The 71,898-nt window shown below is 37.8% G+C and overlaps 4 protein-coding genes, 1 long non-coding RNA gene and 1 other non-coding gene across 10 annotated transcripts; 3 read left to right on the top strand and 3 right to left on the bottom strand.

Annotated features, from left to right (window-relative positions):
- Window positions 1–2,567: 2,567 nt before the first annotated feature.
- LOC105052561 (cellulose synthase-like protein D5) lies at window positions 2,568–7,622 on the bottom strand. The gene is made up of 3 exons (XM_010933402.4): window positions 6,501–7,622; window positions 4,668–5,472; window positions 2,568–4,547 (listed from the first exon to the last, which is right to left on the bottom strand). Exons 1-3 carry the CDS (start codon window positions 7,397–7,399, stop codon window positions 2,772–2,774), a joined length of 3,480 nt encoding a protein of 1,159 aa, XP_010931704.1. The 5' UTR covers window positions 7,400–7,622; the 3' UTR covers window positions 2,568–2,771.
- A 3,793-nt stretch (window positions 7,623–11,415) lies between these two features.
- On the bottom strand, window positions 11,416–11,489 carry TRNAT-AGU (transfer RNA threonine (anticodon AGU)). Its single transcript has one exon. It is a non-coding gene; the product is annotated as a tRNA-Thr (tRNA).
- A 545-nt stretch (window positions 11,490–12,034) lies between these two features.
- LOC105052562 (protein DEHYDRATION-INDUCED 19 homolog 2) lies at window positions 12,035–21,832 on the top strand. Of its 3 annotated transcripts, none has more exons than XM_073244034.1 (5): window positions 12,035–12,357; window positions 12,458–12,603; window positions 14,871–14,948; window positions 15,138–15,406; window positions 21,445–21,832. In XM_073244034.1, exons 1-5 carry the CDS (start codon window positions 12,285–12,287, stop codon window positions 21,512–21,514), a joined length of 636 nt encoding a protein of 211 aa, XP_073100135.1. In that variant the 5' UTR covers window positions 12,035–12,284; the 3' UTR covers window positions 21,515–21,832. The 3 variants fall into 3 exon arrangements, with proteins under 3 accessions (XP_073100135.1, XP_010931708.1, XP_010931706.1); XM_010933404.2 differs by lacking the exon at window positions 21,445–21,832 and adding an exon at window positions 19,371–19,830 and having other exon boundaries at window positions 12,040–12,357; XM_010933406.2 differs by lacking the exons at window positions 14,871–14,948; window positions 21,445–21,832 and adding an exon at window positions 19,371–19,830 and having other exon boundaries at window positions 12,039–12,357; window positions 15,144–15,406.
- Window positions 21,833–30,183: 8,351 nt separating this feature from the next.
- Window positions 30,184–46,746, top strand: LOC105052563 (calmodulin-binding protein 60 A). The gene is given in 11 exon segments (XM_010933407.4): window positions 30,184–30,423; window positions 30,501–30,567; window positions 33,170–33,219; window positions 37,352–37,827; window positions 39,798–39,958; window positions 40,049–40,264; window positions 42,407–42,569; window positions 42,672–43,117; window positions 46,012–46,111; window positions 46,196–46,468; window positions 46,471–46,746. Coding segments are annotated over 11 exon segments (2,115 nt in total). The 5' UTR covers window positions 30,184–30,334; the 3' UTR covers window positions 46,545–46,746.
- A 2,989-nt stretch (window positions 46,747–49,735) lies between these two features.
- Window positions 49,736–56,503, top strand: LOC109506319 (uncharacterized). Of its 3 annotated transcripts, none has more exons than XR_002165580.3 (5): window positions 49,736–50,197; window positions 51,123–51,360; window positions 51,434–51,580; window positions 55,705–56,281; window positions 56,367–56,503. It is a non-coding gene; the product is annotated as an uncharacterized lncRNA (long non-coding RNA). The 3 variants fall into 3 exon arrangements; XR_002165581.3 differs by having other exon boundaries at window positions 49,737–50,197; window positions 55,705–56,259; window positions 56,367–56,498; XR_012134747.1 differs by lacking the exon at window positions 56,367–56,503 and having other exon boundaries at window positions 49,749–50,197; window positions 55,705–56,349.
- Window positions 51,648–61,214, bottom strand: LOC105052564 (kinesin-like protein KIN-14Q). Its single transcript, XM_073244205.1, has 19 exons — window positions 60,579–61,214; window positions 60,000–60,169; window positions 59,736–59,879; window positions 59,130–59,387; window positions 58,976–59,047; window positions 58,792–58,860; window positions 58,556–58,660; window positions 58,072–58,179; window positions 57,901–57,982; window positions 57,712–57,807; window positions 57,451–57,627; window positions 57,255–57,361; window positions 56,970–57,150; window positions 56,568–56,727; window positions 56,237–56,490; window positions 55,988–56,151; window positions 55,714–55,872; window positions 54,249–54,712; window positions 51,648–53,195 (listed from the first exon to the last, which is right to left on the bottom strand). The coding sequence occupies exons 1-19, from the start codon at window positions 60,694–60,696 to the stop codon at window positions 53,057–53,059; spliced, it is 3,027 nt and encodes a 1,008-aa protein (XP_073100306.1). The 5' UTR covers window positions 60,697–61,214; the 3' UTR covers window positions 51,648–53,056.
- Between the last annotated feature and the right edge of the window lie 10,684 nt (window positions 61,215–71,898).

The following is a 71,898-nucleotide window of genomic DNA, read 5'->3' on the forward strand; positions in this document are numbered from 1 at the left end:
GGCGGTGGCGGCGTTGGCAGGGGAAGAGGAGGCCTACAGGGGTACTGGCGGGCGAGGGGTGCCGATAAGGGCTCCAACGGCCCGCATTTCCAACAACGAAACCGGAAGAGAAAATACCGGTGGGTGAAGTTGGGAGGCGGGGGGCAGTGCCGGGGGATGGCGATTCGGATCAAGGATTCCTGCATGCGAGTGATAAACCGGGTCGTTTGGTCACGGGTGAGAGGTGGTAGCGGAGGAGCGCCAAGGGCCAAGAAGCACTTCGGTGCGAAGAACGTTGCTCGAATGCATCAATCGCGTCCTCGTCCTGTTGTTCTTCCGACTTTATTTTCATTTTTCTAAAATTTTTTTATCCCTTGAAAACGGGGGTTCAAAAGTTTTAGAGAGTTTTTTTTTTTTTTTTTGGCTTGGGGAAAGATTTACGCTGCATTTTCATTAATTGTATATATTTGTAAGAACGCCTTCGATCGACCCCTTTTGGCTTGGGGAAATAATCTCTCTTATTTTAATATCTGAACTTTCGTACTTCTACTAGATTTGTCTTGTCACCTCTTTTCGGGATTCAAAAATCCGTGTTATGGAACAAAGAAGCAAGCCCGCCGAATTTAAACTACAATCCTTAAATACGAAGTTTCCCATGCATGAAGAATCTACCAATGATGGGATGAAATAAATAAGAGAAATTAAAAAAAAATGATAATGATGACAAAATTGAGCTAGGTGAAGATGAAGAGTGAGTAGCAATTTCTTACTTGAACTTGGGGTTGTTGAGATACTTCCCATCGATGGTTTTGTCATGACCCAAAATATATAGATTCGCTGGGGAATGGAGGGACTGGTGGTAACAAAATGCAATACCCATTCATGAGTTTCTTTTATTTCTGTATCTATTCTTGTGGTTTGTTACGTAAAAAGGAGAACGAAAAAGTGAGGATGCCATGATCGAGGGAGTTCGGAAGATGCGATCAATTTTTTTGCTCTTTAGAAAGGCAGAAAATGTTGTTGCTCGGAAGAGAGCATTTTAGAGCAATGGGATAATGCGGAGGACATGATGGAACATCTTCTCTTCTCTCTTATTCTCTCCCTTCGTTGTACAAAAACTTTAGTAAACTAGTATCCTAGATTTTACTAGCCGAGGAATGGTTTAGCATGATAGCAGTACATACTGTGCCAACCCAATACATAAGGAAACCAAAGAGAAGGAGAGAGAGGGAGGAGAGAAAAAGGGGACTCACCTAATCTGACAGAGGTGCCAATCTAAGGGGAACACCGGGTTGGAGGTGGTGGAGACTAGATGGTGGCCGCGATGGTGGAGGGAAGGGGGGGAAGGGATCGAGAGCCTGGAGAAATTTTTAGGTAGACTTGGTTTACTACATATGCTATAGACAAATCCAACGAAAAAATGCCACAATAGCATACAACGGTGTATTGAGTGGTTAAACAATAATATATTAAGATGGTTACAAGGTTAAACAATGATGTATTGATGTGATTATAAAATTCTTAAATACAAAATACTAATGTGGCATTTTTCATTGGCTTTATCTAGCAGGCTAAATTTATCCAAGAATTTCTCTCACACCAAGTGAAGGTGGAGAGACTTTTATTAAAAAAAATTAAGAGAGTGAGAGAGAGAGAGAGAGAGAGGAAGATCGACAAGTTGAACTGCCCTGGTAACCACTTAGCTTGGTTTGGGACGGTTCGATGGTCATATTTTTATATGAGCATCTCATTTGCCACTCTTCAAGTTGTGCAATTGTGCATCATCTTGGATTTACTTGATGCAATGCGGAATTATATGAATTTGTGCTTGATGCCATGTAGAAATTTATGAATGTGAACTTGATGCACAATATAAGTGGATTAATGCGAACCACACGACATCACAGCAAACACTGCTGTGGATTTGCACTTCGAAGATCATGGCACTCTCAGGAAAGCATGAATTAGATTAATAACAAGACACACAATAAATGAAGTGTCGATCTAAATGATATTTGTTTGATTAAGTAAAAGGCAAGTCATGAAGGATCTGCATAGAGGACACCACCAACTCTCACACTCTGAATGACAGATGTATTACTTCTGGTATGAACTGCAGTTATGCATGTCGCCCAAATGAAGTCATGGGATTGTGAGGACGATGGCCCTTTTCCAATCCCTTGTGCTCAGTCGATTCCTACAACGCAGGAGATATCACAAGGACACCGTGACCACCCAACATCTTGGCAACATGCAGATCATTGAGAACAGTGTTCATAGGCTTTTGTAGGATAAACAACTCAGCTGCAAGGCTTGAAAGGTGGGATGTTGGACACGGGAGCTACACATTATCAAAATCACCAGAAGAGGTGCTGTTCACAGAATTGTGTGATTTGAGGTCCCAACTTGGCACCATCCAACTGAGCAACTTCATGCATCCAGAAATCTTCTTTTCATGGCCTATTCAAACTTGTCACTCATGCCAACTAATTTCAAGAAGATGAATTAATCAAACACAAGGAAAATGGACACTGCATAGTTTTCATTTTCAAGATGCTTAAAAATTCCATCATAGAAGAACAAAAATTTTAAGACATTTGAAACAAACCAAGAAGAAAATTAATAGAAACTAACAAGATACACAAAGAAGTATGAGCAACATTACATGAACTAGATCATCATGTATATATGTAAAACTTCTACTCGGGATGGGACTTGAGCAATGAAGTATACATGGTCCTTTCATGGATTTGGAACAATTTAATGAATTCTCCTGCTGCCTTCTGTTCTCCTCATGGGAACTGGAAGTTCATGTAGTCCTTCCCACTTCCTTTAGGAGGGCTAATGTACACCCAAAGCAAAGAGATGACGATCGAGAGCAGGCCCGACCACATGAACACAATTGTTGGCACCTTTCCCCTCCTTCCCATCAACCCTTTAGCAAATGGGTAAAGATGGCACAGCACCCAGAAGCTAAAGAACACCCCTCCAAGGAGCTTGCTCCACTGAGGGAATTCACTGTACATCGTCCTTGCCACCCCTACTGCGATAGCTATCATGTTGATCATCATAATTGTGATTGGGGGAACCATCAGGAAGCTCCACTTGACCTCGTAGAGCTCCGCATACACCTCGTCATTGTCATCGGTTGCAGACTTTGATGTTAGAGTAAAAGAAATATCAACTCCGGCAATAACCTTCAGCAACCCTTGTAGCACTGCTGCTGGGTGAGCACTAGTCCCTCCAATCAACCAGAACTGCTCATTCCTCCACCACTCATGCAATGTTATCCCAGACCATTTTATCTCCAGCAATGCAAGCAAGCAGAGTGTTATAGTAATGGCCAGCAGGAATATCAGAAAAGTTATGCTTAGAGTTTGAACTATGAATTGGCCTGAGAAGAGAGAAACAGCTGGTAGGATGCAGTATACCAGTAGAAAGATCGATGTGAAGGGATACATTCCCACATTGAAATAGGCCACCCTCTGCAAGAGCTTCATCCTCCTTGTGGCAAAGAGCGCATTGTTTCGAGAGAAGAAGATCTCGACAGAACCTGTAGCCCACCGGAGGACTTGGTGCAGACGGTCTGTCAGATTGATGGGGGCTGTCCCTCTGAAGGCATCCCGCTTGGTGACGCAGTAGACCGACCGCCAACCTCTGTTGTGCATCCGATAACCAGTCACCACATCTTCAGTCACAGAGCCATAAATCCACCCTACTCGCTGACCCCATTCAGTTTTGTCTTCATAGTAGCAGGATATAACATTGATTGCCTCAGCAACAGTTGCAGCATCCAATGGCTCTCGAGGGACGGCAAGAGAACCTGCAGGGCGGCCTTGTCGAACGCCAGGCAGGTCTTGAAGTAGTCTTCCTTGGTACTCTGCAACTGGGATGGAAGCTACTAAAGTAGCTGAGTTCCCAAACCTCTTAGGCAGGAGTGATGATTCAATGTCCCCTTCGTCATTCCCTTCATCCCCTACAGGTGGCTGCATGATTTCATTCTCTCGGTCGCTCTTCTTCCCCATTGTTGGTTTCCTTAGAAAAAGCTTAATCTTCTTCCTTCCAAACCACCCATGGTGTTCGGTGGCACGAGGAGGACTAAATCCATAAAGAGCAGTTCTCCGAAAGATACAGCCAGTTCCAACGTACATCGGACCCTGCAATCCATCCATGGCCCTCATGGTGACGTCAAAAAACACCAAGTTGTGGTTTGCATACCTGTCGCTTGGATCAATCCCTTCAAACCTCTGAGGGAATTGAACATAACATATCCTGTCACCACCTCTATCAAGCATGAAGCACATCCCTTCTCTGAGAGCCAAGGAATTGTGGATGTAGTGATCACAGTCCAGATTCAGAATGAAGGGGCCATTCGACATTATACCACTGGTTCTAACGAGAGCATTCATAGCACCAGCCTTTTTGTTGTGATCATATCCAGGCCGTTTCTCGCGAGAGACGTAGACTAGCATTGGCAGTCTGATGTCCACACCAGTAGTATCAATGAGATTATGCTCATTTGCCTCGGTGCCCATGACTGGTTCCGAGTTCGGAGGAGCGAGCATTGCCTGTGAAAGATAACATGAAGTAAGATCCCTTAATACTTTGATTTTCAGTTTCTCTATGCATGCAAAACTCAATAGAATGATATTTTACTCAATTAAAAGTAACAAGAAGAGAGAGGATACCTGAATTATACCAGCATGATCACCTCTAGAATGATCAGTTTCAGGAGAGAACCAAGTCCCAGGCCAATGTGACCCATCAGACATCCAAGTAGCTTTCACAACCTTAATAGGTTCAGAAAGGTTGCTCCCCATTTCCTCCTGCTTCTTCTTAGCCCGTAACTCGTCATGGGCATTGTATGCATCGGATCTCCTCCTAATGGATTCAGGCAAAGAATTTATCCTCACCTTGAATTCATCATACTCTCTTTTAACCTTCCTCCTCTCTCTAACAAAATCTAGCCGGACTTTGTTCTTAAGAGGGTCGCGCTTCTGACTGAAATAGGCATCCGGATTTCTTGGCTCTATGTCATGTTTTCGGCAGAAGGGGACCCAAATCCTTGCAAAGCTTGCAGTCTCAGCTAGAGCCTCGAAGGTCAGAAGCGATCCTCCATCATCGGATAGGTAGCAAGCTAGCTTCTCAACAGGGTAATCTACTGCAAGAATGGAGAGGATGGTGTTCGCAGTGACAAGAGGGGGTTCTTTTTCTGGGTCTGCAGTGGAGACAAATACATCAATACCTGGTAGATCAGATCGACCTTTGGGGTTCCGAACGCTCGGCGATTCAAAGCGCTCTTTCAGAACGGAGAGGTCTGTTGCTCTGTTAACAGGGCTGAGCTTGGGGAATTGGTCAAGAAGCCATGAGAATGCAAACCAAAGCTCGCAGGCTACGGACATTCCCCAGAGCCACATTGCTTCATGGTTAGGATGTCGAACCCTCCAAGCGAGAAAGAAGCCAAGGGCGATAAGGCGAATAATCATCAGCAACCTGAGAAAGTTGAAAGTTCTAAAAAGGTTAGCTCATTTTTCAAAACAACAACATTTCAGATGGTATCAAAGATATCTTTCTTCTTGTTTGCATTGCAAGAGAATGTATAAGAAATTAACAACTAAATGGATACTTGAAGTTTGTATGGCACTCCAAACTAACAGCATACATATGATAAATGCATATAATTTTGAAAGAGGATAAGAATAGAAAACCACGGCAATTTCTTTTGAGAATGTACTGGAGGATCCAAAGAAGTAACAAGTAGAACGTAGTAGGATAAAAGAGCAAACTTTTCGGACACTTGAATACAGTGGAAAATTCTATTATATTATGACCGAAGAAATAGGAATCAGCTTATTTATAATAAGCTTACAATGTTTCCTTCCCAAAAATATATATAGGATTAAAGAATGGCTTTCTGATGAAAGCAAGAAACGATGAGTGGTCTTTGCTCCCGAAAATCCTCATAGCAAGGCACTAAATCATGACAGAGCTCATCATTAAGCCCAAATACACCGTAGCAAAGTATAAAGATTCAACAGGATTATTAATAGATCCGGGTTCTCAGAAATTTGACCGACAACGAGTGTCTCCCAGGTTAATCTACAGCAAGGTTACGTGGAATATAAAAATATAAGCCCCATTATCACCTCCTTTTATTCTCTTTAAGTTGATGCTGTATATTCTCAAACACCAGCTGTTGCATCTGGGTTGAGTTACAGAGCAACTCAATTTAATCAGACAAATTAGGTTATATTAGGTATCAGGTTATAGTTAATCCTTCAAATTTTCACCAAGTTGATGCTGTCCATCAAATATAGGAACACATTACAACAGTTTCTTACGAAAGAATGATTTCCACTGCCTAATTAGAATAACCCACATATGACATGAAATAATGCATTCAAGAAAGACGAAATATTCAATTCAACTAACAATTCCTATTCCATTTATTTAAAGCAGAACAGTTCAAAAGTAACAGCTAATTTTAATCACAAAATCTGCTTTAAAACTAAGGTTTTTACCTGTATGGGCTGAGAATTGCTTGAGATACCCCAACCTTCCTCGTCAATGGCCTCCGACTTCTTACTCCAAAGTTGGGTGGCTCTTCGAACCCCTTGAATCCTGCTCCACCACCATGCCCATCCTTGGGCCAGACAGCATTCCCATACCCATATGTCCCTTTTGTCTCAAAAAGCCAGCGGTTATGGTCAAAATCAGCTGGCTGATTTGGGGCTTTGGTTGATTTTATCATCGAAAGCCTTCTTCCCCCTCTGAAATCCACCATCGATGTCAGCGGTAGGGCTTGCTCCTCGGCCTCTGACCCCGAGTCCTCATCGCTCAAACTTCTGTAGGTCTCCTTGCACCCTGGACACTGCCCTCCACTCCCAATGCACTCCAAATAGCAGTCCTTGCAGATCACAAAGCCACACTCACACGGCAACTTTGAGCCATGTAGAAATGCGGCACCGTCGCAGCCCTTCATCTTGCACAGCATTCCTTCAGACTTCGCCGTCGGGGGGCTATCGGCTGAGCACTCCATGACATGACCGCGGGTCACGCAATTGAACCCACCGGTAAAGATGGTGCCAGAGATATAACTCCTTTGAGGTTGAGACTCCGATGGCGGGGCCACAGGGTGGTCGGGTGTTGGGGGTATGTGGACCGTGTACCGGACGAATTCAGAGCTCACCTCTTCGATCTCATCCTTGGATGTGGAAAAGTACCTCGCACCACCGCCGCTCGATACCTGGCTGGTCGGCCTTGCGGCCGCTGGAGAATTTGGGTTGTTGGAGAGGGAATGGCGTGGGACTGGACTTGTCAAGCCCATGCTCCTCCTGACAGCCCCATCCCCTGCTCCCTTTCCTCCAGAAGAGACCATTATGGTCACCGGCGAAGCGGGAGATGAAGCCCTCCGAGCCATTTCTTTTGGCAACCTCTGTCCTCCTCCCTCTTCCTTCGGTGCGTTCCTCAGGAATCAAGCAAGATAACACAAATTCTAGATGGGGAAAAGAATATAAGGGAAGGCTAGAATCCAAGGAAGTTTTTGGACAATCGGAAGAACAGACGAAACGAGATATTTGAACAAATGGATGGGGACCCAGATGCCAAGAAAGCCTCAAGGATGAGAGGAGAGAGGTTAGAGATCCTGAGAAGCTTTTGAAAGTTTGGAACCGTTAGGGAGAAGATGGGATTCAAATTGTCATCTCCTAACGGTCGGATTTGACCTCCTGGCAGCGAAAAGGGCAGCGACGAGGAGTTCGAAACCCAACGGTCGACTAGTCCGGACGGTCCATCGGATGGGAATCCAACGGCTGTGGAATGCTGGCAACGGTAACTACATTTATTGAAATTTTAAATTTAGACGCGGGCAATAAAGGGCAATCATGAGGGCTAGGGTTTATGTTGCATGTATGTCTTGCATAACAGAAGAAGTTGTAGAAGAGTTCCAACAATTCATAAAATGTTCTGATTTTCTAGAATTTTGAATCTTGCCTACGAGGGACTGGGCTTGGTTGGATGGATCCAAGACCTAAAAAAAAAAAACTACATAAAAAAAGATAAAAAAAGATGGTTCATGCTTACTTATCTTTAATGGCAAAATATTTTTTAGAAAGAGAATTATCAACTTGGATTATTAGAATTGTTAATGTCTAAAGATGCGATATCGGTTCAAAATCTTCTGTGCGGCCTTTACAAGTTAAAATACATGTCACTTAGAGAAAATTTGAAACCAAATAAACAACTAACTAATTAAAGTTCCTATTTTTGGGAACTATACCGCATAATACATTGTAAAAACTAGCCAACTTTCCTCCATTACCCAAGATTAGATTGAGTTTTGAAGAATGATGGAATGGAAGCTACTAAGATATAAGTACAAAGTACCACCAACTACCAGTTCCTAACTAGTATGGTAATACCTGCCAGTCAAGGTTTCTCATGTTCACTATGAAACAAATTCTATTGCTTGTCGGTCAGCAAACTTAGTAAAGAGTATGCAAAGTTAGCATGTTGGTTTGACCAACTAAAGACATAATCGGAAAAATTTCAGATATTGCTTTGATGGTGTTTTGTGATCACCACACCAAAGACTTAATAGAGGTCTTGAAACTATATTTCACAGAGAAAGAAATCATCAGTACCATTTCACGAGCTACGAGTTCAAGAGTTTTGTCAATGCTTTAAAGTGCACTTCATATGTTGCATCACCACTCCTAATCAAGGTCTAATTTAAGAAGCAACTTTGTCACATCTGACTTGGTCACATTTCTCATGATGCTCATTTGTGAGCTCTTTGCTTGGAGTGAAACTCTATGGTATAGGGCTACATGTTGTCGTGATAAATTTTTATATTGCTCGACCGAATTATCTACAACACTGATGCACTGCTCATGCTTGACAATGTGCAGTTTGATTGTGCCTGTTTGATGTGCAAATTGGCATAATCCTATTCCTTATTGGGACAGGATGATGGTGAGGACTCATTTTTGGTACTTATTAAGACCAGGATAATTAAAGGCTCATGCACATACAAGAATATTTGAATGTCTCTTGCACCATAAAATTGGATCTAGATGGGCCTTTGCCTGAGTGAACAAGTCCACTTCCAGCTCTTGCACGTAAAATGCTAGGTGGTTAGTAGGCTATTTTGATGTGAAGTAGTGGCCTTTGGATGAACCTATCGTACAGGTTCTTAGTTTGAAATGAGGATTAGTTGCAACCATGGTGAAGAAGCAATCCATTATACTCCAAAAATATCCTAATTACAAGAAAAAACAGTATCCATGACTTAATTAGTGGGAGTTGCCGTTCAAGAAGCTCTTTAGCTCCTTTATTCAAGTTCTCAAATTCATACATTGATGATTCTTAGAAACAATTTTTTCCCTGTGATCCGGTTCAAAGATCTCACAGTAAAGAGCTGTTACGTTTCTTAAACTCCAACATTTTTTTGCACATTAACGGCTCTTTTAATGTAGTAGCCCATTATTGTACTATGCTTCTTTACAGCCTTGCTTTACTGTTATATATGAGATTTTTGGCAAAGCTCTATAGCTCTGAGAAGTTTGATGGATAACCCAGCCCAAATGCTTAAAAGTAATCTGCATAGGAGATGCACATTGGAGGATAAGAAAACTTGTCTGAACCTAGAGGCAAATTCTACTGGCATTTTTGAATTACAACCACTGCTTTATGTCCTCTAGAGAGCACAAATATTGATGTACCGAAAAACACAAAGCACAAATATCTGTAAGCACGATTTGTGGAATATACTACAAAAAAGTCTTAAAAAATGAGTAATGCTTTACAACATCACTTGTTAAATAGTTCTACACTTACATGCCACAATGACCCCTAAAAATTGAGAAATTAGCTTTATTATCATGGAAATTTTAGTACTGTTGATACGACTCTTATTGGCTTTCTCTTTGGGGGAGTTTATTTATTGACCATAACTAGAATATTAATTTTGTATATAATCTATGTGGATCAAGTATTATTCCTAGTAAGATCTTGTTATTTCATATTTTAGATTCTTGGTAATTAACCGACCATTGGTGAATGTTATAAAATTGAAAGCTCAGTTTATGATTATGAAGTCTTCAATTTGCACATTTGTAGATGGACGATTCGGACAGAGACATTGAATTGGTTTGTATCCAGTCTACCGTCCTTACTGTTCTTGCTGTGTGAATATGGCTTTATGTTAAGGTCACTCATAGAAGGGACAGACAGGAACATCCACATGGAGCCTTCTAGCTCTAAGAAGTCATATAGAAATGAATACCCACATAAGATCTTGCATGACTTTCAAATTGTATCCATCACTTCCATATCAAAGTCAAGCCCTCTGTTAGATTTGTCCAACAGGTTCACATGTTCCTATAAATACATACATACATACATGTATGTATATGTATTTTCTTGGTTAGAACAAAGCTAGAAAGAAAACCCTTCAGCCATGGTTGGAGATAAGAAAGAGAGAGGTGGGGCAGTGCATACATAGAAGGTTAATCCATTGGACATTGTGCGTCTGTGAGAGAGAGAGAGAGAGAGAGAGAGGTGGGGCAATGCCCTTTAAGTTCAAATAAACTTGACAGGGCGAATTGTTACAAGCAACCTAAACAGAATGGCAGAAGCAGGGCCCTTGAACATTATATCTACAAGAAATAGAAATTTGACCCAAAATATATGGAATCTACCTCTCTCTCTCTCTCTCTCTCCGTATAGAATCTCAGACAACTAGAACAGCAGTGCCTGGAAGCATTTCCAAGTCACCACTTGGGCAACTGACTGAAACAAGTAACCTGAATTCTACCAAAAAAAAAAAAAAACAAGAAACCTGAACACAATGGCAGAGGCAGGGGCCCTCGATATTATATCTACAAGAAATAGAAATTTGACCCAAAATCTACGGAATCTACTCTCTCTCTCTCTCTCACACACACAACCACCTTTTCCCCTATTTATATCCATTTTATTAGAAGAAATTAAGTATGGGGTATGAAAATAATTTTCTCAAAAATAGAGATAATAATGAATCTAGTCCACCAAGGATTTCTTTTCCTTCGCTAAAAATTCAACACGAATTCATCAATCAAGTATGGCTTAATCAACAATTAGCAGTCACAATGAATGGGAAGCAGCAAACCAGGTTAAAATAGAATATCTACCTACATACGAATTTTACATGCTTGGGTTAAACGTCAAGGATATAAAAATTGTGAAGAAAAGCTCTATCGGAGGAAAAGGATTTATTAATTAGGAAAAGTCTGTATCCCCCCCTTGTATGATGGTTTCTAAATAAATTAAGTGATAGATACATAAATTAAGTGATAGATACCAAAAACATAACACGAAAGTTTTTTGCATTACTCTGTCCAAAATTAAATCAGATTTACATTACATGGAACCAAAAGAAAAGAAGGAACAAGGTGATGCTTTCGTTGAGAGTCGAACTCAAGACCTCCCGCTTACTAAACGGGTGCTCTAACCAACTGAGCTACGAAAGCAGCTGAGGACGGATTACCCTATGAGCTAATATCCTTGAATAAATGCACAAATGTAAGGTCACAAACATACATCCACGCAACAATGAATCTTTGGAGAAAACACGTACATGGGAACCCTCTGCGGACCAAAGAAAACAACACTCTATCGTTTCCCGGACGTTCCTTGCGCTTCCTTTTCGGGTTCGTATCTAAGCATAGATAAACTGCCCTGCAAACCGGCTATCGTGGATAATATCTATGCAAAAGTAAACTCTACCGTCCGATTTGATCTAAACCGCTCAGTAGATGCATCTCGTTCCGATCTCGATCCCCGCATAAAAACACAACCATAAAATTTATGCGTACTATCTTAACTGCCCGTTTCCCGCTCGGCTCCGACCCAACTGAATCACACCCTTTGGATCAGCTATCCATTGAACATCCGCGAGCATTCCTCACCACGATTCCGGATCTCGCCACGTGTACGCATCTGGTAGCATTCCCCTCCTTCGGAGAACGTCCGGGACTGATTATTCTATTTCTAAATGCTCCATCCTTCTGGTCGGTGGCCTCTCTCTCTCTCTCTCGTCTTCTTCTCTCCTTGCCTTTCCCAGGAAGCAATTGCCGAGCTCTTTCGCCCCTTTTTCACCGAAGGGAATCGCAACTCTCTCTCTCTCTCTCTTATATATTGCCCTCGGGAATTTTATACGAGGGTACGAGGGATCGGTGCTGTCTTGCTTGGTCTCCAGGGCTTTTACTCGCTCTCCAGGGGACTAGAAGCTTGAATTGGGGCGACACCGGAGGGAGGAGGAAGCCATGGAGGCTGATTGCTGGAGCCGTTTCTTCACCGCCTCGAAGCGCCATCAGTCCGTCCTCCAATCCCGATTCGGTGAGTATTGAGTATCTGGTTGTCGATTGTCTGGGTTCGGAGTTCCTTTTTTTTTTTTTTTTTTTCAGAGTGGGGTTTGATTGGGTGTTTTGGTTTGTAGATTTGTACCGTGGGTATGAGGAGATCGATGGAGGGGATGAGGATTCCAGAGCAGAGTTTCCGTGTCCGTTCTGCTCGGAGGATTTTGATATCGTGGGGTTGTTCTGCCATATCGACGATGAGCACCCGGTTGAGGCGAAAAATGGGGTATCGTCTCGTTTCTGACCCTTTTGAGAATTCAAGATGCACCAGAACTGCTTGTGTTTTCATGTATGAAGCGAAAAAGAGGGTTGTTGGGGGATTTTAGTGTAAATATTTGATAAAACTTGGGAACTTTCTGGGGTTTTTTCTGGGAAAAGTTGGATTATGAAACATCTTCTTGATCGGATGAACGTTAAGTTTAAGGAAAAAGTGGATTTTTAAGTGTCTGAAGCTGGTATTTAGTAAGCGTTCAGTTTTTTGGGTTTTCTTAGGGTATACCCTCCTAAATATGCCAAATTATATAAATATCCTCGCAAAGTTGCTATTTGCATTGTATATCCTCATAAAATACTTGTTTTGCATATATACTCTCTCTTTCTTTCTTTCTTGCATATGTACCCATGCTATGTAATGCTTTTGAGAAATGAACAGTTTAAAATTAAAATAACAGAAATACCAACACACAAATTTATAAGGGTACCATGCAAATAACAATTGTGAATTTCGTATATTTAGGAGGGTATACACTCCACAGATCCTTTTTCTTTTTAAAGGTTTTGCCCCCTTATCTGATTCTGAATCTCTTGTTTGCATTTATTTAATAGTTGGATTTTTGGTGCTTTTCTTCACTCATTACTCAGTGATGCTAAAATTTGTCACATAGCTTATTGGTTAGTTCTAAATGGTTTTAATATTTTTAGTTGTCACTCATACGTGATAAATTGATTATTTAGGATTTCTCATGTGAGTACATTGTATGCTGAAGTGCAATTCACTGTTCAGTGAAAGCAATTCTTTATGTTGTCAGTACGAGTAGATTCTGATGTTCCCCTTCATTATGATACTGGCATATAATGATTTTGGTCTTCTTACTCTAGAATTAATGAGATTCAGATTTTTTTTTTTCCCTTTTTGCCTACGTTCTAATGTAAAATATGAATTCAAGTCTAGTCTTGTATAACATCATGTAAACGTGGATTTTGTTTGCTTGCTTAGTTCGAAATTTAATATGCATGTATGGTAGATCCTGTCATCTTTTTCCACATCTTTGACAATTGGCTTGGAGTTGTATAGACAAGCAGGCATTGTTGGTATGTTGTTAGTAATGGTCTAGGATGTCCATTGTGCTTTTAGAGCTTGCTGGATGAGCAAGGTGGGACAACTTAGACTAGAAATTGGAATGTTATTAATTAGATCTTGTAGATTGCTGCTATAAATTAAAGAGTGTTGGCATTTAGTGAACCGTGGTTGGGTAAAAGACTAATACATGATTTTTCTTGGATCAAGAAAAACTAAGTTCCCTTTGCTTTGGTCACTGAAATGCTATTTTTTCTGTTTTGCCTTTTTGCTTTTAGATCTTACTAATATATAAAACACCCATTAGGCATCTGTTGTTTATCATGTGCCATGCACATGAAAAGCGTGGATGGCTGTGATGAAGGGATATAATAGGAAGTAAATAAGATGGAGAAAACAAGAATCCATCTCTATTTTGACTGATGATTTATAGAACACAGTGCTTTTGGATGCATGTAGCATGTGTTTCATGCCAGTTTTCAATACCAATGCAGTAAAGTATTTGTTGGTGTTGCCAAAATTATTTGATGATTTTTTTTCTGCTCCTGGTATGCATTTTTGAGTTGATTTAGGTGCTCAGAAGTAAATCTGGACAACCTGGAATTATTTGTCGAGCATTGGATATCTTAACTCTGTATGTTGTTTACTATGTGAAAAAAGGCACAGTTCTATTAGTTTAAGCAAGTGAAATTCCATTTGATCTTATTCTATGGCTTGAGCAAAAAAAAAAAAAAAAAAACATAATTATCACCTTCTTCAATATGCATCAAATCAGATATTAGTGGTTGCGCATGAAAGGTCATAGATGCTTGATTTATTACATGGGCATTTTGGTGTGTAAATTTTCAGGTATGGAATCACATCAAATTTTAATTTATCTTACATGCTAGAAATGCAAGTAAAATTGTGGAACTTTTTTAGTATGATCTAGTGGTTTTTTAAAGGTTGTTTTGGTTTAAAGTGATTGCATGTTTGATGTCAATATGACATTTTTAGCTTGTTTTGTCTGTTCCGCTTTCTTTATTTTCTTTGGGGAATTGCGAGAAAATCTTTTTTTAACTTCTTTCCTATTTTTTTGTTTATCATTGGTCCGGAAATAACCACTTGCAGTATCATTGCCTGTTTATGTTTTAAAGTCTACATATTTGCATTCAAGCTTATTGTTGCTTAGAACTGGCTTCTGTTTCTTCATGCAGGTATGTCCTGTTTGTGCAGTTAGGGTTGGGATGGACATGGTTGGACACATAACAATGCATCACCCAAATTTCTTTAAGATATCCTGTCTTCTTTTTGTTTATATCATATATTTTATGCGTAGCAATGAATATGTTTTCCTTCTTAGATTTTTGTCTCTATATGCACTGTAGTTGTTTATGGTACGCCAAACCCTATTTTGTTCATTTTGTGCAAATATCATGTTTGATATTGAGCAGTAGGCTTTGAATTCCTTAATAATAATTCACATGCAGCGTAGGAGGAGATTCCGTAAAAGTTCATCAGGTTCCCATTCTACACTTTCTTTGTGGAGAAAGGATCTGCGAGAAGGGAATCTACAATCTCTTTTTGGGGGGTCTTCGTATACAGTTGCTCCCTCCAATACTGCACCTGATCCATTGCTGTCATCCTTCATTTTTAACTTTCCTGTGGCTGATTCATCAAAAGATGTAAAGCCTGAATCCTTGAATGAACGAGCTGTGATTAACAAAACTTCAGATGAGAAAGCAGTAGAAAGGTATGAAAATCTCTCAATTATATTATCTTTTTCATTAATTGTATGATAATTTCCATTGTAGTTCCAATAAGGTGGTGGTAATCTTTCAAGATTCACTGACTTCCACTTGATTACTCTGAAAAAGTTGTTTTTGCAAGATGGCGAGAAAAATGATTTGGAATTACTTTCTACTGTTTCCTGATGAATCATTTGCTTGTATGGGGACATGGCATAGGGTGTTCATCACTATAAATTGGATTTATATGGGGAGAAATAGACTTATTTCCAGATGGCTTTAGAGTCTAGTTAAGTTACATTTTTAACTTCGTCTCTAGTAATGCATGCCAAAATTATCAATAGATGAGTTAGAGAGATGATTTAGATTGTAACTTGTGTTAAATAAATTGATATCTCTCATTCTAGTGTAGTCAATTCTGGTGACTCTTGTTATTAGTGGAGGTGTTGTTATTATCTAATGCTATCTAATGCTATGGTTTGTATTCTTTTGAATGAGTTTAATATGACTTAGTCAGACATTCTTCTGAATGAGAAGTCCCTTAGTTAGTTTTTTGGTTTTCTTGTGTTGATTATTCTTTTATTAACTGAATGTGGAAAATATTCTTTTGGTTTGTAAATGTTTTTTTTTTTTTTTTTTTTGGTTTGGTTGTAATTTTTTAATCCAATTAGGGAGCTTTTTTGGCTTAATTGGATCTAATTACCTAGTGCTTTTTCTGTGCCTGTGCATGCACAGATTCATGTATGCATGATACATCTCTTTTAATTGTAATGGAAATCTAATATTGTGCACAGAACTTTAGTCATACTGAAGATCTTGTCCACCAATCTCGATGTGATCAAAGATGCCTAGAGGTCTTAAAATTTGTACTGAGGTCAAAAGGCTTTGATAGATGAAACAAACATGAAATAGGAAGGAAGATATAACAAGTAAAGGAGGAAAATATTCAAGGAGGAGAAGCAGGGATATAGATGCATTGAAGAAAGAAAACAAAAGATGATGCATTGAGGCCTCTGCTTTAAGTGGATGACCCTCCCTCCACACCCCCGTCCCAACCCAAACCACCAAAAAAAAAAAGGCGGGGGCAGAAAAATGGTGGGGGAAAAGCAAGAAAGAACACAAAGTGCCGTTCTAGTGGGGCTATTCATGCATAATTGCGCATTACAATCACAACTAAATTGGCCAAAATATTGGATCTAAGGCAATCTAAAAGATTTCATTTGCTTATGGACACCCATGAAGCACAGGGCTGCTTGTAATGTATTTGCTGCCTAATTATCATGGTGCTTCTTCATCAGGCTACTGATCACAAAACATATCTCTTACATTTGTGTCTTCAGCTGTATAATTTTTGAGATTTATTTGAGCCATCCTTCGTATTGATTCTATGCACTCTATCTGGATTCTGGCTTCCTAGACAAAATTTTATGGGGTCCTCTTGGAGAGGTTGATCATGTCTTATCAATGGATCGTTAAGATGATTTACCTTGTTTGAGCTCCTTTCAAGTATGAGAACTAATGATTGCTGATATGAGGTGCATAAACTGGTTACTCTATCTTACAACCAAGGTTTTCAGAACTATCTCGAATCGGATGATTCGGGGCGTGTTGAACCGGATCGGCGAGGAACCGGGATGGTTCCAGTTTGGAAAGCGGCACACGCCAGCGTCGAGGGAGAAAGAGAGGGAAAGAGAGGAAGAGAGAGAGGAGGAGAGGGAGAGAGATGAGGATGCCGTCGGAGACTGGCGGTGGCCCACTGCGGCCGTTGGAGGGGCTCGAAAGCCTCGACGGCTCGGTTCACCCGATAGGACTGTTAAACGAGAGAGAGAGGGGGGAGTGACTCATTGGAGGGAGGATGGGATGGTGGAGGGGCTGTCGAATGTTTTCGAACGGCTGCTGTGGCTAGCGGACGGCGAAAACCCTGCGGATGGAGTCGCGATTGCGGAACAGGGGCGACAGCCCATTCATGCGTCGGCCCTTTTTTAAAAATGGAGATGAATAGTGAAGCTGGCAAACTATTTACCGGCTTCACTGTTTAAGAGATTTAAAAAAAAAATTAAAAATAGTAAAGTCGATAATCGGATTGCAGGCTTCATTTTTTTGTTTTTTTTTGAAAAAAAGCAAAAACAGTGAAACCGGCAAGTGGTTTGTCGGCTTTACTTAAATTCTGAATTTTTAAAAAAAATTTCGTGAAATAAGGACGTCGCTCCTGTTTCATACCTGCGGCACCGCGCACGTGGAATGCGCTATCCGACGGCCACGGCAGCCAGATGGAGGTCATCCAACGGCCCATTCAACGCCTTCCCCTCCCTCCTTTTCTTTCTTCCTTCTTCTCTCTCTATTTCTCTTTCTCTCTCTCTTTGCCTCCTCCTGGTTCCCTTCCTTTCTTTGTTTTGGTTCGCGCCGGCCCAATACGATATGGACCTGTACTGACCCATACCGTCAGCTGGCCGACACGAGCTCCGGTACCAAATCCACGAATCTTGCTTACAACAAATGTTATGTCTAACCTTATGCTATTTAAACTTATAATCTTCCAACTACGTATGCCATGGAATCATTTATCAGATCTTTCCACTGCACTCCAAGTTATGTATTGTGATCCAATCATCATAGTTTAAGTTTAATCATGTATCTTCTTCGAGTTCCAAGTCTGCTAACTTTGATGGTGGTAAATATTTTTGGGGTCCCAAAGTCTTTGAATCTCTCCAAAACAAATACCGCTGTGTCACAACCATGGATGTTCATTAGAGCATCCTAAGCTCTGACTGCAAAGGTAAAGAGAAGAAAGGAAAAGAAGACTGACCGAAAATCCCTGTTTTAACAAGTTGGACTAAACCCATTCCTTATGCGGTCTAACAACATCAGAAAAAAGAAAAGAAAATGAGGTAGAGAGGGAGAAATAGAGGCAAGCCTTTAAAACAGATAGATAGATGAAACTCAGCTTGATCAATTCCATGAGTGGTGCTGGCTACCATTGATCACCTTCGAGAATGAGAACCAGATTGAGAGGAGAGAAGAGGGTTTTTTTCCTCTGTTTTTTTGTTTTTTTTTTTTTTTTGGTGGGGGTTGGGTGGGGGGGGGGGGTTGGGTGCTCAATTGCCCTAGGCTGCAAACGAAAGTGGAGATGGAATCGTAGGCATTTGATTATATTAAATGGCTTTGCTCTTTGTAATTTTCTCTAGTCTGCCTGCTGTGCTACTCTGTCCTCATTCTTTCATATTTCAGTTAAAGCTACTTATGTGATTATTCAATTTTAACCCAGTAACCCTATCAAGATGGAATCATAGGCATTTGATTTCTACCAAATTCTCTAAGCCAAGTGTATAATCATTAAATATAGATGACTTATTTTTGTATCACAAAATCGCTGATTGGGTTTGAGGGAGAACGAGCGCTTGGCCTTTAACCTTGACAAGGAGCGTTCTCGACCAGAATGTGCAGATGTAATGAAATGCCTAAAGTGTGAACCAATGAGACCTGGGACCAAATACAATCTTTCTGAGGGTTGAGTTTATGAGTATCGGAGTGCTACCTCTTATTTGCTAGCCAAACATGCCTATCCATCTAATCTTGCCCCCTCCCCTTCTTGTGCTCCATGCACAATGCATTATTAGAAGGGGTAAAAGAATAAAACCTTCTTCCTGTTGCCAAAAGAAACCAGCGAGAGATGCATCACCCAGTGTTGAGCATCTAAGATTTTTCCAAAGGTCTAGATATCCTTTAATGTGTATTTAGCATTTTGACCTTTCAATCTGCTGAGCACTTGGAAAATGGGAACTGTTGCTTTGCATTATAGTGCAGAGTGAGAGTTTAGGAAACATTCAAACATCGATTACGTACTGTTAAATTATCACATGCTTAGACTCTGGCAAAAAAGGATCTTTCTTTCATGCTTCTTGTTACCCAATGTGCTTGTCAAAGATATTTTCAATTTATTTGCCTAACCTCTGGTCGTCTTACTGCCAGTGTTGTGCCATCTCTATCCAAGAAAGATCAGGAGGAGAGAACTCGAAGGAGCAAGTTTGTGCAGGAGCTTGTGTTGTCCACAATACTTGGTGATTCCTTGTGAGGAGTACCCTTCGTTCAGGGTGACGGCCGCAGCAGCAGCAGCAGCCAATGACGATCATGAGCCCAAAGATGGTCCCTGAGCAGCTGCATTGTTGTTGTCATGACACACTGGCCAGATGCCAAAAGAGGGTTATTCGGGGATTTATATTTAAACTGACTTATTACTGCAGAAAGGATAGCATAGAATGTATTATATCATTAGTACCTAGCTTCGGAGGGTTTCTTGATTCTACCTTTAGCGGGCATAGCTGTGCATACATGGAAACCTTCTCGAACAGAGTTTGGTCAAGTACCTTTTCTATTCTCCATAAAGTTTTAGACCTGTCTTCTTGATTTAATGACCTAAGCTTTTGCTCAAGATTTAATGGACTAAGCTGTGCATTCTATTGACTCGAGTACCTGACCTACTGCATATGTTAATGTTATCCATCAGTCATATGATTCAAGCATGTTTAACCATGGTCTGTGCGCATAAACTCTATATTCTGGCTGGATATCTTTGGTGTGACGTTTGAAATGATTGTGAGAATTTGTGCCGTGATATGAGAGATGTCTGAAATATGAGCTTGGTTTTAGGGGTGAGGCTGTCAACCTGCTTGCTTCGGAGTTGTCCGGGGCTAATTGCCTGTGGGGGAAGGTGTCAGCCATGATGTCTAGTTTTCAAGGTGCATGGACCGGAGGACATTGATGACTGATAATATCATTGCGAACTTATAAAATGTTTGAATCAATGGATTGTCTGTTTTAATAGAGTGCTTACGGTAATTTTGAGCTGACAGAGTTCTAGTGAGTTGATATATGGTTGCAATTGTGGTTAGGGAGGTTCTTCCTTCTACCCTGTTACCTAGCTGATGTATGGTTCTAGTAAGTTGATATATAGTATTTGTTTTGTTGATTTTGGGCTTAGACCATCGTTGTTACCATTACAATAGTTGAAAGTATGCTTGTAGATTACAAGGCTCATGTTTTGCGGTCATCTGTCACCATTTTACTGTATCGTCTCTCATTATGCCTTTTTCAGGTTTATTCTTAATTTGAGGTGGAGAAGGGAGGCTGTCAAAAAAATCTAGTATATTTATTAAATTATAAAGGTTGAGGGATTGTAGCCACCTGAAAGTGCCCTTCACTTGCATTGCATGCATTAGACTTAAGTTTATAGGAATATCAATGGACTAGATTTAGGTCAAGTTGATATAAAGTTCCAGGGAAAAATATGGTATGCCTGCCTCTAGTTTTCATGATTGGCACTTAGCTCCTCTGCTTTAAGAAGTCTAGGACACCCACGAAGTTACTGCTTTGATCCAAAGAGGTGCTGCCGTCCATCTTCGTCAACCGGGCATGGACTGGGTTTCAGTAAACGGCTTATGTGACCATTGCATGAGGTTTTAAAACTTCAGAAATTTCTAAATGGCCCCAATCCACACCTTAAGGAAGCGCTCTCTATTTTGGTCCCAAGGAAACCATATTTGTTGGGTTCCGCATGCTTGTCCTTTTTTTTTTTTTTGGTAAATTAAATAAATTAAACCAGTCAAGTGTAAATACATCCGTGAGAATCAGGTAACAAAATATTTAACCATGGACCAGAAAGATTTATCGTAGAATCCCATAACACAGTCCCAGTGTGAGTTGCCCATGCTTGTCTTCTCCTCCACTTAAAATAAGGGCTCAAAGGCTTTTTTAGGGAAAGAGAGTTAGGGGGAAATAACCCTGGAAAGCCTAGTATCATGATCAAGAGAGATAGCGAAAGAGGTAGATGGGGGGAAATCAAGCAAGATTAACATGGAATCTATATTTCTCAATCTTGTCTGTCTCTGTCATTGCAGAAGAAGAGCTCCACTTCAGATTTTGTGGATGGTTGCAAACGCAAGCCAGTGCTGCTTTGGTTGCTCCATCCATGAAATAGGTCAAAGCTTTGTTGGTTGTCGCCCTTCTAATTTGCTCACTCAAACCTTTCTCCTATTTGGTAATGCAGGCCGGTAGGAATGCAGCTACTTTTTTTGGCACCACCCTCCAATTTATACAGGTGGGAGAAAAGTAATTGATAAACCTCTCCAGATGAATTGAAGGCTTGAGATTGAGCTCCAGAATTGCAGAGGCAAGAAAAAAAGCGATTTGATGTAGCGCCCAGTAGCTTCCTGGATGGTCACAGGAGGTGTCATAGCAATGTGGTAGAACTAGAATGCTGGAGTGTCCTTTTTGAGACTTGCGATCGTTATGGTTGTGGCTGTTTGGAGGGTCATGATGAGGAGAATATGATGGTTTAGTTGAATCTTGGTTTTTATGATTCAGTATGTATAATCTCAGGCATGTGAATTGGATGTTAGCTATGACTCATTTATGAATGCCCGTGATTGCCATAACCATACGTCTGATCAAAATACATATTGAGAACCTATTGTGAATGCTAAAGCTGGATTTATGCTGTAGTATTAACAGTACATAGCTTGAAGAATGGTTAAGTTAAACTTCTAGCTAGGGACCATTTGTCCAACAACGAATCCTTTTTCCAACAATTAAAAGCTCAATATTCGACATAAGACCAAACACTTCATATTAGGACCAAAAAATTAGCTTAATAAATTAGCACTGCGCAATGGAGGGGGAATATAATACTGTTCACCCACATACATAATCCCAGAGCATGATGCCTAGAACAAATCAATAAATAGCTGCAAGAACACATTTCTCACAATATGAAGAGAAGCCATAGGAGAATAAAAAACAAATATTCAATAAAAAATACTGATATATGATGAAGTATCTAAAGATGGCCCATGTTATTCTTGAAGGAGATTTGTCGGTAGGGATTAGATGCCTATCAAATCTGTTAATTACCAGGACTAGTTCCCAACCATTACTACGAATCGTTGGGAAATAGCTGCTGCTATTTTTTTATGAGGTCCACTCTCGACGGAACGCACGGGGAATTTTAGACCCGTGTCATGAGCCACATTTTTCCTGGCACGTGTTTAAGTTTGTTAAACATCCGTGTGGGTCCCCATGTCCCTTGGTTGGAACCTCATTGTCGGGATAGCAGAGCTACACGCGTTTTTGGCGGTATCATACGCTACTGACATGAAATCTTACGTAGATACACTCACGAAAAATGTATGCGCTTTCCAAGCACTTCAACCGTTGGAAGCCCTTCGCTTTTGCATGTCTGAAGTCTCGTAACACAATTTAAAACCAGACAAGCGAACACTTATGTGTTTATAGCTTGCCTTCCCTCCATCCCCCTTCTTTCCCATGTGTGGAGCTTTCCTTCTTCCTTCATCTCCACCATAGCTTCAAAGCGATGCTTGCCGTTGCCGGCGAAGGTGGAGGAGGATAGGAATAGATCTCAGACAGCGAAGCGATGGCGGGGCCTCTTAGTCTAATAAGTATCTTGGACTTGCTGTCCTCTCTTCTTCTTCCTCTTTTCTTTCTTTAATTATACTCTTTTGTTGGTATTTCATTCAAAAATATTGTTAGGATTTGACGCTTCGAGATTCAGCATACATTGAGCCCACAGCGAGGTTCGCGGCGAAAAATGAAGTCCAACGAGATCGAGATCACCCCAAACGGAACTCGGATGGAGGAGATACGAGCTTTTGAAATCTGCACAAGATCCAAGGCGGCGGAGGACCGCCGGCGGCCGGCGAAACGGCGGCGGCGCGGCCGCAGGCGGGGCCAGCGCGCGGGATGCGCAACCCAGGCACGCGGCCCAGGTGGGCGCGCAGCCCAGCCCGTGCGCGGGCCCGCGCGCGGGTGCAGCCCAGGCCCAAGCGCCCTGCCTGGGCCCTTTACCCCGATCCACCGTGGATCGGGCGGTCCACGGCTGGGCTTGTGGACCGCGTGGGCGTTTCCCACGCATTTCACGCGATCCACGATAGTATTTCATGGACCGGAGTGCTATCGGATGACGTGGGTGGCTCCCAGTCTTGATCCGACAGTTCAGAGGATTATTTGGCTTTGTTTAGGACTCCTAATTTCTCTCTAATCAGGTTTAAGCCCTTTAAATAGGGCTGATCGGTGAAATAGTAGAGTGGTGATTCGGTTTTTGCTGAGGACGCCGCACGGAACCCGAGAAGAGGAAGAGAGAGGCGCGAAGAGCTGAGAGAGAAGGAGCAGGAGACTCCTGGACAGCGGACGCCAGGCACTTCAGGGGTTCAAGGGGTCTTCCAAGAGAGAGAGCTTTTATGAGGAGAACTTCAGGTGAGAGAGAAATTGGGTGTACGAGGGTTGAGGGTGTGATCTCTTGTAAAATTTCTTTTTTATAGTGAAGTTTGCATGTCCCATGGAGGCGAGCCCTTTCGTGGCTGATTCACGTATTTTGATTGTTTCGTTTTGTTTCTTCTTTCTTCCTGCTATATCGCATAGTACTGAAAAAATCTTGAGAGGTGGTGTCCTGGCCAGACATCCACCCACCAAGTGGTATCAGAGCAAGGCAGTACAAGGACGTAGATTGCAGCGGTGGTGAGCAAGACTGAAGATGGAGAAAATAGGAACAATCAAGATGGAGATCAACAAGCTCGATGGTAAGAGCAATTTCTCCTTGTGGCAGGCAAGGGTGAAGGACGTGCTCATCTAACAGGGATTGATCGATGCTCTCTTGTGCGATGAGAAGCCAACCACCATGGAGGTGCGGGATTGGAAACGACTACAGATGCAGGTGGTGAGTACCATCCGCATGTACCTGACGGATGAGGTGGTGATCTATGTGCTGAGCAAGACTTCCCCGACGGTGCTGTGGTCAAAGCTCGAGGAGTTGTACATGGCAAAGTCTCTCACCAACACTCTTTTCCTCTGGAGGCAGTTCTACCAACTGCGGATGGCTGAGGGACAGAGCGTGCAGAAGCATCTCAGCCACTTCCACAAGATCCTCAGCAACCTCCTCAGCGTTGGCGAGAATGTTAAAGAGAAGACCAGGGCGTTGGTTTTGCTGGCGTTGCTTTCCCCTTCGTACGAGTCCTTGGTGACTGCTCTTATAGTGGGGAAAAGCACTATCAAGATGGACGAGGTCACCACGGCGATACTCCAGAACGAGATTCTCAGGAGAGAGAACCCAGCTTCAAGCTCAGGTGGCAGTAGCTCAGCTTTGGTGGCTTCTAGAGGAGTAGGAGGCGGTAGACGGAGCGACAGGAGATCGCAACGAGGGCGGTCCAAGTGCAGGAGGGACTTGAGCAAAACCAGATGTTACCGGTGTGAGGAGTTGGGGCATCTAGCTAGAGATTGCTCTCAACTCAAAAATCGGACGGTGGCTGCTGTAGTGACGGCCGGCAGCAATTCAGATAGAGATATCTTTGAGATATCTGACGAGGTATCTACTTCTTTCTAGCAGTGGATATTAGATTCTACATGTCCCTATCATGTATGTTGCAGAGAGGAGCAGTTTGACTCCTTAGAGAATAGTGAGGGCACTGTATATCTACCGGATGAATTGAGCTGTGCGATCAAAGGCATTGAGACGGTCAACTGGAGGACACATGACGGTGCAGTGAGGAGATTGGGGGAGGTCCGATACATACTTGATTTCAGACGGAATCTTATCTCACTTAGCAGACTGGATTCGAGAGGCTACAGGACGGTAGTTGGTAGAGGAATCTTGAGGGTGCTACGCAGCGATAGGATTATGTTGGAGGGGAAGAAGGGGAGCAGAGGACATTATTACCTGGCGGGAAGCCCAATGCGAGGTGGAGCTTCGGGAGCTAGGTGGAGTCTAAAGCGAGGTGGAGCTTTAGGAGGTGGATCGGGCACGAGACAGAAGACTTGGGAGAACGAGAGGCGACGTTGCAAGGTGAGATTCCTATTACCGTAGGACGATGCCCTGAGTAGGTCTTAGGTCAAGAGGAGCACAACATACGACAGAGATGGGATCGAGCAGTCTGGCTCGACTCTCATGTTTGCCCATCCATGATCAGCAGGCGATTGCCCTAGGACATGGGGGCGAGGAGATTCAGAAGCTCTCAGAGTTTGGAGGAGGCCGAATATCAAGTCGAGGTGGAGATTGTTAGGATTTGACACCTCGAGATTCAACCCATATTGAGCCCACAGTGAGGTTCACAGTGAAAAATGGAGTCCCACGAGATCAAGATCACCCCAAACGGAGCTCGGATGGAGGAGATACGAGCTTTTGAAGTCGGCACGAGATCCGAGAAGGTGGAGGACCACCGATGGCGGGCCAGCGGAACGGCGGTGGCGCGGCCGCAGGTGGCGGCGCGTGGCCCAGGCGAGGCCAACGCGCGGGACATGCGACCCAAGCTCGCAGCCCAGGTGGGCGCACGGCCCAAGCGAGCTCGCGGCCCAGCCCGTGTGCGGGCCCCCGCGCGCGGGTCGGCCCAGGCCCAGGTGCCCTGCCTGGGCCCTTTACCCTGGTCCACCGTGGACCGGGCGGTCCACGATTGGGCCTGTGGACCGTGTGGGCATTTCCCACGTGTTTCATGCGGTTCACGGCACTATTCTATGGACCAGAGCGCGATCGGACGGTGTGGGTGGCTCCCGATCTTGATCCGACGGTCCAGAGGGTTATTTGGCTTTGTTTAGGACTCCTAATCCCTCTCTAATCATGTTTAAGCCCTTTAAATAGGGCTGATCGATGAAATAGTGGAGTGATGATTCGATTTTTGCTGAGGACACCATGCGGAACCCGAGAAGAGGAAGAGAGAGGTGCGAAGAGCTGAGAGAGAAGGAGCAGGAGGCTCCTGGACAGCGGACGCCAGGCACTTCAGGGGTTCAAGGGGTCTTCCAAGAGAGAGCTTTTGTGAGGAGAACTTCAGGTGAGAGAGAAATTGAGGGTACGAGGGTTGAGGGTGTGATCTCCTCTTGTAAAATTTCTTTTTCATAGTGAAGTTTGCATGCCCCGTGGAGGCGAGTCTTTTTGTGGCTGATCCACGTATTTTGATTGTTTCATTTTGTTTCTTCTTTCTTCCTGCTGCATCGCGTGGTACTGAAAAGATCTTCGGAGGTAGTGTCCTAACCAGATATCCACCCAACAGATATCATAGCCAAGCTCTGACTGCTGCTTCTAGAGGATATCGAGGGAGTGATTTGCAGCAGAGTGGTATAAATTGAGCTTTGAATCTTGATGAATTGTAAGATGAAAGAGAAGAATCAACGAACAATCTTTGCCAACAACCGTAGGCACCTCATCTCTAAGGGCTTGCCCTTCTAGGAGGTCCAGAGTTTAAATCTTGAGAATTGCATATGCGCGCACATACCAAAAAAAAAAAAAAAAAAAAAAAAAAAATATATATATATATATATATATATATATATATATACACACATACAATGAAATTTAAAGGTATTAGCAATCAAGTGATCTAAATTTCATATTTGTCAATTTGATCAATCAAGTGATAACATCGATCCAAATCAGAAAAATAGATAGATGGAGCTCAACATTATTTATATAGCCCATTAAATAAATAGACGTGGCAAAAAATTATTAAGTACAGTTGACATGACATCTTATTGTCTTAATTAACAATTAAGATTGGAATACAGTCAGACTTCCAGCGGCATCTCTTTTTTTTTCATCTTTTCATCATCTTCTCTGAGCTTATCTACACCATTCGCTGTGATCTTAACCCCATTATCAAAGAAGTCCAAGCCATCCCCATTTGCAGCCATCCTTTATGAGCTTTTTTCCGTCGCTCCTCCTTTCCATAGATTTTCTTTAATTTCTCTCCTTTATTTAAAAAATTAAGCATCCAACAATGATTGGAATATTGCCCAAAGCTGAAGAAGCCCATTTATCCCGTTTGCAAGTAGTTTTGCACCCATCACTCTCCCATCTGCTTCTACTTTCAGTCCACCAGCGATCTCTCACAAATTCTTCTCTCCTAAAATTTTTCCTCCAAGGCTGAAGTCGAGACATTGGTCGAGGAGGTGAAGAGACTCGAGTTGAAGCTTTCGGCCCTCACCTCTAATTTTAAGAACGTCTCAACAAATTATAAATTTATTTAATATATGTTGCTTTAGGAGACTGCAAGGAGAGAATTGGCCAAAAAGAAGAAGGCAAGAAGATAAATCATGAAAGATAAAGAGTGCATCGAGCAGTTTCTCCATATGAAAATGGAGGTGGCATTTTATTCATTTATTTATTTTTCTTAATGTTGATCTGGAGTTATCCACCTTTCTTATAATGCCCAATGTTGACAAGAGGCAATTAGGTTAGAAATTGTCTAGAAAATCATTATAATGCATGAGGCTACAGTAGAAGAGTTTAGGATTGGCCAAAGAGCTTGCTGTCCTTAAACTGTATGAGTTATTGCTATAAAAGGACAAGTAAATTTGGCTTGTAATAATCATCCTTTTCTTATTTTTATTTGGTTCCTGTTGGGATATACCGACCGATCTCTCTCACACCGACTCACCATCGGGCCCATCTGATCGGTGCCCGACTCTACCGACCGCACCGACCGACGATTGCCGACACCGTCCGATCGAATATATGTCAATCGGGCAAACCTTTTCTGTTTCCGACTGACCGAACTGTGGAGCCCGATATCCGACTCCCGCAACGCGCCCGACTGACCGTCGGAGGGTCCCTGGGTTTTCACCCGATATTCTACAACCAAACGCCGACGTACAGTCGGTCGGCTCCTCAGAATACCATATGACTGCTGTGGGCCGCCATTCTGACAAAGGCATGCGGCACAGCCGTCCTGGGATATTATCCTGCCAAGGACATAGATTAATCTTAGTGATGTGACAAGTCCACGGCGATTTGACAGTCCGCGGTAACTCTGACAGCCTCCGACGATTTGACAACTCCTCCAATTGTCTGCGCCATTAATGACGGCGCCACACCGCGCTCTACTATAAAATGGAGAAGGCAATAGCACTGCGAGGAGGTTCCCTCGAAACCCTTGGACTCTCTCTCGCTGAGTTCCTTGATTCTTTTCTACTGTTGCCTAGTCTCCTCTCTGACTTGATCATCGGAGGGTCTCCGCCGGAGTCACCTCCGGTCAGTGCGGACTTCTTTTGCAGGCGTTCGTTCTCGACGACCGGGCGACGAGGGGATTGGCCGCAACAGTTCCTAATAGTTCAGGACAATAGATCTAAATCTAGTAGAGGAAAAGATGGTGAAACTTGCATCACTTGGTCATTGTAGCAACCATGAGAATATGGTGCAGGTTCTGGAGAGATCACTTGTCCTTCACAACTAGAGGGTGATATATGGTCAATATTTTAATCTATGAGAACAAAAACACAATGGCAAGATTTAGCAATGAGCAAAAGACTTTCCAGAAGAGCCAAGAGATAGTCTCCCTCACCTCATCATCTTCCTAGAGAATTGATTTCTAGATTTCCTCCGTGAGAGAAGTGAGAGACAATACGGCATTGCTAGCAGAGCCAAGGGTGGAGGAAAAAGAGCAGGACTAGGGAGAGTTTATGCTTTTCTTCACCAATGGGATGAGATGGAGGGAGAAGTGGTGCCAATGGTGGGGCTCTTCAGCTGGAAGTCAAAATGTGACGACATTTAACTGAAGAAGGGCTTTATGAGGGTGGGGGGAGGAAGGACGAGCGATAGGGGCATGGGGCTTCCGATCTTCTAGTGGTGGGGTTTGTCGGTGGTGATGGGTGGAGTTGATGACATTGGATAGGTTTTTGGAGTGTTGGTTTGGGATGGGTTGATGCAGAGAGAGATGGGAGAAAACGGAAGGAAAGGTGGGGTGTTATTATATGGGGTAAGAGAGAGAAAGAGATGGAGAGAGAAGAGGAGGAAGAAAAGCAGATGGATTTAACATATAAGATGCCATGTCCATAAATTTAAAAATCACATGATATTAAATAGCAAATGGGGTTGAATCTTGTTTGTCTAATTTCTTGATTGTGTATGATTTATCTACATTATTGACTAAATTACCACATCTCAAAGTTCGCTCATTTGATTGCTAGTATCCTAAAAATTGATGGTATAAATTAGATATTTTCCCCTGAAAACTATTATCTCGCAAGATTAATTTTTTTTTCATTTCATAATCCTATTTAGCCTACACAAGTTTAGGCTTAGCTTTATACTAAAGCCTCTTTGGTTGTCCTCACATTTTTGGTCTTTAATTTTGAGCTAGGCCCTAGCATATTACTAACAATCAAGTAAAACTACAGTAAGCACATTGGTTTAGCAGATGGAGTTGAATAAAAAGAACATGTAACTTGAAAGCAAAGAGGATGGAATTGTAATTATGAGCAGAAGTGTACATCGATAAATCACTCATTGTTTGGCTAGACCCATTTGATACTTTTTGGGATGGCAAAGTACCGGGAAGATCATTGTGTATAGATTAGGAAAAGATATTATTTGCTCATTATAGTAAGTTTGAAATTTGAATGAATGGATAAAATTCATATTGTGCTCAAGTTGCAAAAGGAATCCATCTATCATGTTGATTGAATTTTGAAATAATTATTTAATATTAAAAATTTTAAATAGTAGGGAATTGAGATCTGTTTGGATGATCACATCGCTTTTCTTAACAATCAAATGTTTGGAAGCTGCATCTCAGAGGAAAAAAAAAAAAAATCTAGACCTGAATTATTAGATCTTCTTAGACAAATGATAGTCATTATAATGGTTAATAACAGTTATAATAAAGGTCAACTGTCACGTGTCTGGCACGTGGGACCAGACGTACCATGCGTTTTGGGGGGGTAACTAGCATTCGTCCCCCATGGTTGAAGTACACTTTCCAAGTACTTACACTGTTAGAAAATCTAAGCCTTGGATCGTTCCCTCCGCTTTCCGGGAGTTCCATACCGCTAAAAATAAGCGCCAAAGCAACGACTTTTTGGACACCGAGAACTTTCCTGTGCTCCTTCCCTACCTCCTCTCCAGTGCCGATTTATAGCCACCCATCCCTTTCCCCTGATCAGGGATGGCTCCCAAACGGCCCCTCCCTCCGCCGGAGGAGGCGGAGGACGGCGGCATATCTCGGGCTCTCAAGCGATGGCGGCCCTTGGTCCTGTGAGTGCCTAGGGTTCGGGTTCTGTTCCTAAATTTGCCACTAGAGTATCTGATCCGTATATCTTTCTTGATTTCAGAGAGGTACTGGGCGAGCAGCACATGCAGCGGCTCTTGGTGGAGCTCGAGAAGGTGCTTCGCAGAGTGGTATGAGTTCGATCTTTGACCTCTTCTTTAGTGGTAGCTCAAGTTGTATTTCTTTTGATCTTTTTTTTATTTTTGGTTCTTTTTTTTTGATCTATGTGTTTAAGATTATATTTAGTTTCAGGTAATTAAGATTGTGCGGGATAGGTTAAAGTGGAGGTTAGAATATAATTTAAGATTGAATTTGCATCTTGGGTTCCAATAAATGGCGAGTAGGTGCATGGATTTCTTTGAAAGGTTTTGATTTCTTGATGTTTTGTGTTAAAAAGAGCCATTGTTTTTCTCGATTTCACTCGTATTGCTTTTGTTCCTTTAAATTGTTCTTTTGTTGTAATATATTGTTGGTTTTACATTTTTTTAGATTGTGGTTAATTTAAAATAAGTAGGATTTTTTTCAAGTAAGTCAACCGTAGGAGGTTGGATTTCCTTTTTTTAATTTCTGGATTCCAAGAAATGCCTGGCAACTGGGCTCTGGTTTCTTGGAAAAGGATTGGTTTCTTGATGTTTAGGGTAATGGAAGCAAAATTTTTGTTCCTCTGTATTATTCTTATGGGAGTGATATGTTCTCGTGCATTATAGTTTTAGATGGAATTGTGCTAAAATAAACTAAACAGGAGTTAGAATATAGTTTGGGAGTCTGTTTTAATTTTTAATTCCAAGAAATGGATAGTTATTAATCTTGGATTTTTCAAAAACAGGTTGATCTCTTTTTGGTTTATGTTAGTGCGAGGCTAATTTTTAAGTTCAATTTTGTTCAGAGGATAACTTTCTGATTTATCTTCAGAGTTGTTATTTCAATTATTTTTTTTATTGTTTGGCAGTATTATTGTCCTGTGTACATTTTTTATTATCTTGACATTTTTTTTTAAAATTTTGATAAAACCTTTACATATAGTTGGAGATGTATATCTGTAATCTTTGGCTGATAATTTGTGCCTGAAGGATGACTGAAGTTTCTGCTGCTAATCTTGCTTGCTTCCTATTTTATTAAGACTCTCATGTTGCTGTAGTTCTTATTTTTATATATATTCCTTACATATTTCTGTTGTATTTGTGTATTCATACGTTTCAGTCTGCATCTTGTAAAGGTAATTGGGGAGTTTAGGATAAGGCTTGGGATTTGTTTTGAGTTGGGTCCATAGGTTATAACTTGTGTTTCAGGGATATTTGCATGATGTTTTTTTCCAGAATTTAGCCTTACCACTTCCATTGTTGGACAAACTAAATGTACCATCAATTAGGTTGCTTATCATGGCAGTATAGGTCATGGTTGACTTAAAGAGGGATTCTTTTCCTCCTTAATACACGCATGACGTTATATGTCATGTAATCCCTCAAAACAGTGCAATCTATACAAGAAGAGAGCATCATAATTTTTATGTCGCATTATTCAGTAAACTTGATATTATATCCTGATTGTTAAATTAGTAGTTAATGTACAAAATTGCGCACATTAACTTTCCAAATCAATTTGTAGAGCATTGATTAAGCACTTAATTGGATTGAATGAGTACTGAAACAATTAAGATAATCTAAAAATTACCTAAGCAAACTAAAATGAGCACTTGGCATTTAGATGGGTATTGCTTGAAAAGTTTGGCACCTTTTTCTTTTAAAGTGTGCATCTTAACCATTTTAGGAAGCCTTCTAGATAACCTTCCATTGGATTTCATATATAAAATCCCAAACTAAGTCTTAATTCTACTATAAGAAGACCCTGGTCATGTCCATGTTGCATGACCGCCTGAGCTAGGTGAAGTTGCCTCCATAAGTCAACTATGACCGCAGCTCCCTCTGTGACGACATTTAATGGAAACTAGAGAATAGAATTTTTAAATAAAACAACCAATATACTAGATTATATAAAACATGTTACCTTCTATTGGTGGTTATTGCTATTGTTTGTTTTCTATATGGATATCTTGAATGGAACTATTGAACTTCCTGATCTCTTTCAGAAGATTCTCAACTAAATGAGATTGCCAAAAAGACAAAATATTGTTTCTCATAATCTCATGAAGGAAGCTTTCTCATCATTCAGAGTTTATGGATACACAACAGGATCACATAGATTTGCTTGAAAAATGTTGTGTAAGAAGGGTTAAAAACAATGCTGGGCTCTTTCATGCGGACCCTGTTCCTACTAAAAAGGTTAAGCATATCTGTTCATAATGAAACAACTCATGCATGTAATATAATAAAATGATGTTGAAAGCAAGGACTTAAGTGCCACTGCTGCTGGGTATACCAGCAAATGTGCCATGTCATTCCACAGCTTAAAAAAAAAAAAGAGGATGTAATAATCTTTTCTTAGTGAAAAAGTACTTTAAAAAAATAATTGATTGGTGTTACACCAACCATGGTGTGTACCGGCTGCCATGGACTGGCATGGGCCAGCACTTGAAACTTTGGACAAAAGGAGCTCAACTAATAACATCAAAAAGTAGAGATGCATAAATTAGTGATAGAATTAGTTCTCTTTGGAATTGTTGACTGTTTGGTTGATGATCTTAGCTAAAATGAGGTACCTGGTATATACATTGGGTTTAAAACTGTTCATTTCTGTGACCAGCTTCTGATAAATCATGTTACCTTTTGTGATCAGGTTCCAGAAGAACTAAGGAGATTACATGCCAATCATGTTTACCAGCCCAGGTACAATTTGTCTCAATGATTGATGGTACTTTTAGGAGCCATAATCACTTTAGGATTTGGAACTTTACTCTTATAGTTCAAGGGATTGCATGCCCAGTTTCCTACCATACATTTTTTTGTTGATTTATCTACTTGCAGCTGAAATGTGCTGAATATTGTTCATTATGCCCAATGCTTCAAATAAAAACCAAATTAGGTTTACGTATAGAATATGCATTTTCTTTTTTTGAAAGAAAGATTAGGCTTGCCTAACCACCTTTAGAGAATGAAAGAAAGATGTAACTACCTAAGGCATAGGATAGAAAATAGAAAGAAGTAGAATAGAAAAGAAGAGAGGAAGAAGAAGAACAAGAAAAGAAACAATAGAAAAATTGAAGTGCATTTAGAGAAGACGAAGTAAAATGTTATGCCTATTCAAAAGAAATAAGCTGGTCCAGCTTTAACCAGAAAGGGAAAAATAAAATTAAGAACTTCCAGCTCTGATGAAGATTTATCTGAAAACATGCAATTGTTTCTTTCCAGCCAAACTAACCAACAGGTTGTATCAGCAATTTTATCCCAGTTTAGTCTCCAGCATATTTTAATGTAATTTTATCCAACTGGTCCGGAAAGCATTAATGTCATTTGAGTTGGGGAGTTACTTGGGCATGCCGAGGAAATGATTCCAAATGGCACTGGTGGTTGCAAAGGTGAGGAAAGGATGATCAATTGACTCAGCATCTAACTTACATAGAGCATAAATTGAGGGACCTATCAAGTTTTCATTTCTTGAGGTTTATCTGCGGTCACTAATTTCTCTCTCAAACAGAAGTGGGGTGAAAACTTTTATCTCTTCTGTATGTCACTTTGAAGGAAAGATGTCATGCAGGAAATGTTGCCGCCATGACTAGGGGGCTGTTTGTTTCCCTCCAATTCAAATACAAGTTGCAATTAAAAATGATGCAATTGGAATTGCAATTGCAAAAACTATTTCTATTTAGTTGCTTTTAACTAAAAACTGCAAATGCAATAGCAGCTATTTGGTTAATCCTGCAAATCATCCGGTAAGGTCACCCTTAAAAATAATTGTCATATTATAAAAATTTGATATCATTATCATAACAGATATATATTTATTATATTATTGTTTTTGTAACTAATAATTATCATATTATTATTATTCTATTATGAATATTCTATGATAAGAATCATTATGATACAATGACAATAATAATTATAATCATAAAAATAATTATGCTATGAAATAGTTATTATAAAATACATTATAAGTTATAACAATAATTATCATATTAATTTTTATATTTACATAATAATATTAGTAAATAAATATCTATTATTATAACAATAGTTGTTATAGTAATTATTTTAGTAAAAATGATTCAATATTATAGAGTTAGATATTTTTTTATAATCATTATATATCGATAATACATGTTATTTAATTATTATTCTATTATAAAGACTCATTATATTATAATTATTTTGATATTATATATAAATTATAACGATTCATTATAATAGAATAATAATTTAATAAGTACATCATGATCATTGTGATTTAAGTGATCATGGGTTCAAAACATTGAAATAGTCTCTCCAAACATGGGGGAAAGGCTACATACATCTGATCTTTTTAGATCCTGCAGTGCTAAGAGTCTTGTGCACTAGGATACCTTTTTATGATCATAAATATATTATTAAATTTTTATTACAATATTATAATAATAATTATTATTATATTAATATACTTTTCTATTTTATATAATTATTACCATATCTTTTATAATTTCAATATAAAGTAATACTATTTTAAAATCATTGATGGATAATTATAAAAATTGTTGTAATAACATAATTATTATAAATAGAGGTTGTAAAATAGTTATAATATTATTGTGATATTATATATAGATTATAATAAGAATCATTATGATACAATTAAGGTTTAAAGTTTTGGCTGGAACAGATTGGCTTTAGCCAAAATTGGTTCGAAATTGACTAGAATTTTCAATTTTGGATAGTTTTGATGGTTTTGGTTGGTTTTAGCCGGTTTCGGCGGTTTTGGCCAAACCTAACTGAAACTTTATTTTTTGGGGTTAACAACCAAGTATGTTTAGCATTTTCTGCAATTTACCATGTAATTGAATAATACATTTGAAGGTTCTAATAGTCTGAACAAGGTTTGATTTTCTATAAACTTTGTTAATGGAAAGTAGGATGCAATCATAACATGTGCCTTTAATTCTAAAGAAGCAATATTATAAGGTGTAGTAAAGTTAGATACGATAGTGATGGTGAACTATCCCATCACTATCCTCATCCGCATCAATTCTCCCCCCCATGTCACAATGATAATGATTTGCATGGCCCACCTTGCAATAGTATGCTATATTGATATATATATATATACACACACACACACACATATACACACACACTTAATTTTATACTCTTATATACTTATTAATTTCTACTTGATTGAGAGATATTTGGTATTTTATACAATAGAAAAGCACAATGCATTAAGCTTCATTATAGTTTAGAAATTCTCCATCCCAAAAATTCTCAATTCCTAATTAGATTACTACGGTACGTAAAATACAAATACAGAAAGATCAAAAAAGAAAAAAAAGAAAATCCTACCGTTGATCTATTTGTAATACGTGAATGGACATAGACAAACGAAAAACCTCTTAAATGACTTCAATATTGGACCTTGGACATATAATAGTTCTGAATCGAACTTTCTCTTTAGAAAGAGAAGAAATGGTTCGATCCATTTATTTGTATATATATATATATATATATATATATGCCTAAAATCTCTGAAATTATATATGTTATGATCTAGATAACTTAAAACACAATAAAATCATACATATAACTTGTGTTGATTTTTTAACTTTTGTTAATTTTGTAACTTCTTGGGATTTTGGCCAAAACTTTGAAATTCGGAGGGAAATTATTGAAACTGCCAAACTTGTCGCAGCCAAAACTATCCAAGGGATCGAAACTGAAACCGATCCGAGTTATAAAACGTCGGATACCATAATTATAACTAAATAAATTGTGACAATCATAATAATTGTTATATTATTAATTGTAGCAATAATCATTACAGTATTATGCTATTATGAAATTTATTTGATATTATAATAACTATGTGTTATTAAAATAACATATTTATACATTATTATGTATTTATTTAATTATGTTAAAATGATATAATATTAAATCTCAGTGGTTGGAAGGTGGTGAGTGATTCGTTTTAGGGCTAGCTACAATTGCAGAAAATCTTTAATAGGAACCGCAGCCAGTTTTGCCTGTAGTTCCAATTACAAGATTAGACCACTTTTTGCAGTTCAAATGCGGCCCAGAGTTGCAATTGCAAGCATCCAAACTTTTGTTTTGGATGTCTGCAATTCATTTGCAACTACAATCTTCCCAATTGCAAGCAAACAAACAGTCCCTGAGAGTAGAATAAGATTTCCTCACCATAAAAGTGCTATTATTAACCCAATGCAAGCAAATATTATCCTGGGACAAGTAAGACGAGCATTTTGTAGTAGACTGAAAAACCCTGCCAGTTCATTGTTGATATTGTGAAGTGCCGCAGCTCCGAATCCTATATCCCAAAGGAAGCCCGTGTCTTCCTTGAAAAGATCAGCAACCTTAGCTTCTTTCTGCATACCTAGATTGTACGAGGACCTTTGAGTAATATGTGCATATTTTGGTAACCTTGCATGTTGCTAGTTTTCCTGTTAAAATATTCAAAAAAGATACCTTTCTTTCAGCAACATGTAGCATTGCTAGTCTGCTACAGTTCATATATATTAGCTCTTATTATTTGTAGTTGTTTTGCTGATACCTACACATGGTAGGTTTTTCATTGACATTATTTATATCAATATGGTTATCATCCTTCACAGCACATGTGTGCATTTTCTTTCATGAGTGCCTAACTATATAGAAACTGTGATGATGCATAAGAAGAATGTGTTTTATTTTATGTCACACCAGAATTGCTCAGTACATGTCTGGTAGCTTGGTAGCTTAGGAATAGTAATTGATGACCTTGTTTAGGTCATTGAATAGCATTACTTTTTGATGGCCATATTTGTGGACTGGTCAGCGATCAGGACAAGGAAATCAGGTATCGCCTGCATTTTCGGAACAAGCTACCAAATGACTTTTTCACATTCAACAGCATTTTAGCAGAGGATGGGATGAGTCTCCAGATAGCTCTAATGGATTCCAACTTAAGGGAGGTTATCACTTCTGATCCCTTATCTTCGGTTAAGGTTGAGGTAGTTGTCATTGATGGTGATTTTGTCGGTGATAGACATGAATATTGGACTGAGAAGCAGTTTAAGGATCGTGTTGTACCTCAAAGAGATGGTAAAGGACCACTGCTGACAGGAGAGTTGGTTATTAAGCTGAACAAAGGAGTTGGGTATCTTGCTCATGCCACTTTTACAGATAACTCGAGTTGGACAAGAAGTCAAAAGTTTAGGCTAGGTTTGAGACTTTGTCAAAGTGAATGCATCGAAGATAGAGTTCAAGAAGGAATAAGTGAACCTTTTAGAGTAAAAGATCGTCGTGTGGAATGTAAGTTCATCTCCTCTTAATATTTTTACCATCTTAATTTTTTTCTATAAGACTCTGAAGGTGGGAAATGATAAATTCATAGGAATAAATAATGAAAACAGTTTCATCTCTATGTTGCAGAATATGCCAAAATGTGCCATAGATACCCTGTTTGCAACGAACAAGAACAACTATATGATACCATGTGGATAAGATGTTACTAATACAGTTAATATCTTGAGTCATTAGCATTCTTGCTCATAACTCAATTAGTTAACAAGGTTGTCTTCAATGCTGGGGCCTTCAATCGAACCAGCTTATCCACAAAAAATGTCACAAATAACAATACCTGTCAAAGCCAAAGCTCAAAAAATTATTATAGCATCTTAAAACTCTTGTTTTTCTACTTCATGGTGTTGCTATTTTGTTATGTCAATTTTATCTTTTTTCATGCAAAAAAGGGGATCATATTGAAATCTTTGTTATCTATGAGATCATATATGACAGTATTGATAGTTCTTAATTTTAGTGTATAAATTGTTAATTATTATATTTTACAAGACTTTATTCATAGATAAAGTTTGAGAATACTGAACCTGTTATACATAATCTGAGATGTTGTCGCCTTTTTAATTTTAATTTCTCATCTAGATTTTTCGAGTTAATATACTGAAGCTTTGTATGTGGCAGTACCAGGGAAACATGTTATTAGTCTTTGAACAGTATGGACTTCTACATTTCAGGGTTTCCAAAAATGAAATTATTGTATTAAAGAACATCAAAAATACAAGCAGCAGTATAATTTTGAAATATTGCCTGGTCATGTTTTGCCAAACAGAGAACACTCTCAATTACTAAATACTATAATGTAACCACTTTTCTTTGTTTAAATCATATACACAAAAAGAATTTCTTTGAGATTTGGTCATGTTCTGTTGAAGTATGTGGAGCTTATGGTGGCAATTTTTTTTTTTGCTTTTGGCTTTCAGAACTGTCTGGATCTTGCTTTGATAAAAAATTTATATGTTTAATCCCTATGAGCTGATTATGATCATTAACTAAATGGCAGATATTACCCAAAGCTACCCATCAGATATGTATAGTTGGCTTGTACTCATCGATCATCTATTTTTTCTTGTCTTTCCCATGAGTGTTTTGGCCCTTGAGTAGGGACACCTTTGACAAGTATGTGCGAATATTGGTTAAATCAAGCAGTCATTGCCTTTGGCTGATCGTTTTGTAATTTTGTGAAGTTAGAGGTCGTTTGGAAAATGTTATCACCATAATTTTATGTTTTATGGAGCTCAGGAAGCTAACTAAAAGGATATAATCATATTGAAAATATATAATATCAGGTCTATGTAGCTTTCCAGTTGTTGCTAGTTTACTAAGGGATGGGCTTTTCCACTCAAAGTGAGCCCTCAAGGGTGTAATGAATATAGAGTTGCGGACTTGATCAAGAAATAGGCTATCAAGTGACAGGGTTAAACTAGCTAGATGATTGCTTACTGACATGCAGTTATTTTCTACCAAATTACCATGTAGCATGAAGCATTACCAAATGCATCATTGTTTCTATATGCATTTCCCATGTGATCATCATACAGTCACTTTGTTATGATATCAGTTGTGAAACCTGTATGGAAACAAGCATGATGGAAATATTATGCAACTTTTAATTGGACAAGTAATTGGAACCATTGTTTCTTGGTGAATGGTTTTCAGCAACATGTTTATTCTGTCTTGGAGAATGTCCTCTGTTATATTGGATTGTGTAACTGCAATTAGATACAGACTTACATTACATATGATCCATGTATACATGTGTTGAAATTGTCTTATATAGATTGAAATTTTATAAGCATTGTCTGCAATAAACAGTAAAACCTTAGATGAACAAATACAGAATGGAGAATATGATAAAAATGAATGATATAGTTATACAACTGTCAGTCACACTTACTCTTACAGCAAAATCTATCTTGTGGCAGCAAATCAAAAGCATCATTCTCCATCATTGACTGATGATGTATGGCGTTTGAAGAATATAATGAAAGGTGGTAGATTACATCAAAGGCTTGTGGATGGAGGGATCCATACTGTGCAGCAATTCCTACAAGCATTCACTATGAATCATGAAGGGCTGAGAAGTGTAAGGAAGTTATCTCATAAATTTTAGGTAAGATATTCTGGTAGCATGTAAGCTCATAAAAGTTTACTACTTCTTGCTTCTAACTTTCAGTTACTTGGCGACAAAGCAAAAAAGAAAGAAATTCCAAACAAGAAATGGCAAGGAATTCTTGCACATGCTCAGAGGTGTCCTGTAGGCAAGGAGCTTTATTCATATAGTGTTTCAGGGCAGAATGTTGTGCTCATTTTCAACTCAATATATGAACTCATTGGAGCAAAATTTGATGGCCAATATTACTCCATGCATGACTTAACTTCATTTCAACAGGTGTGTATTTAGATTCAGAAAATTAAGCCATGATGTTAACTCATCATGGTTGTCACATGTCTCTCCATCATATTTCATGCATCTGTTTGTAGAACTTGAACTTGATAATAAGTTAGCATGAAAGTGCCAGTTGAGAAGCGCTGGTAACAAAATTCATTTTATCATTCTGCAATTGCATATGAACCTGCAGTCGGGCCCAATATAATGATTTTCTAAAGTTTATTTTGCATTGTAGACCCTGTATATCCTTCATATCTTGGTATAGCACTTACATGATTTTTTTTTTTTTGGAGCAAATGCATGAAAATGTTTAGTGTGCCATGCCATGTGAATCTTCACAAAACCTGTTTGCTTGGTTAGAAAGGTTGGACCAAAAGAGAGTTGAGTTTGGATGTTATTGCTAGAAAAGATTTGCCATACCGTGCCGAACCGGCCGTACACCCCATCTCGTACCGGACCGGCGGGGAACCAGCATGATTCGGCCGGTAAAATCGGTACACCGACGGTACCGACGAATAAAGAACGAAAAGTGAGAAAGAGAGAGAGAGGGGAGGGAAGAGAGGGAGGTGGGAGCCGCCGGAGGCCGACGGTGGCCGGCTGCGGCCGTCGGAGGGCTTCCGAGCCCCGTATCGCCCGATAAGGCTTTCAAGAGAGCAAAAAAGAGAGAGAGAGCGCTCGGAGGGGGGGGTGGAGAACCTACAGGACAGACGGTGCCTCCGTTGCAAGGCTCCTGGTGGCCGGCGAGCCGACGGCCTGAGGGCGGTCGAGCGGGCGGAGCCCCTCCGCGGCTCCGCCCCCTTCTTCTTTTTCGAAACAGACGACGTCTGTTTCGATTTTTACTTTTTTTTTTTGTTTTAAACTTATGAAGTCGACAACTGGGTTGCCGACTTCAGAATTTTTTTTTAAAAAAAACAAAAATCGTGAAGCCGGCAAATCGTTTGCCGACTTCACTTAAAACCACGTTTTTAAAAAAAATTGCGAAATAGGGGTATCACGATGCTCCTGTTTCACGCCTGCGGCACCGCGCGCGTGGACAGTGCCCTCCGACGGCCACGGCGGCCAGTCGGAGGCCGTCCGACGGCCCCGCCGGCTCCTTCCCCTCCCTCTTTTTTTTTTCTTCCTCTTTCTCTCTCTCTATTTCTCTCAATTTCTCACTTTCTTCTTCCGATTCGGGTCATCAGTTCGATACGGTATAAACCATACTGAATCGTACCACCAGCCGGCCGAAACGGCCGGCGGTACCGGTTCAGCAAACCTTGGCTAGAATAGTTGCTGGAGTCCTTATCTAACAACCAGATATTTCTTGGGAGAAAGATAAGCCGAATGGCTTCTGAAATCTGAAAAGCTTTTAGTAAAAGCTCTTTAGACAGGGAGGGGGAAAAAAACCTTCCTCTTTCTGTAATGAAATCCGCCATTTCCTGTTCTGCTTCTCTACCTCCACTGTCTTTGCCTCATGGCTCACCTCTATTCCCTTTGCAACAGTGCTACCACTATAACAACTGCCAATATCCAATCCTTTCCCTTCTCTCTTCCATCTGCAATTGCATCAACACCCAAGAGAAATAGCCTCCTCCCTTTGCTTTCCAATAGCATTGCTTCTGTTGAGAGTTGGTGCACCATTGAATTAGCGAGGTGGACTGGGGAGGCAATGGTGCAATGGGGTTTGGCAGAAGGGAAGAATGTGAGAGAAGGTTGCTTTTAGTAGGTTCACAAGTCAAATGGGCTGACAACAGCAGAGAATATAGCTTTGGAAGCTACGAAGACTAAGTGGTATTGTGACTTCGTGCATGGGGGAGAAAGAGCTTTTCCCCTTTTTTCCCCCTCGTGGAAGGGGGTGTGTGAGGTCTTACAACATCTATGTAAGTTTTCTAAAAAAATCCTATGATTTTATAATTATCTTGCACAGCATACTTTTTGTATTCTGGTTTCTAGCAGTACCCTTCTTATTTTCTTTTTGGGGACTATAGATGGGGACACACAATTTAAATTTCTGAGTCAAACACTGAACAGCTCCCAATGTATGAACCCAGAACCTCCACCCAAATGGAGGGGTGCAATCACTGAGGCTATTATACACAATTTGCATTTTCTGCTGGAAGTTTGCTATGTTTATTTGAGACACTGTCATCAATTTTCTTGCAGGAATCAGTGGAGAACTGGAAAGATCTTGCCTTTAAAAATCGAAAAGACATTCATAAAATGGATGACAACCTTCCCCAGCCCATCACTCCAATAGATGTTGCTTCAGTTCCTGCATCAATTTTATTGAACCCACAAATCCCATATTGTGATGGTAAAAATCATGGTAGGTAGAGTCAAGATCTTTTTTGTTTGAGCAGTATTAGTATCTTTTAATTTATACCTCATACTAATTAGTTAGCATTTTAAACTTTTAAACTTTGGACAGATGAAGCAACTACCCAGGTTGGTTTTTGGCATCAACCTAATGTGCCATACAATGAGCATTCAAATGTTTTATTCGGACTAGATGACTGGACTCCAGATCAAGCAACTACCCAGGTTGGTTTGTGGCATCAACCTAATGTGCCATACGATGAGCATTCAAATGTTTTATTGGGACTAGATGACGGGACTCCAGATGAAGCAACTACCCAGGTTGGTTTGTGGCATCAACCCAATGTGCCATACGATGAGCATTCAAATGTTTTATTTGGACTAGAAGGTTGGACTCCAGATGAAGCAACTACCCAGGTTGGTTTGTGGCATCAACCTAATGTGCCACACAATGAGCATTCAAATGTTTTATTCGGACTAGAAGACATTCCTGTTCCGGCGAACAGAGTCCAGTCAATTCAAGAGTCTTCTTCCCTCCAAGAGCCAGAAGTTTCCAATGTAAGTGATATTTTGACTAAATTATATCATGGTCTTTTTTTGGATAGTTAATTATATCATGGTCTTTGCATTGCCTTATGGCTAGGGGACATTAAATGATCAAGGATTGCAGATACAGATTGATCTTAGTATTTTATTTAGGCAGCATAATAGGCAGGTCTTTCCTTAATATGTTAGTCTTGATGTCAATATTTCTTTAAGCAAGCACCATTTATGAAGCACCTACCTGCTAGCGAAGGTTCAGGATAGTACAGATGGGTTACTTGACAAGTATCAAGCATATTCACCTGTAAAAAAGTCCTAGTATGGATTCTTATTTATGTCTCATATCAGTGTGTAAGCTGAATTGCTTCATTTGGGCCATTTTGATGTGTCTAGCCTGTACCCTAGTTAATCTATATTAACATACAGAGCACTAAAAATTTATAATATGGAATCATTCCAGTTTAATTCACATTGACACATGCCAAAACCCTGCATCATGTTGATAAGGCCACAAGGTTACACTTATATTGTAAATATCATAACAATATGCTTTACAAATTTAAACATAGTAATAAAGTTGGGGTCCAACATGTTTTGTCATGGGAAAATTTGCAATTTGTTAAAACGTGGTAATATGCCAGAAATTAATGGAAAACACCAAAAACAAAATGGATATATTTTTAAAAATTCCAGAGTTATTCACGAAATATTCACCATAGAATCATAAAAGCTTGATATCTTTCATCAAGTCAACATAAACTTGGGGAAGGTCCACGGTGCTTGGACAATTTTACGTTAAGTTAGAGAAGAATTTTAAACCATGTGACTATGTAGATACTCTGCAACAGTATATGAAGTCATCTCATTTGAGGTTGTGATGTCATCCTAGGATAAGAAATTAAGGCTACATTATTGAACAATTAGGGATGAGATCAAGGTCTTACGTCCTAGCAGGATAGGGGTTGTCACGGCCATCCCATCCTGTTCTTGTGAGAAAATGGGACCAGGATGGGTGTGGGACTCCCAACCCATTCATGTGAGGAGAGAAGAAGAAAGAAGAAAGAAGATAAATAAAGAAAGATAAATAAAAGGGAAAAAGTAAATCTAAAGAAGAAGAAAAATGAAAGAAAATAAAGAAAATAAAGAAAGTTAGAAGAAAAGAAGGAAAAGAAAGAAAGAAAGAAAGGAAATGAAAGGAGAAGGGATAGAGATGGAGGATATCTATCTGGATGCATGATCGAGACTACTGCCAAGGTGGAACGGGATAGCAGGACGTCCCATTCTAAAGAAAAACTGAGACACCTCCATCCCACGGGATTTAAAACCTTGGATGAGATATTGAAAGATGCCAATAGTTTTCTTCAAGATTATGTTTTGACATTACACAAAAGGTAGTTGTACAAGGCATTATTAGAATTTCTTTGGTTAAGGAATATCAAGTGAACTCAAACACAGGCTAGAATCTTTCTGCTGAAAGGCAAAGTTGGGATGTACATGGCTCTCTAGTTGACCTACTACTCTTGTACCTTGCACAGCATGTACACAAGCTTATCACCCAAACTCTATTATCCAACCTGTTTTCTACTTATCTGGACTCATTAGAATCCAAACCCATGGAAAAATGAACTCCAGCCACAAGTAAAACTTATCAGTTGTACTCTATCTCAAATACAAGCTAGGTTTGGATTACCATTTCCAACAATAATTAATTAAACTTAGCCAAAAAAAAAATTATAATATAAGTACAGTTATGTACTATTAAATCACTGATACAATGCCAATCTAAAAGAAATATGTTCCAAAATTTAAACTGCAAAAACTTGACTTTGTTTGCCAAGGAACTCAGGCATATGTAAGGACCTTTAACTAGTGCCAATAAATGAACAAAAAAGATGGGGGAACGTCAAAAGTAAGGAATTTGAATTCTCAACTGTCTAGAGGAAGAAAATATTAGGACAGAGGAGAGGATTTATTTGGGGGATTTAAATGTTGTTCTGGCTGGATTTTGAATATTGTGGCTATCCTTCCTTGTGTCCTTTGTTTTATTAATTGACATAACACAGAAAGAGAGTGGAATATGTAAAAGAAAAAAAAAAGTTAATTGCTTGAATTCTTAATGGTTCATTTTAATTTTTTTATATAGTATTACTACAAGTTCTTCATTAGCATATTAGCTATATAGTACATATAACTCAAGTTAATATACATAGGTATAATCAAGGACATAGATGAACTGCTTAATGTATGTTAGTCACCTGCTCAGGCATCAAGCAGCTAATAAGCACGAAGGCGGTAGCCTTGTTTGGTACCTGTGTTAGCATAAGGTACCTCTACAACCGCTCATAGCAGCACCATTTCAGTTCTGCCTTTTGTTTTCTAGATCTGATTTTAATACAAAAGTCTGTTAGAAGGAAAGGATAAGACGAGGAAAAGTAGGAAAAAAGGTGGGAGAGATGCAAGATGGAGGTTTTTCATAAAACTCTTTTAAATGTAGCTACAAAACTTAAACTTCATATCCAGAATAACCTTGATAAAAGGCAAATGTTATAACAACTTACATAGATCATAACTTGAGCAAATGCTTAAATGCAGTCAGAATATAGCAAACATGATAAAGAAACTAATTCGAAACGTTCTGCTAGATTGTAGCTTTGTATCATTCTACAATTAGGGTACTGAGATTTCATCATATCACAAAATATGCTTGCTTAATGTTTGTTAGCAACAATATCTAATACGTATTTTATGGGACCCTCTTGATGTGGATGACATATTATGCAATGCAGAGAATCTTGAGCAAGAAACCATGCAACGTATCATCTCTCTTCATGTGACATGTATCTTTATTTTGTATTATAGTTTATACAGAACTTTTCCAGTTCATCTAAAACAATATAATCTTTCTACAGGGACTTCCAGTTGGCAGCATTCCAATGCACCCACCTACAGCAATTGATACTGCCTTTCGAGGACCAATCCTACCGTCTTATCACCCAGCCACATGTACTGGTAGTTAATTTATCTGTCATGTAATTTAATTACTTCCCGTTGTCTTCCGGGCTGATGCTTAATTGACGTTGAAAATCCCGACAGATGAAGCAGCTACAGACGTGGGTTTCCAGCAACCTCTTCAGGACATCTCCAGTGAGCAGGACTTCAATCTATTTCCACACCCTGCATTCTTCCATGGAAACGTATCTGATTGCTCATTCGGAACTGAGACTGGTAGAGTGGATGAATGCATGCTTCAGCATGAGGGAGTGGGTTTCGAGGATGAAGCTGTCCCAACATCTCCTCGAAAGTGGGTTAAGCTGATCGCTGGCCTAAAATGTGGGCTTTCAATTAGCAAGTACTTGGCTGCAAGAAGACTGGAATTGTGCATTGTAGTGTCCAAACAGTAATGATAAGAAGTTATCTTGGCACACTTGGAGCAGGGTGCTGAGAGCTTGGAACAGTATCCAACACTTGCGGAAAGAAGATGGAAGGATTTTTTGTAATTCCGTAGTATCTGCATGCAAGTGGAGTGGTAAAGCTGAAAATGGTAGTAAGCAGTTTATTGTTATGAGAGTGTAATTCTTACCATATGCCAGGTTGTTTCTTAAAAAGTGAACAGTTTTATTTTTATAAGAGTGTAATTGTTACCATGATCCGGTTGTTACTAGTACCATTATAGTAAATTATAGATGACAAAAGTGTGCAACTTGGGATAATAACTGCATAAATTTGGTGCTTCAGTTTTGATGCCTCTCTTTTGGGGAGACTAAGCCGGTCCTTTGGTGGAATGGAGTATACCTTCCACTGCCAATTGGTCGGGACCATAACATCCGTCCACAAGGTTGGCTGTGCTGGTATTAAGGCCCATACCGCTCAGCTAGTAGACAGTTTAGTATACTCTTGTGTCGATCCGTGTCAGGTCCAAACGGACACAGCAAAGAGAGCAGAGTAGAGGGAGAACCGAAGAGAGAAAGAGAGAGAGAGAGAGAGGAGGGAGGGAGAGAAGGAGAGGGAAAGGGTAAGGAGGTTAGTAGTGGCCGTCGGAAGGCGAAGGAAGATCCAATCATTTAGAAGCTTCCGAGCCCTTCGACGGTGACCACCAAAGTCTCTGCCCTCTTCCTCTCCTTCCCTCCCATCTCTCTATCTCTATTTTCTTCTCTTCGTTCGAAGGAAGCGAAGCTTTAGAGACCTCAGCGGCGCATGATTCTGTTCGATTCAGCGGCCCTCCGAGCCATTTTTGGCTGGAAAAAAAAAAAAGGAATGTTGGATCGCGACGAAAATGATGAAAGAGAGAAAGAAGGAAAACCACCATCGCGCGATTTTCTCTTTCCCCTCCCAGGCAGTTGTTTTTTTTGCTGTGAATGGATCAGGAAGAAAAAAATAAAAAGAAGAGAGAGAAAGAAAGAAGACGCCGAGTGCGATTTCCTTAGCCGGACGATTTGGCTGGCAGGATCGCAATGACGAAAGAAAGGGAAAAAAATGGGGAAAGGGGGACCCCACACATTCCTTTTCCGTCAATCCGTCCGCTGGCAGCAGCCTCGCATGGCCATTTGGAAAGGAGAGCGCGAAATCGCCGGTCTCCTCCCTCTATATCTTCCTTCCCCTACCTCCCATGGCCACCAGAAACCTTCCTCCTCCCTCTCTGTTCTCCTCTCTATCTCTCTCCCTATCTCCACTTCTTTGCTTGTGCTCGCCGTGCTCTGCTTTTGGCTGCCGGATTGTGGTTGCTGCACTCATCAAAGCTAAGATAAGGTCCCTCCTTTCCTCCCTCATTCTTCCACTTCTCGATTAACCCCGCACTGGCTGGAATGCGGCAATGGACCGCCGAGAACAAAGCCTTGAAAGCTCTCTCATGCTCTTCTCTTCCTCGGCCTCGCCATCTCTTTTGACGGTCATTTCCCTATCGCCGAGCTCCTATGACCAACGCCCTCCCCTCTTCCAGCATGCTCATGTCCCTGTTCCACCAATAGAAAAAAAAAAAAAGGAAAAATTAGAAAGAAGAAGGAAAGAAAGAAAGGAAAAAAAAAAGAGACAAAATAAAAGAAAAAAAAAAAGAGATAAATGTATATTTTTTATAAAAAAAATTTTCCATCCACTGTTGATCTTCCCCCTCCATCTAACTAATAGATCTCACTTGAAGATCTTATCCTTCTCTATATACCCATCTGGTAGACCCTGACAACTGCTTACCAGCCTTTCCTATCTCTTTTTCCCCTGGTTTAGATTAGAAGCCTAATCAAGTCCATTTGGTTCCCACAGAACTTCTTATTTTATAATTAGATTTTTTAAATAGTACATATAAATTAGTTTATCTTTTGAAATGATTTTGGATAGGTACAGCTAATTTGCCTATTTGACCTAGTGATATTCGATGAATTGAAGTAAGGGATCTTGACATGAATCTAACTGATTTTGAATTATCAGTCAATTTTAATAAATAATGAAAACATAAATTTAAATTATATTGATATTATTCGCTCCATATTTTTTGGAAAAATTTATGGTAAAGCATATAATTGTCTAATAATCCATATTTTTATACTATTGTCTCATGGATATTCACGTGTGAATAATTTTTAAATTATGAAAAATTATATTTTTATTTTTTTATGAAAATAGTTGAATTGCTTGAACTAAATTTTAGTCTTATTTATAAAGATTATTTATGAATTACAAACTCTATAAATTCATTTAGTATTTTATTCATGCATGATTTAAAAAAATATGTTTTAAGAAAATATAACTTAAAAAATATAATTTAAGAAATAAGATCACAAGCTCTTAGATAGCTATAACCACATCTATTGAGGTCAATCAATATCCTAGAACTAGCATCCAACGAAAATGGCTCTCTACCAATGTTTTAAAGTTGGTAATGAAAATGAACAATGAAATCATGTCAATTACAAATATATCTTTGTCATAGGGTTATGGTGACCATAATGCAAGAAATTTGTGAGCATTATCAAAACGATAATATGGTGAATTGATAAATATCTAATGACTATGATTATTTTTATATTGTATTTGAATTCATTTTTACATACCCGTATGATTGATACATACATGATTGAATTTTGTTACAGTATAGTTTGTTATATTATTATGATTATGGACACTTTATTTTATAGTAAAAGTAATCTTCTAAATGAGGCGTCAACTCATATGAAACTTATGCTTGATTCAGTAAGATAGTGTTAGCTTTATAGTTCATCCTTTCCTTTATATTTTTTCAAATGAATAAGGCTGCTCCTAGCAGGAAGGGATATGCTAAGCAAAGTTCAAGATAACAAGCTTCAAAGCTAGTCATGAGCTATTAATAATTAGTTTATGATTATGAAATAATGAGCTTGTAGCTTTGAATATCCATATCAGACGCTCTGTGCCTGCACCTCTTTGCTTAATAAATGTTAAAAATTTTTGGACCCTATTTATTATTATGTAATTTTTATATAGATTATCATTTGTGTTCCATATTATTGTGGGCAATACCTCACGATAGTACGGTCATGTCATGTTTCAGATTTGGGGCATGATAATATTAAAAATGATAAAATCATAATTCAAAATTAAAAAAAAAAACATAAAATTTTAGAAATAGTTTAGATAACAAATAATAAAATTAAATAATAAAATTAAAAATAATATGAACTTTTTAAACTATTTTAAATTATTTTATTTAAAAATAAATATAGGAGAGATAAAAATAATAAATGACATTACTATTAATAAGGATACATGGCATCATTAATTTGTAATACAAAATTTTTAAATCAGTCAGTAATAATTCATAAGTAAATCATAAAATTTATGTATAATTCCTTAGTAGTCCTAGATCAATTTATTTTAAGAGACATCAATAATTTTGAGATTATTGTAACTATAATTCAATCCCCTTTCCGCTGGTGCTTCTTGGCGCATCCTCCCACCGTGCAGTCCTCCACCACCTCTTTGATGGTCTCTCCTTGACATCCTCCACCAACTCTTCTATTGTCTTTTCTAGCTGTCCTCCATTGCTTTGCTGATCAGTATAAGCTAAAAGCAACAAGCCCCGACTTCATCTTCGAGCCCATTTTTTATGCGACTCTCATGAAGACACAGGTTTATCTCTCTCTGTTATGCTCTTTTTGTATCCCATCAGTGGCGTGCAACATATTATATATCTGTATAATTATGAAGTAGCAAAAAGATGACATCCAATCATCCATCTCCTTCTGTGGCTCTTTAGTTCTTGTTTTTCTTATCATGGATTTTCTGTAGAATTTTATAACAATGGGATACGTCTGATGCTTGTCGGATGACTATTTCATTATCCAAAATAGTGTTAGCAGCAAATTTTTAACTTAAAAATCTGCCATCCATTTTATATATATGCCCCAAAAAGTAACATTATGTGCCATGCATCTTGCATTTTCTGAAATGATATCAGGCTGTAAAAAGAGTCTTGATTCTTATGTAGACTAGATATGATTTTTTTTTTTTTTGAAGAAAATGAAGTATTATGTTAGGATATATCATAATTTGTTGGTAAAGTGGCAACAGATGTTGTTTGGTAAATTATATAGATAGCTAATAATGACTCAGATATGTTTTGAAGCTTTTGGTATGTTTGATAAATTCTTGTAACTCATCAAATTGTAAGTAATGTATGAGGGCAGGTTTACATCCTTCTAACTCTATGGTCCGTATATTGTTAATTCCTTAACATAGGTAATCTGTAGTTAAAATCTCAGAGGAATTAAATCAGTTTTTAGCTTTCCTTCTATGAAGGAGTTCCAAGTAAGCAGTGCTCGAATCAACATAACAGTGCCTAAATATGAAAAATGAACTCTCAATCTAATTAGTTTTAATCTTTAACATGAGACATGAAACTTGAGTATAGTCTATAGAAAAAACAAGTTGCAGCATGCTTGTTTTCTTATATTTCAGTATTACTTTATATGCAATCTCCTTGCGGATAATGCTATATATAAATCAGTATTACTTCATATGCAATCAATTGTTTTATTGTATTTGTGTTATGCAGGCAGAGGTGCTTCCATGATTGATGAATATAAAAGATGTAGTCCTGGAGGTCAAAATCAAGATAGCATAGCCGTTGTGGTTGTAAATAGGAGATACCTGCAAAGTAAAAAGAAGACACTCGAAAAATGCATATATCTATTTAGTCTGCCGAATTCAGACTATTGGATTTGAAGAAATGGCACTTTGAGTGCTAGAATTTAGACCGGAAGCATCGAGTATCCGACTCTACCTGAAAATATGTAGGTATCATTTAGACTAAGAAAATTGTGTTTTATGCATAATTTGGATAATTGTGTGGGCTTCATTTATCAGATTGTGGCTATCTTCTGCTGCTAAGTACCACCTCCTCTAAGAAGAGATTTGAGATGAAATTAATTGTGCTTAGCAAAGACCGAACAATGTTGACTATGGGGCCTATGTTCTCATGTTCACGGAGATGCAAGATGACAAAAATTTTCAGTGAGTCACATATATAGAAGTTATGTTCCTTGAAAGATCTTTCTCAATCCTCATTGCCTCATATATTATAGTTTGTCATAGAGGATGTAGTCATTGGACAAAATATGATTTTCATACATGAAATTGTTTGATATGTAAGTACAAATATTAGTCCCTGTTGTATGTTTAAAAGAACCCTTTTTTTGGGTATTTGATCGAGTTAGTAATTTGTGGCTACATAGACATGGTGTGTGGTGATAGATGTTTATAAATAATTGTGCCTAAAAGCGTAGAAGTATGTGCAAGTTTATATTATCTGTATACAGGTAGACTTTATGTATGTGCATATTTACATTAATTGTCTGCAATTGAGTGTAGGTTGATAGTATTTGCAGAGTTTACATAATCGTGGGCATAAATGTGTGCTAAAATAGTGGGTGCAAGTTGATAAAATCTGTGCAAGTGAACATTAAGTTTGTGCATACTTGAGTTCACCATGTATATTACAACAATAAGTGCATGCATATTGGAGATCAGGAAGTAACGTCCTTGGTAATACAAATAATAACTAGTTACCAGCTTATCCAAATGGATTTCAAACTTGTTCGCCACAGCCATCATGCATGCCAGGGCTTTGATTTTACTAGCATGTGTTTGCTTTACCTCATGGCTTTCTATAATCCAGTCTGTCCATTTTTATTCACGACCGGCTAATGAATCTGCCGGTCCTCACATAATATTGATACACTGATACATAGCCAGCATATGAAAGCTAAAGCCAGACCTGGTCACATGGTGAAAGATCATAAATCTACATCATAATCTAAATGTGCTCCTTCCACATGATGTATAAAAGAAGTCATCTTTAAAGTAATTATAATTGTGGGGTTGAAGGTGTATTTTACTTCCCTCAATTTGGCTTTACATGCTAACATACGTCACTTCTACAACTGCTCAAATCACATTGGTCTAAGTAGTTATGATTCCAACTGGTCCTGTTAGAACTCTGTTAATCATGGTAGATCCAGACAGATTGAACTCAGATGTCAATAGAGTTGGACTTGATTTAGCCTAGGCTGATCACTTAGAATTAAGTAAAACTACAGAAGCATATGGGTTTAGGAACTGGAGTTGAACATAAAGATCACATAGCTAGAAAACAGAAATGCTGTGGGGGAAAAATTGCTATATATTAGCCTTCTCATAAACATTACATCTGAGCTTCGGACTTTTGCTTCCTCTTATCATCAATTTGTATATCTTTATCTATTTTCTTTTCTTTCTGAATTGTAAAAAATACAGACAATGAATTAAGTTATAAAAGCAAAGCAGGAGGGTGAGAGAATCTTCCTCTTTGGCACCGATCAAGACCACTGTCCATGCAACAAACAGAAGCAAGTATTTTTGCCACTCAATACAAGGGAACAAGGTCCTCAATCTCTTGTGCCATGTGATAAAAAGAAAGCCTGGAAAGTTCACATCTTTGTCATATAAACCTTACTTCCTACTTTCCCCCTTTCCACTAACTGGCCTCTTTCCACCAATGCCACCGGAAACAGGAATTCTTCCTGGCCAGCGTGTTGTTTGGCCAGGCCCATTTGACACTTTCCGTGACGGAGATGGGATGAGAGAAGTCCTGGTGCATGGATGTGGAAAGAAAATCATCAGAACATTATAATTCCAAGTCGGTCAAAGACATGCACCTCCATTTCAAAATGTGGGCCAACTTAGTTAATTAATTAAAAAATCAAACTGTGGTTAAGATGCAAAAACAGGAAGGACATCCGCTGCATAAATGAATTTTGAAGTGATAATCAAATAGTTAAAGCCATGCAATCAGAAAAAAAAGAAGGCTTATTAGTTTGGATTACTGAGGAAACTGGATGTTGTGATATCATTCCCTAGAAATGTTGAGCTGCCGATAAAGAAGAGAGAAGCTGAAGCACAATTTTAGGCTGTTCTTTCATGAGCAGTTGCAAGTTCATACCACTGAATACGGTTCAAGGATTCAGATACATGGATTGCTCACCTCTTAAAATGTGCTGGTCCAGATTGAGGATGATGTGGTAAAAAACATAAGAATAAGATAACTCAAAGGAAGCATAACAGCACTGGTGGAGAATCTAGCAGCAGAGAGTTCACTTAGATGACATGAATAGTGCAACAAAGATCTGAGAGATTGCAGTAAGTAGAGTGGCTCAAATTTCCATCAATGCATCAAAAAATGGAGTGCAGATCTAAACCAACAAAGGGCAGAAGTCATAATTAAACATTTATCAATCTGATAGCATAACCTAGTGCAGCCCGTAATAAAAAATGCATTATTAACTGAAGTTACAATGATTTGCATTGTTGGAGGTAGATCAACAGATTCCATCAAAAAAGTCCCTAACAAATAGAAATATCTGCCACATGAAATAAGAAATTTTTAGAAAGCTCTCTATATCTGAAAGAGGTTCTTCTGTACTATCTTGGAGTACAAGCAAAAAATCAATAGAATTAGATAGAATCAGATCTAACTTCTTCATAATGGCCGGTTATGCCAATAACAGAACTATGTTAGGGACAGTTTCAGTTTCACATCGGAAATCAGAAGTTCCAATTTCATATCAGAAATCAGATTCTATCTTATTTCTAGTCATTTTGGATTTATAAATATAGTGCGGTAACGTTATCACAAATGGATTACCTGACATGCAGACTCTTTATTGGCTTTGTTTGAGGCTTCTTAATCCTTGATCCTACCACACTGTCTGCCGCAGTAGGTTCTGGAAGACTAAACTGCCATTGCATATCTTGTTCTGAAGAATCAATGGCCACCAAATCCAAATCATCTGAATCATCAGTTGCTACGGATTCAGCCCGATTTCTATGCTGTTCACTGTAAACTCTTGCATCAGGAACAAATTTTTGATAAGCAGGGAGTTGTGCACTATTTCCTTCCCAATCTCTTAGGGAATCTTCAACCCCTATGACAGCCTCATCCTTGTTAATGATGACCTTGTTGACCCACTCTCTAGAACTTGCTTCTTTGTCATCCATGTTCTGGAGTCCAGGACTGCTCTCTGGCGATGGAGAAGGATCAGTTTCCATCAATAACTCTTGGATATCATAGTTTGCTTTCTTTTGCATCAGCGCAGAATTGCTCTGGATCTAACTCAGATACAGACAGAAGCAAAACAAAGCAAGAACACCATCAGACTGAATATTTGATAGTTGATACTATGTTATACAGCAAAATTTTCACCATCAAGCTCAATAACTGGGAATATATTTAAATTAAAAGAACATCAATAGAAGCAAACGGTGATATTTAGAAGGAAATAAACAGGAATTTGGTGCAGTAGTTTACATTAAAAAGCACTCAGATGAGTTACTGAGAAGATTGCATACCCTGCATCCAAACCATATGCAAACTTCATCGGAAGTTATCTGCTTACTGCTACCTATTTGCAAGTAAACAGTAAGCTAGATAGTATGCACAACAAGAATTGTCCGCATTAACTTGTCAACCTTCTTGACAAATTGCTAAGTTTACTGATGGTATTATCATTTAACTGCTATACATGTGTATACAATCATTTATATGATAAGAGATAACTCCCAAAACGAGGAAGTTTATATGATGTTCATAACCTTTGTAAAAATGACTACAATAAACAAGCATCGACTTCTTAGCCAGGAGAAAATAGTAGTAACCATCATGGATTTTAGGCAAGATCCTGAAATGTCCAGGGAGAATGGTTACATCTTCAGCTCTTGAGTGGAGATGGTCAAGGAAAATTTCTATGAAAAATCCATAACCAAAATCCATTTCTACATAGAAGATTTATTATTTGGTCTAAGTCTTCTTTTGCAAAAGAAAAAAAAAATGCAGATGTACTGTATGCTTAAAAGTTTGTCAAGTCAGTTCTATATCATGCTTTTTCCTCAAAAATGAATCTTGTAGCATCACATCTGCTGATGGTGTCAGTGCAATGTTAAGCACACAAAGATGAACATTAAGCATTCCATTTTGACATAATACTGGAAGTCTACCATGCATTGCAATTAACATAAAATGCAGTCATAGAAGATTTATCATTCGATGATCATGCAGGAATTACCAAGTCGAAATCACTGATATAGGGTTACCATTTTAACAGGATGATTACCTCTGTGCTTCCCACGTCCTCCATTGGCTCCCCGAAGCTGGGATATGATGGTGAGATTGCATCAGCCTTCTTCCTATATATATCAGGGCTGGACATTGTACTTCTTACATGTTCAGCTTCTCCCTCTCTACTAGCTAATGCTGCCTTAAGACTAGCTATCTGAAACAAAGGGAGGAAAACATTATCATTCAGAAGAGCTACAAAGCAGTGTAAATAAAATAATGTGCAGGCTGTATCAACCAATGCAGCTCAAGAAATGCCATGAAGGTAAAACCTGCTCTCTGAGCTCTTTGACTTCTCCATTATCTTTGTTTTTCTTGGCAGCACCTAGCTCAACAGTAGCAACCCGGTCAGCAAATTTGAGAGTGCTTATCGTCTCACCAATGGCATCCATCTCCGGGCTTATGTGGACAAACATCAACGTTTTGGCTTGCCCTCCTGAATATCAAAAGCAGAAATTTAATCCTATCCCCCTGGCAATATGATAAGATTGCCTGATAAGATCTAAAATATCATGTCTTACCGAGAGAGTCTTGAAGTAATTGTGTGAGTTTGCTATTCCTATAAGGTACATGTGTGTTCTTTTGGGCAAGGGCAGATATTACATCTCCTAATGCTGAAAGAGATTTGTTTATATGTTGTGCCTCCTTCAGCCTGTCTCCTTTGACCTCGGATTTATCTACTCTTTCACTCCCTGCCAAATCAACCAGATGCATGCATCCTCGAAGAATGTTCCCAGATGTCAAGTCTCTTCCTTGAACATGAATGGTCAAGCAACTGCAAATAAATCCATCAGTAATGCATACAAAAGAGGAACTGCATCTAATTAGTATTTGAATAGAAAACATCCAAACCTGTGAGAGCGACTGCTACGGTCATTTAAGGCTGTTGAACTCACTGCCCGATTTTTTTGACCAAGGTTCATCAATTCAATAACATCAGAAGTTGATGCAACAGGTACCAAATTTGCATCAGGTACATTAAGTCTTTTTTGTGAGCTGTTACGAATTTCTAATGTTTTTACATGTGAAGGAAATCCAGCATGTATGAATTGTGGAGAAAGAATGTAACTGAACAGCATTATAAAAGGAAGCTTAGGAGAGCAAAAGCATTCGTTGTTACATAAATGGCATTATACAACATTATTTTAAAAAATAAAAATAAATAATGAATTTATGTATTAATCAAAATATTATTCCCTGTTTTCTTTTAAGAAAAAGGTCTAAAATAAAGAAAACAAGCTAGTTTAAAAGGATATCTTCTGTTCCCGCCATCATTTGAAAGGAGATCTCTCACTTGCTCGTTATATATCTCAATCATCTGAACAGCAATCTCATAATAAAAAGTGTCCCTTCTCTGTTCTGAGATATAAAACAGGTCATTTAATGCCCTATAATTTACACCAAGACCTTCCTTGGTAAGTTCTTTAGGTCCACTCTGCATCAAAGAATTAAATCAAATCAATCTAGATCCATTATGATGCTCAAAGTTTCATGTGATCAAAATTTTAATACTTGAGTATGGGTTTTGTCGGTCCTCACCATTGTATAAGTTTTTCCTGATCCTGTTTGGCCATATGCAAAAATACAGACATTGTAACCATCAAGAACTGAACGAATAAGAGGTTGTGTGTCTGAAAAGACCTCTTCTGCATCGATACAGGAAGAGTTTAGTGCTCAGTGGTTTAAGTTATATTACAGAATGTCTAAGTAAAAACAAACAATAGTCTTCAAAAACCTTGAGTTGCAGCTGGGTTAAAGACTTTATTGAAGGTAAAAGTTTTATGCCCTTCTTTGCCGTACTTTGCAGGGGTGATGACTGTAATATTTTCATCATCAATACGGCTGATGCTGCTCATGCTGCTAAATTGTCCAGGAAGAAATGGTCTCACGCGGCAGTAAATCCTAATGTTCCCTAATAAAGGAAAAAAGAATTTCAACATAGAAATCCTACTTTTCATAAGAAAATATAATAGCTAAGAAAAGCTGGCAATGTCACCTTTAAGATCTTGCACTTTATTGTATAACTTTCTGTTTTCCTCAAGAACATTGTGATAACCTGAAGCAGCATGGACAAGGATCTGCAAATGCTTGCCTATTTTGAAAAGAAAAGGAGCCATGAGAGACTGAGAGTAGGTTTAGCAATATCTGATGACCAATAAAACCTGAATATAATGCCCAATCTTACCAAGACTCCTAAACTCCTCAGAGTACTGTGATTTCATGAACTCCATGCCAGCTTTAGCCATGTGAAGGGCTTGTTTCAGTTCCTGTAAAAGCATCATAAAGCGTCAATATAAATAAACATATCTTATCATCAAGGTTATCTTCAAGAGAACAATATCACAGCAGATTATACCTGAATGTCTCTTTGTTGTTGATAAAAAATTATGCGTCGCTTTTGAAGCCTCTCATTTAGAGTATCTTCATCTTTCGAGCAGACATGAATTTTCTCTACCTTATCCATCTAATACATAATGAAATTATTAAGCATTTAAATTGCATCCAAATTCATAATGATCCATATTGATATCTCATATATGATGGAACAAAATTTCAAAAGACACTACACTATTGAAGATATTCAAAAAGAGCTTGAAATTGAATTATAAAATGAAATTGTATTTCCCATATTTAAGCATCAAGTAGCATTGTGGAATACAGATCCACAACCTGCCTTCATTTCATCAGAAGCAGAAGAGACCTCCATCAAAACATTCATCTCAGAGAAGGAATTATTGTCATCAGTCAAACCCTAAGATTAATTGCATCGAAGCCAATTATACTTTTCATAATTAAGCATCAAGTGGATGTTTTTCTTGAAGTGAAGATCCAATGAATACCTTTGTTTCATCAGAAGCAGATGAGTCAGCTGCCAAAACATCCTGCTTGGAGAGGCAATCATGGTAGATATTATCGTCTGCCAGATGCTTTGAAGTTGTCTTCACCTGTTAAGTCATGCAGTATCATTATAAATAAATGTGGTTATCAATGGAGCTCCAATTATCCTAAAGTATAAAACATATCTTCAAATTGAATTATAAATAAATGAATAACATAAAAATGCAAGTAAGCCTACCATCTCATTTTGGCTTGCAATACGACGCTCAAATTCTTTCATGACTTTACTTAACATTGATTCCACAAGCTACAAAAGGGCAAAAGTACTTTTCATCAAAAAAAGAAAAAAGGAACAAAAGTGTCTTATTTCCTTTGTGTCTAGTGATAGTTTCAATCAAATAACATGACAAGCATATCCTTACCATTGGAACTTCCTCAGGCTTCTTATCTGATAGAATAGTGCGGACAAGCATATTCAGAGAATGTGAAGTTGTCTGCGAGCCAATGGAAATTGCTTAGATGAACTGGGTATAAACAACTAAGTACTGTAAATCTAACAAAATTCAGCTTACCAACCATTTCAGTTGATTCTATTGAAAAGTCTGCACTTAAGTTCTGCTCCAGTGATATGCCATCCTGGAATTTGTCGCCTGCTTGGGTCCTAGACAAGGAATTCATGAAAGGTTCCAAGTTTTTCCTCATGAAATATTTCCCTGTGCTGGCAGCTTTCAACATTCCACCATATTTCGAGGAAAAATTTCTGCCTGTCTGTTTACATTCATTGTAGGACTTAAGAGCCAAGACACTGTTAACTACCCTTGAGCCTTTACCTCCCTGTAATTCCATCCAGAATATAAAGAAAAATATGAAGATCTTACATGAAGACCAACAAAATGAAATTACAAAGCAGGCATAAAATTTTCATTTGAAGACAAAAATTAGGCAGATATCTATATCCAAAAAAAGGTTACTATTTTCATGCAGTTTAAGAATAATTTGGACCCACTAAACATGATTAAAGAATGCAATGGCATTGAGTGAGATGAGAGGGGAAAAAAGGTTGGTTCCAAAGATTTTTTTTTTTTTCTTGGAAAAGCAGAAGCTCGTCTCTTCTTTAAAGTTCATAACTAGGATTCAAGGACAACAAATTCTCTTGATTGGCTTACGAATTAGAAAACCCACCTTTTCTAGATCAGATGCCTCAAATGTGGGGAGACCCATCTCTTCGAGTGCACAAAGGAAATTCCTTAAATTTTCAAAGTACTGATATACTGACAAAGCTGCTCCATCTGGGAGAACAGCAAAATCTGCAGGAGCTTCTACCACCTGGACATTATAATCATAAGGAGATATAAAACATATCACTAGGAAACATCGAGAAAAATCGAATAAAAGGGGGAAAAGAAGCGTAACAAGATCTAGCATGCTCCTCTCCATTGAACCAACCTTTGGCACTGCACCAGGATGAACCCTGTTGAGCGCATTGCAAAGAATTATTCCATTTCTCAAACCAATTCTGAATTCCTCCTCGGTAGGCTCTTCTGGTAAATCTTTAGCACCACCAATGAACCCAACCATCTTCCTCAGCCACCCAGCTGCCTCATACCTTCTCGTTGCTGCCATTATAAATTAAAACCCACGAATTTTATTCCTTTATTCTTCATCAATGCTTCCTTGGTCTTTAAGTTTGGAATTCAAATCTTCATGTTAGAGAGAGAGTTATGTCGAGGATGAAATTAAAGAACATGAAGTCTACAGATCTTCTTATCTTATTACATAACAAAAATTTCTTGAAAAATTATTTCACTATAAGTTCAGAATTCAAATCTTAGAGAGAATTATCTCGAGGATGAAATTCAAGAACATAATGTACAGAATTTCTTATCTTATTACGTAAAAAAAAATTCTTCAAAAATTATTTCACTATAATTGACAAAACAGAGCATTGTCAAGAGAGCCATTAGGTCACGAAAACGAGCCTATATTTCAAATATCGAAACAAAGAAGAAATGTTAATCGACCCACCTGCTTCCTCTTCCTTCCTTGAAGCCAAACCGATGTCGCTTAGCCTTAAACCATGCTGACTCAGCTCGTCCTCCCCTACCGACGCCACTGATATTGAAAGAATCCCCTCCGACGCCATACCTTCCCCAAATAAATCCACCCAAAAACAAAACCCAATCAAGTAGCAGAAACCCTTGCCCAAATCACACCAAATTCACCCTTCCCTAATCATTCCAGCCGCCAAAAGAACTCCAAAAAGAAAAAAAAAAAAAAAAGCGCACACAGAGAAGGAAGGGAAAAATATGGGAAAGCTACGATCTTGGAGAGAAGGAAAAACTGAAAAACGAACCCCGATCGGCGAAGAAAGCCACTAGACGAATCACCCCAGATTCACGAATTCCCCACCATTCCAGCCCCAAAAAAACACAGGGAAAAACCCAGAAAACCCCAGCAAAAGTGAGAAAAGCTCCAAATTTGGAGGCGCAGGTCTGGAGGGGTGGCCCTCGAGGTCACTCCTCCGCCGTGGGGGGAAGAAGAGAAGGAAAGAGAAGGGGAGGCGAAAGGGGTAGCTTTCAGCCTCCCTTCTGGCGCTCTCGCCAAATTAAAAAGGGAGCGAAAGGAGCCTCCCTCGGAAGCTCTCGGCTCGGACCGAGGCGGCTCTTGTTTGGCGGAGGGAGCTATTTGTAACAAAAAGAAACTATGAAGACCGGTTTGGAATAAAAAGTTAAAAACATGAGGAGGTGTAGCCCTTGTTACCATTGGATGCTTCTAGCAACATCCAGAATCTCACCCCCAAAAAAAAAATAGTCAAAAAATATTACTTAAATTTTTTTAATCCAATAGGTATCTAAAATCTAATGTATATATAGCCAATATATGACTAAATACATATCACATCTTCCTATGTACTTTATCATCTAAGCATTCTAAAAGACTTGTGTTGCTGTATCTTCTGATCCATATAAACTATAGACTAAGTCCACTCTAATATTATTTGTAACGATCTAAAATATAAAGTCTAGTTGAAATATATTACTTAGCATCTTTTACTTTATATAAATTTTTAAGATCTATCCAGTATATAGCCAATAAAGTACTAAACACATATCTTATAGTTCTTCGTACTTCTTTGTTATTAGGCTAATTTAGAGCATATTTGGATAATTAGATCCAAAATTCAATAGAATTCATGGATTGAACTAATACAATTATCAAAATCAAACTGAGCTAGACCTATATTTACAAATACCTAGAGTATATCTGGAATGGGCTGGCCCTTATCATTGTGTCTCTTATTAACCAGGTTTATAAGATTGTTTTATTTCCCAATCGATGGGGTTTAACTAATTGGACTAGAAAATTTGTTGTCTCCGATCATAGCTCGACATTATCCACTCATTATTTGTTAGAGGGCTTGATAAACAAATAATATACAATATTGAGCTTTTCTTTAGGGGTTTAACTAATTTGAATGAAAAATTTGTTGGCTTTATACTAACCATTCATTATACACTCTTTATTAGTTCCAAGTTACTGTGAACAATTATCAAATCATTTTTTTTTTTTAGAAAGAAGTTATCAAACATTTAGATTGGTGCTCCATAAGCATATTGTTCAACAATTGCAAGCATTCATCAAATATCCTTTTATTCCTTTTATATTTTTTATATTTATATCTTTTTCTAGTGATTTAAGTTGGCAATAGTGATTTCATGGAATACTTGTATGGTGATAATTCAAAAGGCATTATATAAAGCTCCTTATAAATTGAGTTATCGTTAGGATTTCTTTTTTTCTAAGCAATTTTATGGTTTGACTACTAATGCTGAAACATGGGACTTGAAATGGATAGGAAATTTGACATGGTTTGCCTAAACCAAGTCTATAGAGCTCTATTTGATTTATTGGCCAATGTGGTGATCTATTTTTCTCCATCATATTTAACATTATCTTATTGTTTCTCCTACAAATTCTCAGGAATGTAGGATTGTATCACTATACTATCAATGCATAACGTGGTTAGCAGATGGCAAGTTGAATGTTTTCCATTAGTATTATATATGAGAGTTTTTGTGGTGCTTGACTCTACTTTTGGACCATGCCAAGAGCGCCTAGTGAGATCACTAATGCTCCAACAACTCAGAATTTTTACTCAATAGTTATAGAGTTTTTTTGTTGCTTGTTTTGAATTGACACCATATAATGTGCCAAATAATGGACCAATAGAAAAGCTCACAACTTTTTTGAGTGCAAACTTCAAATGAAAACATTTTTATTGTAGGACTTATTAGAGTTGAATTACGTTATGTTTTGGATAAGAGGCAAGGAGAGGTAAGAAGTACAAATTTCACCTTCTTTTAATTGGAAAAAAAGTTTAGCTATGATATATTTTTTCTAGCACAAGGCCAAGGTTTTGTAGGGCTTGAAGGCCGAAATTTGTATGTTGATATAGAAAACTTGATTGCCACCTTAAATATCTATTAAGGCTTGGATCTCACCATATCAATTGAAAGGTTAAAAAACAAGTCATTTCCCAGTATAAACAAGTTGTCTTGAGGATCAACATATTATCAGTTATAGAATATTTTATAACCAACTTTGCACCAACCAATGCAACCTTCAAAACCTTGAGCATTAGTTGATAAGTTGTCTCAAATGCATTCTTGATTATGCAATATAAACCTGACTAGTTATGGAGTAGATTTTGATCCAAAGGGAGAAATTTAGGATTTGTGGGCATTCACCCTTATATGTATGCATATATTGTGTATGTACACATGCATGTACATATGTGTGTGTCTCTACATACATACATACATACATACATACATACATACATACATATATATATATATATATATATATATATATGTATGTATGTATGTATGTATGTATGTATGTATGTATGTGAAGCGAAAATTCAATGCAGGGGCAAAATGGTAATTTTAAATTTTTTTTAAAATTATTATTTTACAGCGAAATTATTAATTAATCTCATTAATTAATATTAATTAATCCTACACTAGGATCTAAATATGATACAACAGCATGCATTTAAATTTGAAATTCAAATTTGAAACAGTAAACTTTTTACTGTACTGTGTTCAGAATACATCACCTTTTGCGGATAGTTGATCATCGCAATCTGATCACCGTCGGAGGACTCTGATTGTTACGTCACAGCCACACTAGTTTCTGGCCTCTGCGGATCGTCCACACGAAGCTCCCGTCTGATCGATTCCTCACGAATGCTAGTTCGTGATTTCACCCTTTTGATGACTGATGTTGATCGAACTCCTTCGATCAATATGTGCCGACTCTTCGGATACTCCGGATCGTCTGCACGGTTGGTTGAGAGGCTGATGGATCTCTCCCTAAAATTTGGTGGACTCACGACACTCGTGGCACACAAATCTCACTTCCTGAACCCTAGGTAGAAACCCTAGGGTACACACAAAAAATCCTGCGCCCAATTTTCTTTCTTTTCTTTCTTTTTCTCTCGAAAAGTTTTGGACCTTCACCTCACGCACAAGGCTTCCTCACGCCCCACTTTCTTTCTCAAAATTTTTCTGCGCACGCCCCAGCTCCCTATCTCTTTTAAAACAGTTCAAAACGTGTCTTATCCGCGTGAGAGGATAAAGACAAGTGGTTACACATTTGAATTCAAATCAAATTTAAATTCAAATGAAAACCAACTCATCCCTATCCACTTGTGGCGTGAGAAGAGAAGGGCGTGGACTCTTTGTGTGTGGAAAGGTTTCACGAGAAACTCTTTCTCGTGTGAATTATGTGGCGTACAAGATGGATAAGCTTGAAGGCAAAAGAGATAAGTTATCCATTCAAATTCAAACACGCTTTGAATTTGAATGGTTAACTAATCAGCTTTATCCATCCAAATGGTGCCCAAAAGTGGGCATGAGAAGGGCTTTGCGTGAAAAAAAATTCATGAGAAATTTCTTCTCGTGAATTCAAATGGGCGCAGAGATTTAAGGTGGTGCAGAGATTCAAATTCAAATGGTGGTTTGATCTTAATTGAACCAACCTAATCAAAATAGGTTAAGCACAATTAGACTAAATTAAACCCAACTTAATTAGGCTTAATTAGGCTCAATAAAATTCTAATCAAATAAAAAATTGACTAAGTCCAACCCCTGATCAAATCAGGGATCAAACCATCTCGACGATTAAGTCAACTCTTAACCTAATCGGGTCAAACCCAACTGAATCCAATTCAATTGGACTTGATCTAAAAATAAATACTCAATCAAATTGAGTTAATTAACGATCAAATCACTAATAAAATCTCTCATAATTATTGAGTCCAAGTCCGATGGGCAATCGGGTATCAAAGTCCATCAATATGAAACCTTGATCGAAGAGTTCAAATTTCAAATTCAAAATTTGAAATTCAAAATTTTGACCCCGGTACCCAAAATGTGTGGAACTCATGATTAGAGAATCCTAATTCTCAATCATAGAGTCCTAGACACATAAGACTCATAATCAGCCATCAGATCAGAAAGGAACCTCTAATGTGTGTGACCCCGCAGGTTCGAACCTAAGCCGGTAGCACAGGAATCAATTCTTGTACTAATCGAAGTGACCATCTAGCAATGGTACCCGATGATCGGATAGGTCGAATAGTCACAATCGCAACATTCAAAACCTACGTGAATATGGTTACCGTATAATTCATCCCTTTTGACCCCTGTATTTAGGATGACTCAGGATTAAATTATCAACCCTTATGAGATCATCCGAATCGTGCTCAACTCAATTAATCCTGTGACTCCTCACTATGACTACCCTGATCAAGATTTTGCTAAATTGAAACACGACTGTACACAGCTCCTAAACTGGAGTGGTCAATCCCATCTTGACACACGCACCGACAAGTCAAGTACTTGACTACACCCAGCAGCCTTCCGTCACTGAATTAGAAATTCAGGTAGTCCAGTGCCTAAGTGCAGTGAGTTGCTTGCAAGTCACCGTGACAGTCTCAGGTCGGAGGGACATTTATATCCAATCCCATCGGAGCAAATCTTGACAGCAGAAATAGCTCCGGAGTCGGTCACGTTCAGTGCAGATCTACCATTACATCTCACCTGTATACCATACCAGTATCTCCACACTCCTTGGTTATGAGGACAATCAACCCATATGGCACACAACGACCTATGCTCGATAAACGTTGTCGTCCTTGGTAACAACGTATCATTTGGTCGCGAACAGGCTTAAGGACTAAGCGACAAATCCTCCTTTGTCGAGTCTAAATAGTCCTAAGGACTTCACCACAACACAAGAGTTCATTAGAAAATGAAACATTTGTGATGAAAAAATATCAAAATAATTTTTATTTATTTATAATTCATATACTAATACAAAGGGAGCACAACCGTCAACAGACTGACGATTGGCTTTGGGACACTATTCCCAACAGTATGTATGTATGTATGTATGTATGTGCACACATATATACACAAACATACACACACACACATTCTTGATTATGCAATATAAACCTGACTAGTTATGGAGTAGATTTTGATCCAAAGGGAGAAATTTAGGATTTGTGGGCATTCATCCTTATATGTATGCGTATATTGTGTATGTACACATGCATGTACATATGTGTGTGTCTCTATATACATACATACATACATACATACATACATGCATACATACATACATACATATATATATATATATATATATATATATATATATATATATATATATATATATATCTATGTATGTATGTATGTATGTATGTATGTATGTATGTATGTTTGTATGTGCACACATATATACACAAACATACACACACACATGTTTGTGTATATGTGTGTGTGTATAAAATGGAGGCTTTGCTTTTGTAGAATTTTCTATATGTAATATAGCTACCGGTATTAAGAACGTAATATCGATATTGATATGTTTGGCTATCATTAAAACCAATTGCTTAATATATAATAAAAATATAGCTATGGAAGCTTTTTATTTATTATAATTTATTTATGATCATATTGCATTTTAAAAACAATTGGAAAGAAGTAAACATTGTATCCCATGCATTATGCATGTTAAGGAATAGCCATTTTTTTGGTAACTTGTTAAAGAATATATTGAAATAATTATCTTTCTTTTACAACTTTTATCTTGTTATCAAAAAAAGAATAAAAATAAACTAACAATATATTCCAAGATCAAATTTCTACCTTTTTCCTCAAAATATAACTCTCATAATTTTTAACTTTTACCAGAAAAGAAAAATATGCAATAACTTATTAAAAAATATCACTTTGAAATATAAATAAGACTATTGGAAATAAGGCATAACAAGTTATATTGAAAAATAATTGTATTCTCTTTTGGCAACAAGTTAAAGCAATAATTAAAATAGCTCTAGCAATATAGAAAACAAGGTTTAAGTCTTAAATGTATTTCGTGCTAAATTTAGCAGTGTATGAGGCTGGTTTACATAGACTACCAATCTTTAGCTAAAGAATTGTTGATAAAAAGATCTAATAATAGATATTAGATACATCTGTTTTCACAAAAATAATAGATAAAAATCCACGTTTGGTTCAAGAATAAGAAAAATAGAGGAAAAAATCTATTCCTATTTTCTTGAATTTTTATTCTTGACTAGAATAAATTTAGGGAGAGGGTATTTTTGTCCATATAAAGGTGCCGAAGAAAATAGAAGGTGAGCTTATTCCAAGAATAAATTCATTCCAACCCTTTTTGAAATAGTTCTTTTATGATAAATAAATTTGATTAGAATAATTATTCCTCTATTTATCCTTGCTTTTTTCTATTTAGCAGAAATAAAACTTATTCAAAACTTAAGTCTCACTTTATTATTGAATTTTCAACCAGCAGCATATAGAAGAAATGGAGGTTGTGGTGTCTCTATTTACCTCTCTGCATCTTTTTATGAACAATCTTTGAAGAAAATCACCCCATGATTGGCCATGTATCCTCTATACTACTAAACCATTAGTCTAAGAATAATCCTAAAATTGTCTCTTTATTGTAAGCTTATGCTTGATTTGATATAAGAAAGGTGGATTAGCAACATCCATTCCTTTTGAAGTAACTATCTCACAATTTATTTTTTTATTTTTGAATTTCTAATAATGTTTAGAATAACTTAGGTTATAGAAAATTTTGTCCATAAAATAGAATAGAAACAAAGTTATTCCAGTTCAACTATGGAATAACTATTTAAGGAATAAGCAAGTATAATATAACTATTACTTCCTTATGCTTGCTTTTTAAACCAATTTAATAGAAACAAGGCTTATTAGGTTTTTTTTTTCTTGAATATAATATAGTCTAAGAGTATGTTAACTCAAGTTAAAGATAAATTATCATGACCCTTTATAAAATATTGAATTGATTAAATAAAAATGCAGGTAATTAAATATTGCTAAACCTTCTCCATAAAGAGCTATTATTCAGTGACACATGATCATATTGGATAACATGCATTTTCATCTACTAATTTATTGATATTTTTATCTCTTTTTTTACTAATTGAGTCAATTTTATATTTTCTTAGATATAGTAAGTCAATTTTATATGAACATGAAACTTAAAGATTGGACATAAAGCCCACAATCTCTAATAATGATCTGCCCCCAAAAATCTCTAACACCAAATTCTAGTCTGTGTAGCTCCAAGAGCCTTAAATGTGCAATCTTATAAATGTGGTAAAGTTTCTTTATAGTTATACTAGAACCTAATCCAATATATCCCGCCTTTAGATTCAAGGGATTTGGGTTAAAGTATTAGAGAGCCTTTACATATTTCAAATGCATGACTCCTTTGAGAAATAAAGAATAATTAAAATTTATTTTATATGACATCACCTAGATGTATATTTAATATTACATATCTAGAGTTTTTATTTTCTAAGGATATCTTTAAAATGGATTAGAACATCAAAGAGAAAAAATATTACAACATCTAGATGTAACACCCTCTCATAGATAGAGCAAACGACATCACCCTCCAATTGGATTCATTATTCCGTTTAGTAGGGTGCCACTCTTTTTGGGCTCTATCCTAGGTATCTAAAGGATTACTTGCAAGAGCAGAAAAAAAAGAGATCAAAAAAAGTAAATATTAGTTAATGAACAAATATTCATGATGGCCCTAAATTGATGAGATAACTTATTTATCTATTTACTTTTATTTATATATAATGGGAATATCTAGAACCTAAGACCTCCATGTGGCTCTCACATAGAAAAGAAAATTATAAAGAAAAATGGTATGCCACCCACCTTTAACATTAATATTTTTTTTTCTACATGTTTTGTACTTAATACCAACTAGAAAAAATAGTATACCAGCCAACCAGCACCCCCCCCCCCCCTTCAAAGGAAAAAATCAACATCTATATATTCTTTTCTCGTAGGTTATATATTTGGGACCTAGTGCAAATATAAAGCATCATGACTATATATATATAGAGAAAGAGAGAGAGCCTGTGTGAGAGAGTGAAGGAGAGATAGAAAATAGCGACACAGATAGATTTAGCTATATTAAATGTATCTCCACTTAGATCCCACAGAGTCTAGATCTGACAATGAGAGTCACATATAAATAATTCAAGTCATTGGATATGATTTGCTATCTCTAAAATATTTATATACTTAAAAATTATGTAACTTAGAGACTCATATCTTATACATTAAGTAGTTAAAAAAATTAGACAGTTTAAATAATATAAAATAATATATCTTTTTGTTACTTGATCCATAGGTTACAGATCTTCAAATCATATATATTTTAAAATAGTAGCTCAAAACTAATAGCTCGAATGCCTCACCTTTAAGACTGTATTCCACTCTTATTTTGCTCTCATCTCTATCTTTCATCGCATCATCTGATCTAGATCTGATCAAATCTGAGTAGAAAGCCTGTTAAGCATAGTCTATTGGGCTAAAATTGGATCGAATACGAATCAGATATCAGTATATCCATATCCATATTTATTTTTTTGATAAATACAAATATGAATCTGGACATTAGTCAAACGTAAAAGTTAATATCTATATTTATTTTAAATGGATATGAATACAAATTGGATACTAAAAGTATGAATATAAATATAAATATAAGTCAGATAATTAAATTTTATGACTACAGAATCAAAGATATTACTATGTGAATAATAAATCAAGTTAATAACATATTAATATGATTGTATATTTTTTTTAGAAGTTAATAAGTGCTCTATAAAATTATATAAGATTATAAATAAAATTAAATACTTGAATATGAATTGGATAGTTATCTATCCATATCTATATCCATTTTTTTTTACGGATATAGATATAGATACAGATATTACTCGGATACTCAAATTTCTATCCATATCTAAATAAATTTAAATATAAAAATAGATCCGGATAAATATTATCCATATCACTTTCACCCCTAGTAGTCAAATCTATCCATCCATCCATCCATATATATATATGCAAATGCTTACATACATATACATACATACATACATACATTTGGAACATGATTCATCTCCACCCTAATGGTTTCCCCTCATCCAATACAAATTTAAGTCTTATTCAATTTAAACATCACTTGAAACTCATTTTCATGACAAAATGTTCCTTCTAGTTAGCTCAAACATTTAACTATATCTCTCCAATCATAAAAGAACTTATCACATATCTCATCATTAACTCTCTTTTCCTTTACATAGCCATGCATTAAAGTTGTTAAGCATTCTACTTTGTTTCGAAGGTAAAAATATCTCATTTATGTGATTTGAAAAGAAAGGAGAGAGAAAGGCAGTACAACAATATCCAGCAATCAATTAATTATTACCAACTGACTTTATACATGCCATCATGGATATGAAATTGAAGACAGTGATGGTAGCCTTATAAGTTAGGTATCTTTTAGTTAGCTTTGCTATAATTTTAGGCTACATTTGATTATGGATTAAAGGTGTTCTAAAAATAGAATAATTATTTCTCCACTTATTTCATTTTAATTTACCAAACACAAAAAATTAGTTTATTTATTTTAAAGGTGAACTTAGTATTTAAAACTAAAGCTACTTTTCATACAACTTGGAGTAAATTTCTCTATCTTATATGGTGGAGTAATTTATTCCAAAGCAAAGAGGGTCAAGAGTAGGTTGATCTATATATTTTTGATTAACTTACTCCTTAATCAAATACATTCTCATTGTTGATGCCCTTTTTGCTCTATTTTAGGTTAGAAAATTTGAGATGCTTGAAAAATTTGATTGGTTGAAGCAAAGGATGCACTAATGAATTTGCTTGGGTGAGACCTAGATATATGTGCAGGATGCTATCGGCATTAAGCAAGTCGAAATAAATATTTTTCTACTCACTTATTCTACTTTAACTTGTCAAATATTAAAAAATTACATATTTATTTTGAACATAAATCTGGTATTCTAAAAATGAAGTTATTTTTTTTTTGTAGCTCATACTAAACTACTCCACTTACATGGTGGAGTAATTTATTCTTAGGCAAATTCTTTGTGCATCGTAGGAGGTGTAGAAAATTCGATGTGGAGTGCAACGCCTTGTTCGATTGATCTACATAGTCATCATTTTTCAACACATATTTAATATCTGCAGATCAATTTTTTTGTTTAAAAATTTTGTATGACGGAAATACCCCTATTCTCTGATAAAATTACGACATCCTATGTTCATATTATGACATCCTACATCTAAAAAATCATAATTTTTATCCATAGGATATCATAATATAATACAGAATGTCATAAATTTTTTCAAAGAATAGGAGTATTTTCGTCATTCAAAATTTTTAAACAAAAAAGTAAAGCTGCAAGCTTTAAATGCACATTAGAAAGTGATTAAACAAAAATGTTCCTCCCATATTATGATATCCTGAGCCATATTATGACATCCTGAACGATAATATGCCATTGGATGTCATAATTTTTTTCAAGTGATAAGAGTATTTTCGTCATACAAAATTTTTAAATGAAAAAATCGATCTGCAGGCATTAAATATACGTTGAAAAATGATAATTACGTGGACCAATTGAACAAGCCAATGCACTTCACGTCAGATTTCCTACACCACCCATGGTGCAAAAAGAATTTCTCTTTATTCTTGACCAAAGAAGGTTGGGCCTAAGTTAATCCATTTACTTTAGATGAACTTACTCCTCAATAAAACCCATCCTTGTTGTTGCCACTATTTCCATCATATTTCGAGCAAGCTAGGGATCCTTAAAAAAGTCAGTTGGGGCAAAAAATAAGCCACCAAGTTTGCTTGGATGAGAACTAGATGCGCATAT

Source organism: Elaeis guineensis, chromosome 10, assembly GCF_000442705.2.
Source record: "Elaeis guineensis isolate ETL-2024a chromosome 10, EG11, whole genome shotgun sequence".
Lineage (NCBI taxonomy): Eukaryota > Viridiplantae > Streptophyta > Magnoliopsida > Arecales > Arecaceae > Elaeis > Elaeis guineensis.

Coding starts and splice junctions, on each gene's coding strand:
- LOC105052561 (XM_010933402.4), bottom strand. CDS start 7,399: ATGGCTCGGAGGGCTTCATCTCCCGCTTCGCCGGTGACCATAATGGTC. Junction 5,473..6,500: donor GCAATTCTCAGCCCATACAG/GTAAAAACCTTA, acceptor CAACTTTCTCAG/GTTGCTGATGATTATTCGCC. Junction 4,548..4,667: donor ATCATGCTGGTATAATTCAG/GTATCCTCTCTC, acceptor TATCTTTCACAG/GCAATGCTCGCTCCTCCGAA.
- LOC105052562 (XM_010933404.2), top strand. CDS start 12,285: ATGGAGGCTGATTGCTGGAGCCGTTTCTTCACCGCCTCGAAGCGCCAT. Junction 14,949..15,137: donor ATCACCCAAATTTCTTTAAG/ATATCCTGTCTT, acceptor ATAATAATTCAC/ATGCAGCGTAGGAGGAGATT. Junction 15,407..19,370: donor GATGAGAAAGCAGTAGAAAG/GTATGAAAATCT, acceptor TCTTACTGCCAG/TGTTGTGCCATCTCTATCCA.
- LOC105052564 (XM_073244205.1), bottom strand. CDS start 60,696: ATGGCGTCGGAGGGGATTCTTTCAATATCAGTGGCGTCGGTAGGGGAG. Junction 57,808..57,900: donor TGAGGAGTTTAGGAGTCTTG/GTAAGATTGGGC, acceptor TTTTCAAAATAG/GCAAGCATTTGCAGATCCTT. Junction 57,362..57,450: donor TAACCCAGCTGCAACTCAAG/GTTTTTGAAGAC, acceptor GTATCGATGCAG/AAGAGGTCTTTTCAGACACA.